Source organism: Protobothrops mucrosquamatus, unplaced genomic scaffold (assembly GCF_001527695.2).
Source record: "Protobothrops mucrosquamatus isolate PMUCROS unplaced genomic scaffold, P.Mucros_1.0 scaffold3010, whole genome shotgun sequence".
NCBI lineage: Eukaryota > Metazoa > Chordata > Lepidosauria > Squamata > Viperidae > Protobothrops > Protobothrops mucrosquamatus.
The window spans coordinates 62662-119556 of NW_015389026.1; the positions used below are offsets into that span (position 1 = coordinate 62662).

At 37.4% G+C, this 56895-nt stretch overlaps 1 protein-coding gene across 1 annotated transcript; it reads right to left on the reverse strand.

Moving 5' to 3' along the window:
* Positions 1–18585: 18585 nt before the first annotated feature.
* Positions 18586–31842, reverse strand: LOC107296865 (G protein-activated inward rectifier potassium channel 1-like; the record flags this gene model as incomplete). Its single annotated transcript, XM_015826220.1, has 4 exons — positions 31162–31842; positions 22526–22742; positions 19828–19928; positions 18586–18693 (listed from the first exon to the last, which is right to left on the reverse strand). Coding segments are annotated over exons 1-4 (1107 nt in total), but the record flags the coding sequence as incomplete, so codon positions are not given.
* Between the last annotated feature and the right edge of the window lie 25053 nt (positions 31843–56895).

The window sequence follows — 56895 nt, forward strand, 5'->3', positions numbered from 1 at the left end:
CAGTTCCCTCCTCGAATACAGTCCGTCGTATTGGAGGTCCATCAGCAAAGTAGGGGGAGGGGAGAAAGTCCTCGTGATGGCAATTTCAAATGGGGTAGGATGGGTTGAGGAACGATGGTAAGTTCCCAGGTCTTTCGGACCGCCGAGCTGTCACCGCGCTGGGCCACCAGGCCGCTGCCGCGCCGGACCGGTGAGCCACTGCCACGTCGGGCCGCTGGTCGTCCTGGCCGCAGGTCTTCCTGGCCATGTCAGGGCGCAGATCTTCCTGGCCATTAGGCCCCCAGGCCGGGCTTCATTAGGCCTCACTAGGCCACTCCATGTCTAGGCCGCCCTCCGCAGCTCCGCCCTCCGCAGGCCGTCAAGTCACCGCCGCAACAGGCCGCCACATCGGGCCGCAGTACTTCCTGGTCACCAGGCCCCCAGGCCGGGCTTCACTAGGCCTCGCTAGGCCTCTCCGCGCCTGGGCCGCCCTCCGCAGTCCCGTAGCTCCGCCCACCTCCGATCGCCGAGCCATCGCTGCGCCGGGCCGCTGCAACGGGCCGCAGCTCTTCTTGTTTTTGTCTTATGGAAGGATGCTTTATTTAGAGCAAGCATTCATAAAAGCAGCAACTGCTTTTCTGGTTACTGCTGAAGGCCAAACCGAATGTAGAATAGAAAGAAATCTTTTCATTTAAAGCTGTAAGGAGGCGCTACTTACACTCCAAGCACTGTTTCATCACTTACCATCTCTACAGAGATAGCCAGACTGAGTTTGAATTAATGTTTATTGTTGACTCCAGATTGTTCTGCAGATAGATGCAAGGCTGCCAAAGCAGAGGGAAAAAAATCATTTATACCACTATTTGTCCCTGAGACCATGTACTATTACCATCTGCAAACCTACATTGAATTTGTTTTTATTTTGTGCAAATAAAAATTAAAAGTAAAAGAATCCAGATAGCTAGCATGTGCGCCCTGGATCCACGTAGGAAAAAAAAACCTGCTGTGAAATCCATACATAACTAGATTGCAAGAAAGCAAGCCCTCTGTATTAGTATTTATTTTAAAGGGTCTGAAGAATACAGTGTGGCATGCTACAGAGATATCCCAGTACGGTCAATTATGAGGAACAAGAAATAATGGGAACTGAAACAACAGAATACTTAAAGGTTCTCCATTCCTGTTTCTCATCTACCTTGCAATGGCCAATTCTCAGACTAGTAAGGACTTGGGAGATGGATCTGTAATCAGCCAGCTGCAAGCTTCTCCCTCATCAGTGATCTACCTCCTTACCAGATCACAGGAATGGTATTAAGAAAGAAACTAAATAAATTTCTGCTCGAATGCATTAGGGAACAAATAGCTTTAAATGGGAAATAGCAGTGTTGTTGAAATTCTTATAACTCCATCTTTTCATCTCATTAAACCTTGGTGAAGAAGTGATAATCATGTTTGGAAATAATTACCTTTGGTTTGAGGCAACTTCCCAAAAGCCTGAAGTAGCTAACAGCATTTTATGCAATTTTATGACCATGCAGTGCCTTATAAATGCTTTATGGCAGGTTCCCCAATAGCTTCCTTAACTTTCAAAATAGGATAAAGGGGTGATTAGAATGACATGAATCACAAAATTCCATTCCAGTACGACTACAAATTTTTAAAAAATGAAATTATAAATGGCATTAAACAAAAGCATTCTAGAACCTTCAAATTAATCAAGGATGATGATTCTGATGCTATATGACAGTGTCGGAATACAATACATTGCAGGGCATAAAAATACATATATCATCAATTAATCTCAGAAACTTCCCTACACAAAGTTTAAATAAAAAACTAAAAAGCCTTATTTTTTTTCCAGAAACATGAGACTGTTTGGCAGTAGCCAGCATCTTTAAGTCAAAAACAAGTGTAATTATTTGCTTCAGCTCAGAAAAAAGGGCTCTATCTTAGACAAGGACAAAAGCTAGGTAGGAAAACTATACAGGTAGTCCTTGACTTATGACACAATTAAAAGCCCAAATTTTCATTGTTAAGCAAAACAGTGGTTAAATGAGTTTTGCCCCATTTTGTGACCTTTCTTGCCACAGTTGTTAAGTGGATCACTGCAATGTTTAAGTTAGTAACACGGTTGTTAAGTGAATCTGGCTTCCCCATTGACTTTGCTTATCCGAAGGTTACAAAAGGGGATCACATGAGCCTGGGACACGGCAACCGTCATAAATAGGAGCCAGTTGCCATGTGTCTGAATTTTGATCATGTGACCATAGGGATGCTGCAACGGTCATAAGTGTGAAAAATAGTCATAAGTCACTTTTTTCAGTGCTGTTGTAATTCTGAATGGTCCCTAAACAAATAGTTGTAAGTCAAGGACTATCTATATATTATACTTCCTGTGCCGCACAATAGCTAGAGAATTTATACTTCCCATGCAACAATACTACCAATGGAGGAGAATATATGTAGCCCAGGGTTGAGCTGGGGTCCTTGAACCTCTATGAGCTTGGCTGTTTTCTTGCAGAAGTTTCATTCACCAAACTAGATAGCATCACGTTATCCAGTTTGGTAATGAAATGTCTGCAAGAAAACAAACAAGCTAAGAAAGCTTTAAGGAATTCACAATACTCCCAATGTAACAAATAAAATTTTCATCCATGTTATCTAGGAAGAGTTGTAGTCCCGGGTTGTATATTTGTTGAGCAATAGATTGGGGAGGTTGATTTAGACATTTGCAGCATACACTAGGTTTTTATATGAAAGACAAAGGAAAATAGATTCTACTAATTATCTCACTAATTGTCCTGCTCAATGGAACACTAAATACTTCTTTAAATTTCAGGAGTGTTTTCTCAAAGGATATAAATTAATGCAGTAAAAAAGGAGCTGTTGACAATTCAATTCATTTTATAGAACTGTCTTCTATTCATAGTCATTTTTTATTTCATGCCTTTATCTGTTCAATGGAGAAACTCTAAGGCAGGGGTGTCAAACTCAATTTCACTGAGGGCCACATCAGGGTTGTGGTTGACCTTGGGGGGCTGGGTGAGTGTGGTAAGGGTGGGCGTGGCCAGCTCAACATCGCTTGTGTTGGGGAGCACTTGTGTGGTCCAGGCGGGGCTGGGGGGATCCAGCCTGGTCCTCGAGCTCCAGGGCACCAGGACCCCAAAGCCCAGCCCAGCCCAGCCCTGCTGTCCCAAGAGGGCGCCCTGTTGTGGTTACCTCCTTCTCGAAGCTGCTGCTGCTGTTCTTGCTCTCCTTAGCAAGGTTGCTCATGATGTGTGTGGGAGGGCAAAGTATATGGGTCAGAGGGAGGCCCACTCCCTCTCCATGTGAGGAAACCTGGCTTTGTAACTAAAGTATCCTCAGCAATAGGATGGGAGACCACCAGGAGAGATCAGGAGGAGGAGACAAGGGGATGGCAAAAGAGCAGCAGGGCTGCAGGTGGCCAAGTGCTAAGGCAGCACTTGCCTTAGACCCTCCCTCTCTCATTGTAATCCCCTTCCTTCCTTCCTTCCTTCCTTCCTTCCTTCCTTCCTTCCTTCCTTCCTTCCTTCCTCCCTCCCTCCCTCCCTCCCTCCCTCCCTCTTTTCTTCTTTTTTCTTCCCTTTTTATTCTCCTTTCTTCCTTCTTCCTTCCCCTCTTTCCTTCTTTTTCCTTCCTTACTCTCTTCCCTTCTTTTCTTTTGTATTTCCTCTTTCCCTTTCTCCTTTCCTGTCCCTTCTTGGATGCTCAAATGCAAAAGGGGAAACATTTCTCAATGCCTCCTTGCCTTGTGACCAAATACCTGCCTTGGTCTAATTCAGACTGGAAATATACCAAAGGAAAATATTTTTCCCCACTCTGCTTTGTGCTGTTTTCCCCACTGGAAATGGGTGTTTGCAACAAACAAAGTTTTGTCTGTGACAAAACAGAACACAAAATAGCTTTCTCCTTTGAACTGGGACATTTCCAACCGAATTGCCTTGCATTCTTTTAGCGAGTCGTTGAGGCCACTTGGAGACTTATCTGTGTCATCAGCGTCATCTGAATAGTGCAAATGGGTGTGGAGCCTTCTTGGAACTGTTGAAAGGACTGTGTTGTAGACTGGAGATAGATGATGTCATATTCCCCCCCATCTCCAGTCTACAACACATTCCTTTCAACAGTTCCAAGAAGGCTCCACACCCATTTGCACTACTCAGGTGACCCTGATGACACAGTTAAGCCTCCAGGGGCTTCAAAGAGTCACTAAAAGAATGCAAATGACCAGCTGTCAGCAAGGAGTAAAAATCCTGCCATTTCCCACCATCCATTCAGAGCTAAAGAAGCTTCTTGGATGAGAAGTGAAACATCTTCAAAAAAAAACAAGAAAGTCCAGTTGCCTTGAGAAGAAAAGGGGGGAAAAGGGCACTTTGGGACAACCATGACCTGCATGACTGAGAATCTCCATAGACATAATACACTCATGTTTAGCTCTCTTGCTAAAATTTTGATACCCGACTCTATTGCCTGTCAAATTAATTAAGTTACAATCCAAACATCCTCAGCAAGCACAGGCATAGCTACACAATAGTTCTAACCCAATATATATATGAAGGCTAACCACTGTAATGAATGTCTATATCTAGATTGCAAAAATAAAAAATAAAATAAAGTAACAGCTTCAAATTACAAAATGCTCCAGATCAGTTTCTTTACAATATAGTCCCTGAAGATCTTAAAAATCCATTCGTTAATTTAGCCATGTGTATCCTACTAGTCCTTCCTTAGAATAAAATAAGAATAGTACAGTATTTTAAATTAAAAACATTAATAGAACTAATAAGAAAATAAATGTAACTATTAGAGGATTCACTACTTTAATATCTAGAAGGCAAAATATTTTGAAAGAAATGCAAGAAAATAGGAAAAACAATCTTAGTAACCCTTAAAAATTAAATTAATAGTATCATTAGAATTCTTTTGAGTTCCACATAGTTTTCCCTTTTAATATTAAAAAAGAATGAGCAAATATCCAAAGAAATGTCAAAAATCAGGCAAAAGACTGAAATTTCACTTTTATGGTCTATCTTGTGAACTTGAATATTTCCGCAGAATCACAGTGCTCAGTAAACTAATAATAGATTCTTAATATGTACGTTTTGAAGTGTCCATCAAATCTAGTGAAGTTATTTCCAGAAAAGGGGATTTTAACTGCATCTTAGGCAAACAAAAAGGAAAAATGGATGAATAATTATTCAGATAATTAATCTCATCCATGTTTCACCTTGGGCTTTGGAAACATTGCCAAAAACTTAATGGTCATTATTTGTTAGAGAACCTGAGGTAAAACAAGGTTAGGCGTTCATTAGGAGCTGCACACAATTCTTTCTTCAACTACTCATGGATTATGTTTCTACTTGATTTGCTGCCCATTTCTTTGATATTCTTTGAGCTTAATCATTCTAAGCATGTCATTAAAATATTCGAGTGCAAGGGCATACAACCTGGGCTGCCACAGAGTTATATCCAATTTAACTACATCAAATTGTAGTTTGCAAACAGTTAAATTGAACTATGCATGTCTTAATTAAAGATTAAATCATTTTTTTTCTCCTATCACCACTTGCTTTTCGCAATATGAGTCATAATATGCCATTCAAAGGCCAAGTGTGGTCTTTATCGTGTCCCTTCCTCAAACTCTACGAGTTGTTGAGCCTTGCTTTAATGCAGTGTTTCTCAACCTTGACAATTTTAAGGCATGTGGACTTCAACTCCCAGAATTCCACAGCCAGCATTGCTGGCTGTGGAATTCTGGGAGTTGAAGTCCACATGCCTTAAAATTGTCAAGGTTGAGAAACACTGCTTTAATGCATTAGCCAAATCACAACAATCAGGAATAGCTTCTCCTCCATTTCAACACAGGATGCAAATCTTCACATACAGCCATTGCACTTCAATTGGTTTCTTTGAAAATAAAAATAAAATATTCCTGCCCAAACCCAGCATGAAAGGAAAAATATGAAAGTGAAACACCAAAGTGAATCCTATGTATAATTATAATATGCTAGATTCCCTGACTTTTCCTTATCCCTACTTATCAATACAGTTACTATCAGAAAAAAAATTGTTTCAAGTTGCTCAGCAATTGCTATTGGTAATTTAGCCAAAAAGTTGATCAAGCAAAGATAGTTTTGTAATATTTTTCTATGACATTTATAAAAATGCATATATAAAAATAATCCTGAAGAATCTTTGTGGTCTTCTGGTAATATTATGTTAGTTTTTTTCTATTTTTCTTGGTATGGTTACATATCAATCAGGATTTTGTGTTTCTGTAATTGCAATATAATTCTCCATGCAATTTCAAATTAATTAGCATTACAATACCAATAATATCCATAAAGACACCTGGTATTATTCTTAAAATGAAGGATGCAAACTATCATCAAAAATCATTGAAATAGCATATCCAGAACTATAAATCACCTTTTTATAATTTGTGTCAGTAAAGAACTGGGACAATCAGAAAAAATGAAATACATAAAGACATTCATGAGGTCAAAAACAAAGGTAATCCTCCTCCTCCTCCTCTTCCTCACAATATAGTACAAGTCTCTGTTAACACTTCAAATCTCCATCTATTTTTCTACATGTAAGTCTAGAAAAAAAATCCTTTGTATGTTCTATCTATTTTATGATCTTCTAAAAGAAATAAAAGTTAAGATAAAAACTTTTGAAAGAGGTTTCATTAAATCAATAACTTATTTAGTCAGCAAACTTCACAGTCTCTTTTGCACTAAGCTGACAGAATTTGTTACTGAAGAGGGTGGAAATCTTCTTTTAATATGTACTTTCAAACACAGTTCGCTTGAGCTGACCTATAATTAAACAAGTTTTAAACTATAATTGTTTCAGACATATGTAAACCTAATAAAAGATACTACTTCAGTTATATAACATAATATTGATTTGAACTCAGTGGCATCTGGTTAAAAATCAAGATGGCATTTAGAGCGGTGCAATTGGAGTCTTCCTCTTTTGTACATGTGTCGACATCACAAACATGTTGAGAGGGGGAGGGGTTTGATTATGCTGCTGTGACTGCGATCTGATTTTTCCCCAGATCCATCCCAAGGGCAGTCTTTGATTTAATTGATTTAACAATTGGGACTGGAATTTCAGTTATAAGGTGTAACTGTCATAAGTCAAGGCACCAGGTGACGGAACCCAATTTTACAACTGCTTTATGGTGGTCTTTAAATAAATCATATAGTGGTAAGTACAAATCACATGGTTGTTAGACGAATCGTAAGTTCAAGTCCATTCTCCTGAATGGGCGTTTTTTTTGCTGGAAATCGTTCCCAAGTGAAATAAGCAAAAAAAATGTTAAAAGCTGGCAAAAAGCATTGCATCACATAATTGCAGGATACTGCAACTGGTCATATATGCGAGCCAGTTGCCAAGTGTCTCAAATGCAGTCATATAATGGTGGGAGGGGGGCATACAACAGTTTACAACAGCTTGAAATGTTTTACAGGCCATAAAGCACCTCTTCCAAGGCTGTTTGTAACTCCAGTCATTAAATGAACAGTTGTAAGGCAAGGACTACCTGTGTGTGAACTATGCATGCATAAGAGCTAAGATGGTCCTTGTACTAATAGTTTCAAAGCCAGTTTTCAATTACAAATATAATTTTAATATTTTCATTACAAGAGGGAAGTTTTAAAATTAATTGTCTGCACTAACTAGAAAAATGTTTCTAAATATGGGTATCATAGCTATTACATAGGAACATTAACAACTTTTTCACTAATATTTAAATAAATTCCAGCCTCTAAAACTAGAAAAATCAACATTCTGAAAAAAATTTGCCACATTTTTTTTTGACATAATGTTTTTGTGATATAAATTTTACGAAAGTCCATCTGGATGCAATGTTGTGATTTGGGCCACAAATTATCAATAGCCAAGTACACTGAGGAAATGACTACAAATTAGAAAGCAATGAAAAATTCTTATGACAGAAATCTGTTTAAGAATATTTACATTTTATTCTGGCATTGTTATTTTATTTTACTGCACAACACCTAAAAAACATTCCCTTTTAATCGAAGTAGAATTTGCTTAAAAATAGATGTTTGGGTAAGGAGGCAGTGGTGGAGTATAAGAACACACCTTTCTGCTTGCACAGGGGAATGCTGTGGATATAATTTACTTGGACTTCAGTAAGGCATTTGACAAAGTAGACAACAACCTACTATTTGATAAGATAGAAAAATGTGGGTTAGACAGCATCACCACCAGATGGATCCGTAGCTGGCTGACCGGCCATACTCAGCGTGTGGTCCTCAATGGAACCGCATCTACATGGAGGGAAGTGTGTAGTGGGGTGCCCCAGGGCTCTGTTCTGGGCCCAGTGCTCTTCAACATCTTCATCAACGATCTGGACGAGGGGATAGATGGGGAACTCATCATATTTGCAGACGACACCAAGCTGACAGGAATAGCCAACACTCCAGAAGACAGGCTTAGGATACAGGAAGATCTGGGCAGACTTGAACACTGGGCGCTATCTAACAAAATGAAATTCAATGGTGAAAAAAGTAAGATTCTAAATTTAGGCAAGAAAAACCAAATGTACAGGTACAGTATAGGGGGTACCTTGCTCAATAGTAGTAACTGTGAGAGCGATCTCGGAGTCCTAGTGGACAATCATTTAAATATGAGCCAGCAGTGTGCTGCAGCTGCCAAAAAAGCCAACACAGTGCTAGGCTGCATTAACAGAGGGATAGAATCAAGATCACGTGAAGTATTAATACCACTTTACAATGCCTTGGTAAGGCCACACTTGGAATACTGCATCCAGTTTTGGTCACCACGATGTAAGAAAGATGTTGAGACTCTAGAAAGAGTACAGAGAAGAGCAACAAAGATGATTAGGGGACTGGAGGCTAAAGCATATAAGGAAAGGCTGCTGGAATTGGGTATGTCTAGTTTAACAAAGAGAAGGACGAGGGGGGACATGATAGCAGTGTTCCAATATCTCAGGGGCTGCCACAAAGAAGAGGGAGTCAAGCTATTTTCCAAAGCGCCTGAAGGCAGGACAAGAAGCAACGGGTGGAAACTAACCAAAGAGAGAAGCAACCTAAAACTAAGGAGAAACTTCCTGACAGTTAGAACAATTAACCAGTGGAACAACCTGCCTCCAGAAGTGGTGAATGCTCCAACACTGGAAGTTTTTAAGAAGAAACTAGACAGCCATTTGTCCGAAATGGTATAGGGTTTCCTGCCTGAGCAGGGGGTTGGACTAGATGACCTCCAAGGTCCCTTCCAACTTTACCATTATTATTATCAGTATACTGCATCTACTCAAAACATTTCTAAAATAATTGAATGGCCTGTTTCAAATTCTTGAAACGTGAAATAATTTCTTCAGTGAAACTTTTCAAATTGAAATATACAGGCAACCTTACTTTAATCCACTGCTTTGATTAAACATTTATAAACAAGTTTTAGTATCCTCAAGTGAGGCAGTGAAATAAAATATGTAGTAATTTATATCCTATGTGCTAATAAGAATTCCAGTGTTAGTAATTAAATAAAATAAGGCTTGATATTCTTGTGATTTCCAATAGTGATCCGGTGATGTTCCTGAGGTCAACATGAAAATTTGGGATATCTTTTGGTGGGGGTTTTGGTTTGCACATTTTCTCAGGTTTTGAAAAGTTAAAGGTTCAGAATAAATGTTAAGCTTCATAATGTCAGGTATGAAGACACACACTAAGTTAAGATTTATTGCTCAAGATATATATAAGAATCTACTCAACTAGCAGCACTAAAAAGGCACTAGATAAGAACCAACAGAATTCAAGAGAGACTGTACTTGGATTGCTTATGGGAACATAATGATTCCAGACTGATTCCTCCCTTGACTCTGCCCCCAGGCTCTGCCTCTTCTTCTGCTACATCTACAAGATTAACATTCCTACTTTGAACTTTTCCATTTCTAAAAACAGCAACAACAAAAATCTAAGCCAAAAATCAATACCAATTTTTCACAGAATAATCTGATATGCTCCAGGATTTCAAATAAGAGCTGGTCTTACTTATAAAACCAGCCCCTTCTATTCAAAATCACTGTCTAGCTCATCTACGTTATGTAGAATTTAAAAGATAAATATATTTAAAAGTAAGTTTTATTAGTTAAAACTTTCATTTTTATGTTTCAGTCAGGTTTTATGTATCTGTAGAAAATTGCATAGAATTAAGACGGTTATTGGGATTCAGCGTGCCCTTTAATACTGTAAATCAGTCTAAAGCAGGGGTATCAAACTCGCAACATCACATGATGTGTCGCGACATATCGTGACTTTTTTTCCATTACCGACAATGGGGTAGGTGTGGTTTTGCCATTACATCCCTGGTCTAAAGAGACCCTGAAGAGGGAGGGGAGGGGGGGTAAAGAGTAGTGTAAAAGGGAAGATGGGATGATGGCCAGACTATGGCACCAGCCTCAAGGTTAGGATTTTGGTGATCATCTGATTGCCAATTAATTACAAATGTAATTAATTATTTTTATCTCTTTCTATTTCCTATATATAGGTAGATTTGCTTAACAACTGCCATGCTTAACAATTGCGTGAAGCTGTGATGGTGCAAAAAAACCAAAAACCTTTATGACCAGTCCTTGCATTTAGAAGCTCCCCAAACATTTAGGAGCTTCCCAATCAACTTCCAATAAACAGAGTTAATGGGAAAGCTAGCAATAAAAACACAAGTCATGGTCACATGATATCTTGCTAAATGACCACAGTTAGTTGCTTAATGACATCATAAGACTGTCATGGTCACGTGATACTTCGCTTAATGACCACATCACTTAACAATGGAGCTGCTGATCCCAATTGTGTTTGCTAAGTAAAAACTAACTGCAATCTTTTTTTAATCTATTCTTTCAGTCAGTTGGCTGGGGGCCCAGTGGTGACTATTTTAGGGTATTTTAATAAATAACCTTCATTTTGAATCTCCATTACTTTCGTTCATATTATTGTGGATTGCTTTTTTCAATAAAAAGTAGAAAATTCAGGATTATTCAGAAATTCAGAAAATTCAGTTCTTCTATATTTAACAGTCAACTTTGTGCATTTATTTCCATTAACCTTTCCTAATCACAGCATGGCAAGGTACGACAAGCCCTTTGTAGTTCTTCTTAAGCATCTTTTACTAATTAGGTATTAAATTAAAACACTTAAAGCAACTCTAATACCCACTTTAGATATTTGGGAAATCACTCTTTTAGGCTGCACATTTCTTGCTACATTGGGTAGAATGACATTAATACACTTTATATGGCACCATCTGTTAAGCTAATGCTTTCTGCAACCACATTACATTTCTTCTTTATTTTGGCAGGTCTAAATAGCAGGTTATATTTAGTGACCTCTTAGTTTTATTTTACAGGGTGAGGGTAAGTGCCATGGAGTAACTATGAATTGTTCTCCCCAGAGGTTAAGTATTGCTTATCAATGTACTACTAATTAAGAAAAACAACTAGGGGCAGAAATATAAAGCATCATTATATCTAGCTTAGCCTGAAAAAAATATCATGACCATTAGTTTTATTCAATGACAAACCCAATCCCGAATATTCTTTATTAACGGAAATATAGTAATCCTTTCTTATTTTGAAAATGTGAACTTCTGTTCAAACATAAATATATTTTATTCTTTGTGCATCTTGTTTCATTAACAGTTTAACCATCATACAAGTTAATCAGCAAATAAATACAGAAGTTGCTGTTAGAATAACTAGGTGAAATCATACACTTATTATAAGCCTTTATTTTAATTCCTTTCCTCTATAAAGAATACTAAACTAATGGTAAAAGATATAGCAAGCAAACGTAGAACTGACAGTGAAGATACTGAAGTGATAGATCTATCTTTTAGGATATGTTTATTTAGCCTTTTAGATGAAGCTATCTATAGTAAAGGATCAAGCAATCAAGAAATAAGCTGTAGACTAGCACTTGGCAAGATTTAATGAAGGGTCTGAAAAATATAGAAGTATCAATATCTATAAAGATCAGAATCATGCAGGCAGTGATTCTTCCTGAGATTCTCTATGGAATCAAAAGATGGTCTTTGAAGAATAGAAAAAGTACACTGTTGGAGAAGTCTCCTGAGAATACTATGGACAGTCAAGAAAACAAGCAAATGGAACACAGGACAAATCAGGCAGAGTTCTCACTCAAAGCAAATATGAGCTCAGTCAATTTATCATATTTGGAAATATAATGCAGATTATCATATTTTGGATACTTCATGAAAAGTCCATAATCTCATGCAAGGTGGAAGGAAAGAGGAGAAAAAAATGAACAGCAGCAAGGAATATGGACTTAGTTACAATAGCCACAGGAACCACACTAGAAGGGCCAGGTTGGGGATAGGTTGTGTTGTCCCCAATTCGGGTCTGAGCCTGGTGCTGAAGCCGATGAAGAACACCCGACGCGAGGTTCAGGTTTTTTTTTCTTTTATTAAAGCACTCCAAGAAAAAGGACCCTGGCCAAAATGCCAAAGAACCTCGAACCACAGAATTAAGAAAGCTTTACACATTTTCACTAAAGCACAAGGCGGGATATAAACATTTCAATAATGATCTAACAATTATTCTATTGGTCTCTAGCTATCCCTATTCCTAAGCCTTGGCCAATGAATGCTTCAGGAGTTATCTAATACACACCCTATTTGCTCCAAGCCATCTCTATTCCTAACTTTTAGCTGAGCTTGCAAGATGTCTAAGTCTTTGTTACTTTTATCAGCTTTCTAACCACCCAGAATTGTTACAAGATTTACACGTGCACATTTCCTGTGAATAAGCATTCTTTGTTCTTGCCAGACAAACTCCCCAATTACAGGCTTCCCGGTCTCCTTTCAAGGGTATGCCATAACGTGGCTTTGTTTTGGCATCCAGCCCATCAGTTGTTTTTAAAAAGGTCTACCTGTGCTGTTGATAAAACTGAAACTGATTTGATAGCACTTTGTCAATTAATCAATGATCAATCAATAAATTACATACCCAGTTTAAAAAAGGAAGGAAGGAAGGAAGGAAGGTTGCCTGCTCCATTAGCAGTGTTTCCTGGTTGGCCCTTGCCCTGGAATTGGGAAGGGGCCCTGGAGCAGATTTCTGGGAAATGCAGTCCCCAGTAGGGGAAGTAAAATCAGAATGCTAGGGAATAGGATGCCAGATTAAAGCAGATGAAGGAAGAAAGAACAGAGAGGGAGCAAGAAGAACAATATAGTTATGAGGAAAAGAGCCTGGATTCCTTTGAAAAGAGAGAGAGATGGCCACCCCAAGAAAGAGCAACCACGATATCTCGGCCTAGAGACTGTATCCTAGCAGCCACAAGAGGTGGACTCCATAGGCCTCTCCCTGGGCCTACCGAAGACATGTTTATGAGAAACAGGATTGGTGAGGAGCCAATGAAAAGGACAGCCTTTGGGACATTTTTAGCATGAACAACATTACTCAGCATAAGATTGAATGTTTTATATGATTGTGTTGTTTAATTTGATTTTTATCTTAATAGCCATTATTTTTAATTAAAGTCTGTAAATCCCTCCAAGGTGCGTTGATATGCCTGGGTCGGGTTGGGCTGGGGATTGGAAAGGGATAGAAGGACCTGATTGTTAGCGGCCCTTTCAGGTGAAGAAGGAAGGAAGGAAGGAAGGCAGGAAGGAAGGAAGGCAGGAAGGAAGGAAGGAAGGTTGCTACTATGCTTGAAAACAGTACGTATGTATATTTAGCATTAGTGTATGTGTCCCAAAGGTGCTTTTTCACAAGGCAACTGGACTTCAAAAAAAAAAAAAAGTTCAGTTGCTTTGTGAAAAAGCACCTTTGGGACAACCATGACCTGGATGACTGAGAATCTCTATAGACATATTAGTGCAGTGTTTCTCAACCTTGACAATTTTAAGGCATGTGGACTTCAACTCCCAGAATTCCACAGCCAGCATTGCTGGCTGTGGAATTCTGGGAGTTGAAGTCCACATGCCTTAAAATTGTCAAGGTTGAGAAACACTGTATTAGTGTATGTGGTATCCATCCATCTCCTGCCTGAATAAGCATTCCACTTAGAAAGACAACTTGTATTTAATCAAAATGATTGTGCATGATATCTCTAAAAGAGCATATGCCAAATAATAAATTGTGGCAGCAGAGACCATTGTGGCATTCCCTATAAGGATAGTGTGTATATTTTCAGTACTTCCAGATGGCCTCTGTTCTGTGGTTGCCCATGAGTAGGCAGAGTAGGCACACTGAATAGAACTGAACACATTTCAAGGCAAGGAATTATCTACCAAATACACATCATGTCAGCTTTTGCTTAGTACAGCCAATATCAGTTTTTCAACAATCTGGAAAGCAAGGGAAATATTAAAAACTGCCATTTTATGAGATAAGGGAGGGTTAAGGTATTTGTCTTTAAGCTTTTCCTATTTAGTATGGTGTATAGAAAATATGCCAATTCTGTTTTTGCTCCTTGACTTTTCCATAACTGGATATAGATTTTTTCCCAACCAAACATAAAGCCTGTGATATGCAAGATATAAGGCTTATCCAAGAGAAAATTATCTGCAATAAACCGATTGGTTGTTTTTTTTTCATTGAGACTAGCTCATTAAAACGCCCTATTCTTGATGCCATATTCTTTGTCAGGAAGGATAACTGGACTTATTTTGGGGGGAAAAATAAATGTTATTGCTTAACAATAATAATACTTTAAGAAACATTCCACAAATGTGTTTCTTGTAGATTTCTTTTTGAGGTTCCTTAAATTCTCATAAGCAATAGTTCATCAGTGTTTTTACACAATAGTGCTGCAATTTTACATTGACATTAATTTCATAAATAAAGAGATGACCTCCTCTAACAATGCCACATGAGAGCCGCTGATCATTTCAGGCTATAACTATATTTGGGGATTCTACTATTCCTAGATTAAAGCTTTATACATTAATTTTCATTTATCATTATTTCAAAACTAAGATAGTAATATTTTGAAAAAAATATTTAGGAATGTCATCACTCTGCATCAGAATAATACTGAAATTTTATGAAAATAGCAGCACTGAATGGATAACCTACATACTTCTGTCTATGTAGTAAAAAACTCCAAAATGAAATAAAATAAACCTGAAACCTCTACACGAAACCATTGTGGGACAATCAAGATATTTTCATTAGAAGAAATCTATTAACAGCTTTTCTTAAACAAACTCAGAATGCAAATGTCCTATTTTAATGTTTTTAGATACTTCTTGTGGATAAGAATTGTATTCATTGCTAATATATCAATCCTACAAAAATGCACAAAGTTAAGCAAAATGTTTTTTAAAAGGGCATATTATTGGTTCATTTATTTGCTGGGCACAATACATTTCACTTTTTTGTTTTTTATCATTAGTTCTATAGCTTTTACTTATATAAACTCTCAAGGTGGTTTACAACATTTAAAACTGAAATACAGGTTTAAAAATGCAATTAAAATAAGTAAAATTAAATCTCAACCAATAACTAAAAGCATGGTGAAAGAGTCATGCCTTTACCACTTTTAAAATACGGAAAAATGAAGAACAAGCACAATATCTGGGAGAGCCTTCCATAGTCTTGAGGCCACACAGAAGGTCCTTTTCTGTGAATGAAATAAACAAGCTTCTATAGTTTATGTAGTGTGGATGTGGATGTGAATTTTTTTTTAAAAAAAAGACTTGACTTCTGATTTTAAATGCAATTCAGTGCCTCAGTCTCTAGAAGGAGGAAAGGAAAGATGTGAGAATCTTGCTCATACATTTTAGTGAGAAGCCTATTGTGCAAAATTTGTTCTATGGCAAGTGTGTCCAATCCATAGCCCGCAGGTTGCATGTCTCCCTGGAGAGCTAGTAATACAGCCCCTTTTAACATTATTATGTGGTTTTTAGCAATATTTATATATATTAACTATATTATATAGTTTATATGAAGCCAAAGAAAATTCCTCTTTACTTAATGAGGCCCAGGAAAGCCAAAAGATTGGATACCCATGCTCTAAAGCAGACATGTCAAACTCACGACATCACGTGATGTCGTGAGACCTATCGGGACTATTTTGCCATTGCCAGCAATAGGGTAGGCGTGGCTTCCGGATGACACATCCGGCCCGCAGGCCGGCAGTTTGACACCCCTGCTCTAAAGACTCTATCTCAGGACATGTAGCCAGGTAGAGGATATCCATTTAATGATGATAGACTTTTTTAAGATAAGAGATAAGGTAAAGTAAGGTAAGGTAAGATAACCTTTATTGTCATTTTTTACTATGAGCACACATTAAAAATGAAATTTTGTTGCCTGTTAAATGTTAAACACTATATCTGTTCTATTGACTTTGACATATTAGCTATAGGAAATAGTTTAGATAAAGACTATAATAAGAACCGATCCCATTATAAGAACAGCCAATATGTATGAAGAAATACTTTGGGAAGTTCTTCACAAATGAAAGAGATGAGGCATTTTTATTCATTACCTATTGATCCATTGTATGCAAAGTTAACTCACTGCAATAGTTTATGAACAGAACAGAAACTCATAATATGTTCTACTCAAAATAACTCTACTATGAGGCCACTTGAAACAGCTTTTTGTTATACTATATTAGTTAATCATAACTGATGCATTGAATTCCATTTTGGAATACTCAAAAAAGACACTGAGAATAAAACAGAGGCATTAGGTTTATATGGATATGGAGCTGGGCTAAACCTTGTCAAAAAGCTGTTTCACTTTTCTTTTCCAGATATATAAATAATAATAACTTACTTACTTACTTAATCATTAGAAAGGTGTATAAAAAAGTGTAGTGTAGTGATGAAGGCGCTAGCCTAGAAACCAAGGGACTATGAGTTCTAATCACGTATGAAAGTTGCTTAGGTGACTTTGAGACAGTCGCTTTCTTTCAGTCCAGCTCACCTCAAAGGGTTGCTATTGTGGACAAAATAAGAGGAGGAAGGAATATTGTGTAGGTCTGCTGCTTTGAGTTATTTATAAAAATAATAAAGGTAGGATTTTTTTTTAAAAAAAATGGAAAACATGTTTTGTTTTAAGCTTGGAATAAAGCAACTCCACTCAAAATATTCTGCAGGAACAGAACTGAAAATATTTTGAATGTTCAATTGCAGAAAAATTTAAAATGATTGCACAGTTCCAGCAACTGTGGAAATAGCTACTGCACCCTTATTATTGCACCCCCAGAATCACATGAATACATGACGTTACACAATGAGTGCTAATTCCCATGAGTTTTAATTTTTAAAACATTTCCGAAAAGATTAAAAATAAAGGCTCACAGAAAACAATAGGAATGCAACCCTGCTTTTACTTATTGGGGGGGGGGACCTATTTAGAATTTGTCATCTAAATCTCTCCACTTCTTAATAAAGAGAACAAAGGGACATCTTTTCAATTTAGACAAGAACAGCTGCTGTCCTTAACATGCCTTTCAGTTAGCACATCTCCTACTTGAGGTATAGTGACGCCATGCAAAAAGGTGAGACGGTTTAGTCATGTATACTACTTTTCTCCTTCCTGTGCATGGACTTTGGTTCTTTATTAAACTTTAGTAGCGTATTTCTCTTTCTTATACTTTGGGGAATGCTGTTACTGTCTAGTTAGTAATTTTTATTACTGTCACAGATCAGTATTGTGTTACTGTCTAAAATGTTTTTTTTTAATTTTTTAAGTTTAAAATGTCCTTGTCTAACTGATCATCTGGAAAAGGTAAAATGGTCCTGCCTAGGAACGCCATCTTATTAAAGACCTTTGTCAGCGCTAACTGAATGGCAAATGTCAGCACACCTTGCTAACTAACAATGTGATGTCAACAAACATAATTAATTGTATGTCAGGGGTGTCAAACTGCCGCCCTGCAGGCTGGATGCGTCATGCCAAAACTGTGCCCACCCCGTTGCCAGTAATGGGGAAAAAGTCATAATATGTCACGACACGTCACGTGACATCACGAGTTTAACACCCGTACTCTAAATCATTCTCAGAGAATAAATCTCAATGTAGACTGAAATCTCTGAAAGGTATTGCATACACGATAATTCCAGAGACCCATCTACTGTCATATTTGGGTGTTCTTGATCAAGAGTAGATTATTTAGTCCATATTGCACTTATAATGTTTAATTTTCCAATACTCAATAAATCTTTCTAGCCCTTGTCATAATAATGGATTCACTGTTTCTGAATTTTAAATAAAGATTTATACAAGAGGTTTTCTTAGTTCTGATTTTTTTTAATAAAATAGTCCTGGGCCAATTTTTCTGAAGGCACTGACATCCTGCTTACTTAGCAAAATTAAGCAATTGATTTGGCATAGTTCTTTTTCACCCCAGGTTCAAGATACAAGCACAGCAAAAGATATTGTGATGTTCTTTGCTGAAATGCTGGAAAAATGGGGAAGGACTTGGGGGATTCTTAATCACAGATAACTTTAAAATAGCAGTCAAAATTTGCATGGATTGTATACAACATCTCAAAGACCAACAAAGCAACCCAAACCAAGACATATTTTTTTACATTTTGAAAGGCATCCTAAAATACCACTCTATAAGCCAGAAGCACTTCTAAAATGCACTTGCACAGCAAACTTTGAGCTAAGATTTTCACAACTTCATCAACAGTAGAGCATACACATATTTGCATATCTGTCTGCAAAATTAAACAAAACACAATCCACATGCAATGCACTCATCGAACTACACGAGCTATTAACTTTCCCATAATAAATTTAAAAAAACAGCAGTAGCATACTAGGCAAGCTAGTAGGCATGCAGTAACAAATAACCTTCTTTTGTCTTAACCTCTTCTTTCCTCTATACATTCCACTCCCATACTACGCCATCCAAATTAAACTAATAACAGCATAATCATAATTGGTCTCTGCTGCTGTGCCGACTATGGTGGAAACAGTTTGAAAAGGGAGGGGGGATGCAACTAAGCACAAGCTACGAAACCAAAATCCAATCCAATGCTCAAAATAGTTGGAACTTTCAAATGACATTGAATCAGCTAAATTTTGTTTCAGGCTCAGAATAAGACAAAATATACATTTTGTTTCGTTCAGAAACACCTCGCACGTGCTTATTTCATGATTTAAAAATGCTTGCACTTGATTAAAAAAGCAATTATCTTCCTATCCCATTTTATATTCTTCAGAAATGGTGCTTATTTACATGTCCAACCATCTTAAATCAAACTGTGAGTGGCTCACAACCGAAGAATAAAAATAATACGTACAAACAATGAAATAAAAGCTTAGCAATAATTTCTGAGTTAGAAGTCAACAATATTTTAAGTGTGCCACAATTTCCATATTTGCTGTAGAAAAGGCAAGAAAAAGCTATGTTGCACATACACAGGTCAATGTATGACTGCTTGTGTCTCACATATGCTGTGTCTCATGACATGCCTATTTAGACAATTGAACTGAAATAACTTCAATATACACTGTAATTTAGAGTGGATTTCTGAGCTCTGCAATGCAAACAGAATGCTTCTTGAAATCATATGCTATATTCCTAGGACAAATCCTGAAGCATTCCCAACAAGCCCAACAGATCTTTCTCAGAACAGATTAAGGCTTTTGTTCCCAACAGATCCTTTAATGTTTTGTCTGACAAAGCATTAGACAGATGTGATTCTTGGCTTTACTTTTTTCTTTCATAGCAAATATTGGCTCCCATCACAGCTAATTCTCCTTGCGGTATTACCTGTTATCAAATAATATCAGAGAGGCATTTATGACACCACTAAGGAAATAACTGGCAATCTTTGGCTTGATACTAAGAACCATGTTGGGCAGAAATCAGAGTAGAGAATAAGATGACCTTGATGAAGATAGGCCAGATCTGTTACCAAAGCAATGATAAGAACACAGCTTAGGCCTAAAATAAGCAAAAGGGAAGAAGGCAATAGACAATCAGACCTGCAAGATTCTGTTATTGTAGTCACTCTCAATAAAAAATAGTCCTGCCCTTCTTGTGGTATTGGTTCTTGCTCAGATTTACTTGGTGGGGCTGACAGATAGGTGGTAAATAGCACTATCTAAGCAGAATTTCTATTTGTTTGAGAATCATATATTAATCCTAAAACATCACTATAATTCAGTCATGGCATCCAAGTCAACTTGGATGCAAGATATTTTACTGACAAAATATTCATTACAAATATCACAGCTGACCACTGAAGTTCTCAATTTTGATTCAGGAGAAGAGAGATCTGAACTGGTTCAGATCTTCATTTTCAACAGCTCCACTGGGGGAAATATGTGAATGCAATACACGTAGAAAGAAATGCTTCTTTGGTATGTGATTCACGAAAGCTTTCAGATGAGGTCTATGTTATGTCTCAAAGAATTAAAGTCCACTTTTTCTCTATATGTACTTCAGCTATTTAAATGGCTTCGTACTTCAATTCCCGTAATTATTTCATGAGGCCAATCTGAAGCGGAGGATGCTCAACAGTGATCAAATCTATAGCTGTTCTAGTCTCTCCTGATGACAGAGTTATAATAGAATTCAGTTTATTATGTCCTTTCATATTGATGTAATCACCAGTGGATCAAACTATAAAACTTTCCAGGATGATTTAGAAGCCTGCAACAGCCAATAACCTGTCTGAGATGGTCACTATAATGGGGTCATCTTTCAGAAGATGGTTAGTGACAAGAAAATCTCAGAGTAAGAATGTGGGGGATGTAGACATATAACTGCTAGTAAAGTCTGATTGTGAGAAGAAAAGGTAAGCAATTCACTGCATGGAGGCAACACATAAAGGGTGCTAGATTTGTAGAAATAAAAGTGGATAAATGTTACCCCTCTGAGTAACTGTTATGCAACTTAATGAGTCTAAACTGTTTGTAATTAGTAGTGTTCCTAAAGTACCACAAAGATTAATTCCTAGTAGTGTTCCTAAAGTACCACAAAGATTAATTCCTAACTGACCTGTTCAAATGCCTATGAAGTTAATGTCTTGGGGAACCTAAAAATGTTTACACCTTTATTGGGGAGGAGTGCTCAGTGTACACATAAGGAGGTGTTCTGCTTTGGCATTAATATGCTAGTTTTTGTACTATTGTTAACTAGCTAAAGTTATTCACTTAAGATGAGCAGCCACGTAAATATTCTAAACTAGCTGTACCCAGCCACGCGTTGCTGTGGCTCAGTCTGGTAAAAGCGTGTGTTGTTTTTACGTCCAACAGATAGCGCTGTTTTTCAAAAAAACCATGTTTTTACCTGTCACAGGTGTGACATCTATATAATATAGGTATATAGAAACACGCGCGTATTCGAATGCAACGTTGTGTCAAAATTTCAAAGCAATCGGTGAAGAACATTCGGAGATTTAAGATTTTGAACAAACAAACATTTACATTTTTATTTATATATATAGAAAGAAGATATAGATAGATGAGTAAGTAAAACAAATCAACCACACTAAACAGTTCTAATGTTCTCACAATGCTGATATTCTCACACATGGGGGGGGAGATAGAGGTACTGTCAAAGTGAAGATATTCTGTTTATTCTGCCAACATAAACATAACAAAGCAAGACAAAATAGGGCAAGTGTATGGCAGAACCTGAGAGTGCTGAGAGGGATTATCAGGAATTAGAAAATAAATAGGCGTTCTTAAGGCAGAGCAAAATATTTATCAAGTTGTAGACGTTCCCATGTATGACCATTTTAATAAATATTGAGAACATCTAAAACATTGACTAGGACACACTTTTGTTCTATGCATTGTTGAAACAGGGAAGATACTAGTTAATGCTTGCATATAATTCAGAGGTTTTGTGCCTATTAACTTCACCAAAGTTAACTACAAACAAAATATACACCAATCCTCTTTGTGTGCCTTTTTGGGGACCAGGGGAGAAGGGAGACAAGACAAAGGCAAACATTTCAGAAGAATGATCTCACTACAAATATCAGCTGAATTCATTTCCAACCAGGTATTTTTTTAATGAAATGGTTTTTCTTCAGTTTAGTGAAATATATATTATAGAACTGCATGCTTTCCTCCTCAGCTTCATTGGTAAGCTATTATTGTTCAAGAAAGAACTCTCAAACAAGAAATTCCACACACCTAGTTTCATAATGTCTGTAGGATTTTGGCAGATATGCAAATCTCACCTGCGTATAATGTGAGTCAACTTAAATGTATCTGTCATTTCTTAAAGTATGTTAGTATCAAAAAGAGTATAAGGTACAACAGCAATTCAAGATATTTGGGAGAAATACAACCTATAACAATTCAAACAATGTTTCAACAGCAACACCCATTATTTCTTAAACGTTTCAGACACAGATTCTCTTAAACATTTTCCAAATGTTCAGTATTACTACTGACTGTATTTACTGCATCCATAAGTGACTTTCATAGATTTTTATTAATTAACATTACTTTTTTTGGGGGGGGGTGGTGGCAGAAACAAAATACAAACGCATGTTTCATTATCTCTGAAATCACTGTACTTACCAGTTGTTTCCACAATGCCCTCTAGGATGACAACAATCTCAAACTGTTCAGTTTGCATGCTTCGCTGAGAAAGGTCATAGAAGGGGCTTTTTGAATCGATCACATGGCAGATTGTAAGTGGTGACACAAGAAAAAGTTGATCGGCCCCTGTGCTAAAACCTACATCCAGTTCAAGTTGATCGAGGGGCAGAAATTCACCTTCAGGAGTTTGCCGAGACTATAGCAAACATGAAGAGAGAAAAAGAAAGAAAGAGAAGTAATAAACTAGTATAGTTATTTTCAAGACAATACGACAATAGGTGATAGCCATACAGTATTTTTCACCATGAATCATCCAGATTAGGCACAAAGTTATTTTACAGAAAAAAGGAGGAAGGCAAAAGCTTTCAAGTTCTCTCAGTATCTTCCTACTATTAGAAGGTAATTTCTTTTTACATGAATACCAGCACTTTGTGCAAATGATATTCATTTCTGGAGGTCTCAATAACATTTATGAAAGTTCAATTGTCTTCCAAAAGGAAACACACACAAAAAATAATTATTTTACTCTTTACCTTATTAAATTTCCATTTGGGTCAAGTTATCTTCAGATCCTGAACAGCTGTGTCAATGAACTAATGTATTGCAATATATTATAGTCAAGTGTATCTACATGTATTATTTTATTTATTTATTAAATTTGTATCCCTTCCATCTCACTGTCACACAACTATTACTACTGCATGTAAACTTATTGTGAGCACTGACCAGGATTTTGATCCATACATTAATTTCTTAACTAACTGAAGCAGCTACATAGCCTTTAAATAGTAAATACAAATAACCATTAAGCAGTATATTGGCTTAAACCTGTGATTTGCTTTCTAGAGCCAGAATCTAGAGGCTTAAACTATCATTAGCATTTTTGTTTCCTGTTAAAATTAGCTTAAATACAAGAATGTTGCCCCTTTTACTACACAGACTCACTCTTCACATATTCCCAACAAGAAAGTGTCTTGTAACAATAATAATGGTACTCATAATAAAACAGAAGAAACTTATTTTAAAATGCTGTTTATTAAGATAGGCTGTTCTCATAAAAAGATTCTATGCTGTTGAAGGGCAAAGATTCCCTTCAGTAGCATGGAAAAGCAATGGGTTTAAAATGTCATGGACAAAAGCAAGAACTGCCTGTACACACTTACAGAGGACAATCTAGTGATTGCACGGTTTAATCCTAGTTTGCAATAACAAAGTCAGGTGTTTTGGAGATTTCTGTCTAGGTCACAAGTGTCAAACTCACCACATCATGTGATGTGTCGTGACATATCGCGACTCTTTTTGCATTGCCGGCAATGGGGTGGGCGTGGCTTCGGTATGATGCATCCGGCCTGCGGGCCAGAAGTTTGACACCCCTGGTAGGTTAAGCTAGCAGCCTAGTTAAGCCGTGTAAAGTAATGTGACTTAGAGCTATGCCCTGGTCTGGGAATCTTGACAACTAGATCTTATCCACTGAGTAATAATACTAAGCTCTACCTCTCAACTCACATAAAGCAAGCTGTGAAAATGTGAAAGCTTACCATGACACAATGATTGCACATGTAGCCTAACAGATGAAGCTCAGTCAAAACAAGAGGAATTATTTGATCTCAGGAAAACAACCTAAGATTTTTGGAAATAACAGCCTACAAGACTACAAACTGTTTTTTTTCCTATCTAAACCAGCCTGTGGGATAGGATCAATTTAAAAGCCTCAACTGCTAAGGAAACTAACTCAGAGATACAAGGCTTTTATGTGACAGTACAATGATTATTCATTAGCATTCCAAAGAAGGATAGATGGCATAAATATAGCAATAGAAAAATTTTATTCTGCTTGGCTAACTATATCCCCTTTGATTCCAGACTGATTCACAAGTTTTATTTTTTTCCTGATTTAGTGGCTGATATTAGGAACAAAAAAAGCAATCTTATGTGCCTTTAAAAATTAAAAAAAAGTATTAAGACTGAATGGATATGCATGCAAAATTGGATCCAAATACTGGACTAGTCTCAATATTATGCAAATAAGTTTCTATAGTATCTTCACTTATATTCTCTCCCAGCACATGAAATATCCTCTGAAAACCATCTGGAAGTTGGTCCAAGAAAAAGAGAAGGGGCCATCTATTACACTGACGGCTTCTGCCTTTTAATAAATATAATTATATTTGCAATGGATGGGTGGTACTTATGTATCTATTCAAAAGGGTAAGTCCAGGTATATATGTATAGGATTGAAGCTTTAGTTATATCTACAGTAGAGAACACATGAAATTAATAGGACAAGTTATTAAAGGGTAATGTCCTATTAATTTCTAACCGTACTGAAGTCTGCATCAATTAAAAATAATTACCAAAATGACAATTATGTATGAATGTCTGCTAAAATATAGATATTTCTTAATTGGATTCAATGTAATAAAAATATGACTCTATGCAGAGGAGCAAATTTATATTATTTATTGTGGGATAACTTTTAAAATGTCCAGATGCCTATGTATTGATCAGTATTACTGACAGATTAAATATATTTATTTTGATCCTAGTTATATCAGTAAAAACTAATAGGAAGCATGCTTAAGACAGGAATGGATTGTAATCTGAATGTTATTCTATGCATTTTGCAGATGAAAAACTCTGCTGTAATAAATTATTTGGAATTTGGAATTCAAAGTTTTAAATTTTGGCACCATATACCATGTTAGGAAGGAAAGCCACACAAATGTCATTCAATAGCTTTTATTAAACAGCCTAATAGCAAATACAGCCAGATTAGCATAGCAGCTACTAAGGCATCAGGCTAAAAGCCAGGAGACTCTGAGTTCTAGTTCCACCTTAGGCATGAAGCCAGCTGGGTGACCTTGAGCAAGTCATACTCTGTCAACCCTAGGAAGGAGGCAAGGGCAAAGCACTTCTGAAAAACTTTGGCAAAAAAGTCACAGTCGATACTAATTTGAAGGCACAAATAATAATAATAATAATAATAATAATAATAATAATAATAATAATAATAATAATAATAATAATAATAATAATAATAATAATAATAACAGAATTCCAGTATAAGAAATACTCATTATAGGTAGAAACGCGTGTTTTTCTAGATGTCTTGTTATTACATAAGTTTAGATAAGTATTTTAAACATGAGATGTTTAAGAAATACAGACTGATTTCATAGAATTTTGCTATTCGTTCATTGTTTTCAATCTGCATTTGATAGGAAATGAGTACCACAGAGTGGCCTACATACTGAATGAAGTTGGAGCAAAAATGTACCATTCTCGTTAAGAGGAATAGGATGTAAGGTTGTTCCAAAATATACATAAATGTTACATTTTTTTAATCTTTCTTTTTAAACAAAATGTTCTCTGGGTTGCCATTATAAAAACAGCAATTTTAATACTGTATTTAAAAAAACGTAGGATATGTGAAAAATAATTTAATTTGACCTATCAGTTATTTCTGAGGTTTTTCAGGCTGAAACATTGTTGAATGATGTATTCATACATTATACATTACGTTAACTTGTCTTACTCAGAAAAACCATCTCAGGACCACAACAGTCATCTGAGGCAGGTAAGATCATCGTGGATAGCTTGTCAAAAGACTAGTGAAATAATTTATCTGCTACATAACACTTGTTATCATAACTTGTCATCACAGTGCATTTTGCTATTCATTCTGATGCTTATTGCCACTACTGATTTTATTCTGATTAGTTTTATTGCTTCTGATATCACTATTTCGTAAGAATAACACCATGGAAATTACTATCTTTTACTAATCTGTAAACTGATACTGTTAACCAAGAGAAAGATTTAATTTGAAAAAAAGCATGAAATAGGAAGACATTTTGTTAAAATTTACAGCCTGCGCTCTTAATTTTGTAATATTAGCTCGTTCTGAAAAATCTTTTCTTTTTATTAATTCAGTCTTTTCCATACTTTTCCATACCGTTTTTTCTCTTTTAAAAAATATGTAAATACAAAAGGTTCAAAGAAATAAACGGCAGCTGCCGTATCATAATACATATCTAAGTCAATAAGGTCCAGACAGGGCGATTCTCCATAAGGCAAATATTTTTGAGTAGACTTTTTCAACCTGGGCACCTTCCAAGTGTATGACTCTAATATGCAAAGTTCCTTAGTCAACATGACCATAGCTCATAATCCTGAGAACTGAAACCTAGAAGGCACCACAAGGCTTCGTGGTATCCGTAGCAGAACATCTAGATTCAGCCATAGTTTCATTCCATACAGCATTAACCATGTGAACTCTCATGCTTCCTCCTTCCGTTATATATTCAAGATGGACAGTATTTAATATTTATTTGCTACGTATATGTAGGGGTGTGGGTCTATACATATGTTGTTCATAGTATGTTTAGGTGTGTGTCATGTATGTGTTTCACTTTGAGAGCGAGCAACTAAATTTCATTTTTGATGTGTGCTTTTGTGCCCTCAGTAAAAAAAATGACAATAAAGGTTATCTTATCTTATCAATTGTGGAAGGATAACTTAAACTATATCTCATCAGCGCAGGCTGTAAATTTGCATTCTGACATCCAGAAGACAAAATTATCTGCTCCTGGAGTAAGGATTATCCAATTTTTTTTATAGACAAAAAGTTGCTGGAACTATTAGACACAGCTTTGAATGAAAGACTGGATTCAAATTTTTAGAATACATAAATGTGTTATAATTAAAGGAAGAACTATTCTCATTGTCCTATCTCTTCTCTCTGTATATTTATTTATCTACAAATATATGGAGAGAGATAGGACAATGAGAATAGTTTTTTCTTTAATTATAACACATTTATGTATTGCAATGTTTGAATCCAGTCTTCAATTCAAGGCTGTGTCTAATAGTTCCAGCAACTTTTTGTCTGTGAAAAACACTGGATAATCCTTATTCCAGGAGTACATAATTTTGTGTTCTGGATGTCAGAATTAAAATCTTACAATCCTTTATTTAATATTTATTTACTTCTCCTAGTCCACCCACTTGTTTGGATGAGCTATCTGATCATATGTGCAGCCATAAGATAACTGCGGAGATACTTTTAGAGTACTGAAAGAGCATAATGGACATTCTTCTAAAATAGGTATGATTGATGGGCCTGACAGCTGCCGTGACAGGTATGGTCAGTTAAAAAAAAAAGCACCCATTCTCCAGAAAACAAACTGTAAAGTTGCTTCATTATCTAACGTACCCTTTCCTACCCCCTTCTTTCTATAGTATAGAACAACTTACCTTTGCCATTTTTGGGGTGGGAAGGAATATTTCAAACGAAGCACCAATCTATATCTACTTGCATTTTAAAAAAATGATTATTTATTAATCCTATATGGAACCAGGTATCAAAGCTGACTTCCCATTTATTTAAACTAAAGAAATTCGCAATATATGGAAGAAATCCGGGTGCTACCTTGCTGTGACATCTAACTTCATAAACTGTGATACCCATGTCCAAATTTCATTGGCTGCTTTTAATATTTTGTTAAATTTTAACATTTTCTGACTCTTTAATCAATATAATATTTTGTGAAAATTACTTTGAGACTTTGAGAATATATTTTATTCCGTTTTATTTGACTGTTATGTGTAAAAAGAATTTTTTTCCATGTTACACACTCAGCTGAAAATTGTGCATGTACACACACATCACAAACACCTTGGTTCTTTTGGGTAAGCCCCACCCACCTCCTAAATAAATTTCCCATATTTTTTTCACATCTAGATTTTCTTCTACCTCTTGCCAAAGATCAACCACATATTATGAAATTAGCTTTGATACCCTAATTGTCATCCATAATTTATTTTTCTGAATTGAGATGTTGTACTATAGAAGAAATTCAGCATTCCCAAATAGCAAGCAAGACATTTTATGCACATGTTGCTTCATGTTAAGGAATATATTTTATATTTTCTAACTGTATTATATAAAATAGAGGCAGTACATTATGTCATTACTCATTCATAATGCTTTGCGACTAAATCCGTATCTTTTCTTGGTTACATAACAGCATAAGAGAATACACAGAGACTTTTTAAAAGATCAATTTAAATGTGATACTGTTTAAACGATGCATATACATTTTATACTTCTGTAGGGTACGTTCTCCTATATAACTGATCACATTTGCCACCTCATTTACTCGATCAAATAAATCACATGTAAAGACATGTCAAAGTTATAGAACAGAAGAACTTTATAATGTATAAACCAGTAGGGTAATTAATGTACAATGCAAATTTGATCTGGGGCAAAATAATTAATTTAAACTTAGGGCTGTGATAAATACTGCAATCTGTTTTTATAATTAGTTGTTACAATCTAATAAAGTCCATTGCACAGTGCATATATTGGTGCCTTGAAAAGATTAGAATCTAATCACTAGATGAATACTAACAAGGATATTTCACATATCATTTATATTATCATTTTAAATTAAAAGTACTGATAAAATTAATAGTGATGGCTACTATGCACATTAGTGGGATTTTCTTATATAAAATTTATAATAAAATATCTAAAAATTCTATAAGCAAATATTGCAAGATAAAGGGCAGGAGAGTATAATAATTTATGTACCTCATTCTGTGGTAAGTGACAAGAAGTGATTTATGCTATCATTCATTTAATATATTGGGGTATAGGTAAGTGAGAGTTACAAATATCCTTAATTTCTCAAAATAATAATTTACCTTTATTCAGAAAAATATAAAGTATGCATTACTGACTGTATGAGCTCGACTAAACAAGTGTTTATCACACAGCATACATTGTAAATTAATGACTCCCACCTCAGTGTTGTATCATTATTCACCATAAGTCACTAAGCACATTTAGAAGTCAGAGTTAATTATCAGAAAACGAGACTCCTAAATATCTCACTCAAGAAAAAAGGACCAGACAACCGATCTGAATATATAATAGAATCTTAAGTTACTGAATTCAAAGAAGTCAAAGAATTTGCCCTAATTTAAAATAGTAACAATGTAGTAAGTCTCAATCAGAATTCTTAAGGTTTCCAAGGGAGTTTTTCTCTGCATAAGACAGTATTTTAGCTTATTAACAGAATCTTCCGGTACAGTAGTCTTCAAAAATCATAAAAACTACAGTAATAACAAGAAAGAGGAAACATTAGGTTCACCTCAATGTATTTTTCCTACTACAATATGAAAACATAATCTATATGACAAAACTGCAGTGCAAATTCATGTTTTTGGTTAGTTTAAACTCTTTTTCCACAACAGCATGTCCACCAGTGTTAACATTAACCATATATAGTCTAAATCAGTTTGAAGCTGGCATAATTGCAAAACACAGTCTGGTGTTATCTCCTATGTATCAGCAAGAAGGAGGAGCATGTCAACCCACGGAGTTGTCCTCACAACCTGGAGATAAGGCAGCATTGTGTTTCAGCAAAACTGAAACATGAACTGGCCTTGCTGAAACATTTTCGTTTTAAAAGGTTATACCTATGACCTATAACACAGGTTTCAACAGGTGATAGTAACAGATCTGTACAGCACCTTAAATAAACTGTACATAATAGCCACTCGGGGGGCTATACGATATGATCATATTTGGACTAAGAATCAAGTTTATCTCAGCAGTCAAAATGATGTTTAAACTTAAAACTTACTGGCTTTTGAAAGAAATATAAGGTGGTGACATCATCATACTGAATCTTAAGAAATATATGTAATCTACAGAATTTAAAAGAATTAACTACTTCAGTCATACTGCCTACACACTTCATGATCAATATTTCCAATGGAATAACTGAACCTTAAAAAGTCATGTTCATTTAAAAAGCACCAATCTGTACACTCTTGAAGGCAATGACTTTTCTCTTTTATTTACAAAAGGAGATGTATACAACTGTTAAACAGAATTTGACAAAAAGAAATAAGTACAAGTGGCTGAATCAAGAATTTAAAAAGACAACTTGTGCTGGTAAAATGATTGTACTTCAGACTATAATCCAGAAACCAGAAAGACGGAGAAAGCTTTAATTTAAAAGCTGCGGACTACGTAGAAAAATTAACTTCAATTCATTAGCAGTTTGAGAAGCTGCTACTGTAATGAAAAAGAAGGGAACTCAGCCACAGATGCAGGAAACCACGATTTTAAAAAAGGAAAATAGACGAGAAGCAATGCAACAGATTAAGGAAAAATGGTTCATAGAGAGATGCGCATCAGGAAACATTCCCTCATAGGAAATAGCAATGCAAATACTGTGAAAATATAAAACTCAAGCACAAGAAATATACTAAGAGTTCTTTGAAAAATATTGGAAGGGAAATCAAACTTGTCCTTGCCCTGCCCCATTCATGGAATTTTGTAGTGTTCCTGACAACTGACTATTCTAGCTTATTCACTTGCATCTTCTAAAACATTTCTAATTTTTAATTTTAAAAAATCCTTTAAAATGAGGTGGGAACTAGAAAAACATGTATTGTATGTATTTTAAGTGAAATGCTGTTAAGAAAGGTATGAAACCATACACCTGTAAATTGGGGGAAAAAATTAAGCAAAGATGAATACTCATCTTTGAATACTCAATATGATTAGAACCGAAGGCAAGAAAGCTTGAACTTACTTTGAGAAGTTTGCAGCGGATTTGTGCGGAGACCATGTGGCTGTTGCGAAGGTTGCCCACCCTGAACATGAGGGTGAGCTTGCCATCCCTCATGGATATGACAGCATGTTCGCTGAACATCAGTGTCTCCGCCCGCTTTTTAGGTTGAGACATCTTGATAAACATACAGCCTATAAGAAAAGCATCCACAATGGAGCCCAAGATGGACTGGAAAAGAAAGAGGATGATGCCCTCGGGGCATTTGTCTGTAATGTATCTGTAGCCATACCCAATAGTAGCCTCTGTCTCTATAAAGAAGAGGAAGGCAGAGGGGAAATTGTAGACGTTGGCAACACACGGGGTGTATTTCTCATCATGGGCTTTGTTCAAGTCACCCCGTATGTAGGCAATGACCCACCACATGGAGGCCATGAAAAGCCAGGCCACCGTGTAAGTGAGGATAAAGATGAAAAGGTTCCAACGCCACTTGAGGTCCACCAAGGTGGTGAACAAGTCCGACAGATAGCGGCTCGTCTCGCTGCCCAGGTTGCCGTGCTGCACGTTACACCTGCCATTCTTGTCCACAAACCTCTGGCGCTTTTTCTTGTGGGCCGACCCTTGCTGCTGGTGGAAGCCTGACCCACTGGACGAGGTGGTCACCACTTGATAATCGTCCCCAAATTTCCGTCGAAGTGCAGACATAATACCAAGAGGGCAGCCAGAGTCTCCAATCTGCAGGGTGCCAGAGGTGAGAAATGGGACACTCCGCTGCACCTTTCCCCTTCCTTTCTAACCCTTCCCCCTTCCCTTCTGTTCACGCTTCCCTCTTTCCGCCCCTTCCCCCTTCTCTCCTTTCTTCTTACTTTGGAGCTCCTTCCCTCCCTCCCTCCCTCCCTCCCCCCCAGCTTCCAAAATTCGCCCGGTTCTTCGGGGCCACCAGCCTGCTTGCCTTTGCTCGAGAGGGCAACCTTCCGGGATGCGCCTTCTCACTCAGAGCCAAGCCAAGCCCGCGTAGAGAAGCCCCATTTCAGCGTTACCTTCCCTGCCCGTCAATCGGCCATCCCTGGAAGTTCAGAAAGGTGGCCCGGAGGAGAAGAGAGGAGAGGAAAGAGGCTGGTCGTCGCGCAAAGTAGCCGCAGTCGGTCAGACGGGCAGCAGCCGCCTTTGGGCGCCGATTCCTCTCCTCGGCGAGGAGCTGGGACCGCACAAAGGCATCGCCGGGCAGAGCTCCTCGGCGCTGCCTCTCCTGCCAAGAAGCCCAAGAACAGCCAAGCCCAGCGGGCAATTACACCCCCGGCTCCTGCCGGCTTCGCGCCTAACGCCGGGAGCCGCCGGCTCCCTCCTTTGATAACAGCAGCAGCAGGAGGAGGAGGAGGAGGAGGCGAAGTAGCCCCCGAGCGGAGGGGAGCCGCCACAGCGTCAACCTTGGGCGGCGAGCGGCTGCCTCATTGCGCCCGAGGACTTGCTCTGTGGATGCGGGTCGGCATGGCGCGGCTGGCCCCTGTCGGGCTCCGGGAGAGGGCGTGCGCGTGGGTCTCCTCAGCGCGCCTTTCAAGCAATGCGGGGCCCAGCCGCGGCTCTTGCACGGATTTCCATCTCTCGGGGCTTCTTCCCTGCTATAAATCTCCAAGGGCAGTTCGATCACTGGGCGGCAAGCCAGAAACGGAGGGGAAAGAAATATCCTTCTTGAGCAGGCTGGCAATTCTTTCCCTTTACCTCCCTCCCCGTTTTTTCCGATTTGTTTTGGTTCCCCTCCCTCCCCTTCCGAGATTGAGAACTAGAGAAATGTAGGCATGTAATCCACCGGGCGCCTGGCTCTGCTCTTCAGCCTGAGGGGGGATGGCGCTCTCGGAGCAATTTTTCTCCTCCTCCTCCTCCTCCTCCTCAAGCTAGCGGGAGACGGGAGTTGACGAGGCTGGTTGGGCGCTGGAGCGAGGCGGGAATAGCGGCCGCTGAAGGCGGCTCAGGCGCCGGGAGTGAGTTAATGCATGCGGCGATCTGCAGACCTTATGTTTCAGCCCCGCCTGTCCCTCGCTTTTCCTTTCCCACACCCCGCCTGATTTGGCACCTCCATTTCGCTCTCCAACGCCAAAGGCGACGGCGGCGACAAAGGGTACCGCTACCACAGAGCCAGTGAGCCATGCAGCCCCTCGGTTGTACACACACAGCTTTTTTCTTCTTCTTCTTCTTCTTCTTCAGCTGTCGCCATCCCCCCACCGCCTATAGCGACAGCTGCTGTCACTAAGGAGGCGAATGTGCCAGCTCTGCTATTATACTGTAACATCTCAGCTTTCAAAAATAACAACAACAACAACAACAACAACAAAACTAACGGATGCCCTCTGGGGCTTCGTCGTGAAAGAATTAGTCCAGTGAAATAATTTGAGTGGGCGTGGGTAAAAGTCAAATGTTGCCTTAAAAACAGATTCTGCCGGTTGGGTTTTTTTTTTTGTTTTTAATGCCTGAGAAAATAGTCTTTTTCCCTAATTCTATGAAAGGAGGGAGGAAATGCTGCAAATTCTGATAGTGCTGCAGCGCTGCCATGCTCCAAATCATAAAAAAAAAATCCTGCTCACCTGTTCCTCTGGAATTGCATAATACATCTGTCCCACTACACTAACTGCAGTTAATTTAAATTTACTAATAGCCGATCCTGGCACTGACTGCTCAAAAGTGAGTGCTGGATGATATGGTCTGGGAGATGTAGCATCTGGAATGAAAAGGAAACGAAGTTGGCAAATAGATCCTCACTTCTGCCACAGGCAATTAAAAAAAAAAAGATGAATGCAAAGGGAAGAATTGGAGGAGATGCCAGCATTGGACAAAAACTCTTTTGCATTAAACTGAAAGCATATGGTGCAACGATAAGTGGTTTCTGGATTTCTTTCAAAAAATTTAACACCTGCCAAATATAAATCTTTTTCAGTGCAATTCTCTCTGCGCCTATGTGGGACCTGTTCCCAAATAAATACACTGTCATCTTTACTTTAAAAAACAAACTTTCTACCTAAAATTGAAAATTGCTGCATACTCCATACCCAATTCTTAAATTAGATACATTGTAGTTAAAAAATACAGTACAGATATTGTCGATGAAAGGTCTGTTAAATAACTTGATAGCTATGCTACAGGAAGCATAAAAATAATGCTCAAGTGTAAACCATAAACCAACAAAATGTCATCATTCCTTTACTAGAATAATTTTTAAAAATCCAATATACCATTCTGCATTTCTTGAAGATTTAATAGGAAGCCGTAATAAACATCTATGTAGTATTGACACTGCTGATTTAAATTCAGTTCCAACATGTTGTACAGAAAATGAATTAAATGTTCACTTAGTACATAAAATGAAACAAGCAGATGTTTCATTGATAAAACAAAATGTTTATATGCGGGATCTGCAGACAGTGTCCAATTGTTTTTATATATGCTGTTCAGAAAACCTATTGAGTTCAATAGGATTTACTTCTAAAAAATACAGGTATATAGGAACCTGAGGGCATAGTTGTTGCAGTGAATGCTAATGTATTTATTTCATACAAGGTTGCAACCCATTTCTGTTAAAATAAAAATCCTGATCTTATTGACACAAAAGTTCAGAATTGCAATTGATTTAATGAAAATCCAGCATTTCATATAATTATCAATATGTAAATAAGTGTTTACATATTTGCTTAAAGTCAAAACAAATATTAGATTTGTGGAAGCTGAAGTCATAATAATGACTTGCTTGTTATATACAGGTGGTCCTTGTTTAGCAACCACAATTGGGACCAGCAACTCTCATTAAGTAAATCATTTTCCCCTATATGGAAATCATGTGACTGCAACTGTGCTTTCCTTTCCGACTCCTCCACCTTTTGGAAAGCTCACCCCAGTACTGGCATAATTAGTAAGAAGAGAATGTTTATATTTACATTCATTGGAGTAAAAGAGATTAGAGAGAGCAAGCAGGTACACAATGGGTAATACATATCAAAAGGAATGCAATGATGCTGGCAGCCCCAAGCATGCTCAGGGCTGATAGTTGCAAGCATGTTGTGCAAACAGTCTGGTATATTCCCCATTGTGTACTTGCTTACTCTTTTGTAATCCCTTTCACTCCAATCTCTGCTCTACAATGTGGTGAGAAAAAACAGGTCAGGCACAGGAGAGTTTGTTTACAGAAATTGCTTGTTTGCCCCCCCCCCCTCGCTTATTTAAGCAATCTTTCAATCTGCAAGTGAGGGAAGAGAAAAATCAAACAATTTTTCTAGGCAATTTAGTAGAATTTTGAGTTCCTTTCACCAGTTTTTCTGTACTTTCATATTTTCATCTAAGATTATTTTTAATAGGATTAGAGCAACAGACATTTCCCCATGTGTTTCCGAGAAAAACAAGTACTCAATATGTACAGTGTTATTAATGTAATAAAATTGATTTTGCAGTTACACTTCAAGGAATAATAATTTATTACTCAGTTAAAGTAAATAATAACTGATTAAAGTATAACATGACTGGATAAAATCTTTTAAAAATCATATATATTTTTCTTGTAACTTAATGCTAAGCAAAGAAATGGATTTCAAAGCAGAACTGCTTTTAAGAAATCTTATTGGTGAATGGATTGATCCTAAGGGCCCCAAAAATGTGGTTTTAATAGCAGGCAGTGAGGACCATCAATAGAAATGAAGCCGATCAAGTGATTGTGTTTTTTCTGCCATGAGGGGTGGGGTATGCTTTTTACATAGGTTTTTATTCTATAGTTGGATTGTTTAAATGTTGTAAGCCACACAGAATCACCTATGTGTGTGTTGGGCTGATATATAAATTCATTTAATAAAATAAATGAATTATGAATTATGCACTCAAATTTCTAAATTGCACAAAATCATGCTTCTTTAATTTCTTTGTATTCAGGAAAGTTTAGGCCTTCAAAATAAGTGATAGTACAGAGGGAAAAATATTTATTTCTATTTTTTAAAAAATCCAATAAAACAGATTACTATTTAACATTCTTTTATTTGTGTGTCAGGGTTGTATTTTGGTTTCTGTAAGTAGGATCTTAGAAATGCACCACTTACTCTGAATTGCTATTGTAATGGCTGTTGCAAAACAATTTCAGAAATAAGCACATCATACTAAGGAAATGCCTTGCTCCGATTTTCTATTCTGTTTCTGGATTCTTCTATTAATATGTTTTATGAGGAACAACAAATGCATAGTCACCATTAACAATGAAATTACTGAAATGAAATTACAATTAGATAATTTTATACTAATAATTCATTAATTCATTGTCTTCAGATATCTGGACAAGTATTTCCAATTCTAATAGTAACTCCTAAAAGAATGCAGTGTAATATAAAGTAATAAGCTATTTGACTACAATTTAGCATTGCCATGAACCAAAGAAACTGGCTATGGTTATGAATTAACAGTGGCTCGACATCTGATCATTTTACGGATATATCAATGGAGTTTTCTTGGCAATAGCTGGAAAGTAGTTTATTTTCTTCTAGGACATAGTTTTACTCCAAGTTAGATCCTACTTAGCTTCCAAACTCAGCAAGATAGTGCTGCCTCCAGAGACTCAAAAAATATAGTACTGTATATAAAGACATGCCGTTATCTAAGAAAAACTATTACTTTACCCATCCTTTTTTTAATAAAATTTTTATTAAAGTTTACAGTTGCGTAGATAAAAAACAAATTAAAAAATATAAAAGAATGAAAAGGTAGAAAGTGCAGAAAAGAAAAGAAAAAAGGAAAAATAAAAGCATAGTAAAGATAAAGAAAAATACATAAATAAATGATTTTCCCCTTCATCACAAGAAGTACAAACAATTTCAATAACTTATCTTCTCTGAGAATACAACAAAAATCTCATATCCCTTATCCCTGATCTATAAACTACTTCTTAAATCTTTGTTTGGATCCTAGTCAGCAAAACACCATTTAAGGATTACCATATATATTTTAACTTTAATCAAATAAATCAACTTCATCTTCCTTCCCTTTACTTTTAACCCAGTAACTTATCACTTTCTCTGAAAATACCACAAAAAATCTCCCCATGTGCTATCTCTTATCTATAAAATATAAACCACGTCATTCAGCAAAAGTCCATTAAAGGTTACAGAAACAACCTCATACCTTGATCAAATAACCCAACTTCATTTTTTTTTCTTGGAAAAAAACTTTATATTTCTTCCTTTTGCTTTTAACAATCTTGATCTTTAATCCCTTTAAATAATGTGCCAGACCTTTTTTTTTCATTTACTCTTTAACATCTTAGAAAATGCTTCAAAACTTTAAAAAGTCTCATTTGTAAATCCAAACTAATAAAGTTATCCAAATCTTTGGTTTGTTATTTGTATATCCCTTTTCATTATTGCTATATCAGCTGGTTTCATTTATGTATCCAATGTAACATCTTTTTCCATACCATTCTTATAACATATCATTTTTAAATCCAGTTCAAATCAGCCTTAGCCTCAATCTTATCCAATAAAATTTGTTCCTCTTCTATAAACTCTTTTAAATCCAGTTTATCTATATTATCAGACAAACTTAAATTAACTTCTGAGTCCATTGCTCCCAAATATCTTTCAATTCATCCAAAGTTAGAGTATTTTGCTCCATGGTGTATTAGTGTGTCAAATTTAAGTGTTCTCCTTTTATTAATTTTTTAGTTCCTTCTGGTTCCCTTTAGTGCCCAAACTTCCTAATCCCATCTTATCATGTTTTTTTTTAGGAAACAACAATATTTTTCAATGGAAAGTTCTTAAAATTAATTTCAAATTTGCTTTCAAATCTATCTGAATCCTTAGTCCATCTGTAACTCCAAAATCAAACCTTTTGCTGTTTATTTCAATACAGTTTTTTTGTGTGTGTGCTTAAAGTTGGATAAAAGTCCTGTAATGAAATCTGTAGATGACTTTGGGGAATGAGGGAACCAGATGCTCCCTGGGAAAAAAAATCTAATAAGAGAAACAGGAGTCTCCAATGGATTAACAGCCAGAAAAAGAAATTTAGGAAGAACCTACCCTAATTGTTCAGGTGGTTAAAAGTGGTAGTGGGAAGTTTATTCCTTCAGAATTGCAAGATTCTGGTAATATGACCTTATAATGAAATAGAATTAGCTCATCTAGTCATGTTTCCTGTCTTGTTTACCTGAGAGGGCTATCAACTTCTTTCGCTAAGAGACAAGTTGATAAAACTTGCCATTCTGAAGCTTCTTAATATTTGAAAAACAGTTAATAATAATAATTGTCAGAAGTGGTTAAGAAAAGAATTATGTAAATCCTGTGTGTGTAAAGATGTCAGCCACAGTTTGGGCAAAGATATTATCCCTTGTCTCCCAGAGCTCTAAACCCACTGAAGACCACTATTTATGGCTTCTTTAGGAAGACCTACTGTGCAGGGGTAGGCAATCTCGGTTCTTTTATGACTCGTGGACTTCAACTCCCAGAATTCCTGAGTCAGGAAGTCCACGAGTCATAAAAGAGCCGAGTTGCCTACCCTGGGCCTAGAGCATTTGAGAGTGATCCCAAATCTTCTCCTTGCCCAGGGAAGAGTTCTGAAGAGCTGTCTACTCACCAGCTCCTCATTTTGCCATGGTCAAACCCTAACCCTAACACCAATAATTGTATGTGCTCATGGGAAAAAGCCAATCTCAAGTAAACTGGTTCCATACCACTTAGGACTTTATAGTTCACTTTGAATTGTGCCTAAAAACTAATCAGTAGTCTATCAGCCTGCTATAATATCCAGATAGCATGCTCCTAAGTTAAAAAGCACCACCAGATTCTTGATCCTGCTGATCCTTCGATAGTATATGATAAAAGTATCACCTTTTGCCCTTATAAATGCAGATGAAATGGTTGGCATTTTATATTTTAATTATAGTTTTTATTATTTGATTATCCACTGCATAGAATTGAATTATGTGACTGAATGTAGTGGCATTGGGGCATTTTTTTTTTCTAAAAAAGTGTGCAATCAGAGGCAGTACTGCATTTTCTTTGGCTCACACAGAGAGTTTAATTACGGCATGCAGCAGGATTCTTTCCCTCTGTGGTAAATTTGCATGCAGTTTGAATTTTATAGACACTCTCATGTATGAGGGTTTTTTGCAGTTAATTTGTACACAATGAGCTGTGCGTGTGTGTTACAAAAAAGCGTAAAACAATAGGAAAAATACATTTGCTGTACTGCATTTTTGTTCAAATGTTCACTTGTTTTGTTGTTTTTAAAGCAAAACCTTCGCTTATTTTGATGTTTGTTGAGAGCTGTATCTATTCTCTGGCATGCAACAAAGAGAAGCAAACGGTGGGAAAACAGGTTATGCTAATTACTATAGCAGATTGTTATATTAGAAATAATAATATAATAGAAGAATAGGGTAAAAGTCAAATGGATATATACATGCAGATACTGGGAGCATCTAACCAAGTACAAAATGTGATTACAATTATTTGCTGCTGCTGCTGCAGAGTTTCCACTCCATTTATGACTGATAAAGTTATGCATCAGTTATGCATAACTTATCAGTTATCAGTTATGCTCAGCACTAAGTTCCAAGGAGTTCGTGAAGCTTTCTCTTGGACACGTGCGCATAAAATTGCAACTTATTTAACCATCTTGAACAGCCTGAATTTGCTACCTGACTGTGACAGGAGTGTCCTGCTTGCTGTTAAAATAACTGATTTTATTTCCATGGGTGTATTAGTTTTGTGTTGTGAGAGCAACAGCTTTAATAATCAATACCTATTTTTCTATTCTGACTTCTTTCCATGATGTCATCTAAATCAAATTCAGTTATACAGAGAAGGAATGAAATATAATCCTCAAAATATCTGCCAGCCAGAATGAACAGTGATTCAGACTAGACTATTTAAAGTCAAGAGTACAGAATACAAGAATTGTGGCAGAATAAAATGTATGCCCAGATTTAGTATTCATGAGGTTTTGTTCTACATGTATAGTTTGTTAGTTAAGCAAAGCAAGGCCCCTTATTAATGGGTTTATACTGTAAACTAATTTGTAGCACAATTTCTACTTTCAAATGTTGTAATTACACATAAACACTGTTTCTGTATTTTCTAAAACAAACAGCAGCTTAATTCCACACATGCATACCAATGCGCATGTTTCCAAAAGAAAAGCAAGTGGAAAAGAGGTGGGACAAGAAATATATATGGGACTAGTGTGATTTTTAAATCTCAAGTTAAGAACACTAGAAAATTAAGCTTGGGTTGTCATTAGCTCAGCCTTAACAACAATCATCACCAGTCTTTCTCAAAACAAGCTTTCTTCCTTTCCCAATTGGAAATTTAATAGTACTAGAAGGAAGAACACAAAGGAAAACTAAAGGCACTAGTAGGGCTATTTTTTAAAGTTTGGAAGTTTTTGAGCATACATACTCAACAATCCTTATTTGTGAAGAAAAGGGGAAATGTAATTTGGTCCAAACAATTCACCCAAGTTTGCTTTGTACTGTACTGTACACAGGGCTTTTTTTCTCATAGAATGCCCAGAACGGAGTTCCGGCACCTTTTTTGGATGGAACCTTGTAGGGTAGGCAAGCCAGATTGTATGACGTGTGTGAGTTCCGGCACCTTTTTTTAAAGAAAAAAAGCATTGACTGTACATTCCAGTACAGTATTAGGAATTTAAATATGGAATCTTTATGTTCCTTAAACTTCCATGTTTCGAATTATTTGTCTCTTAAGGTTACTTTTTAATTCTGGTGATTAGGAAGACAATATCTTCAGCAAATTTATCTTTCTGGGTTTTCAGAAAACTTGGGCGAAAAATCCAAACTCTTACTGAGTATTGTCTGGTAATCACTTTCCAAAAATATTCAGGATACAGCTGCTATTTTTAATTCAAACACAAAACTGAGAATCACAATTAAAATGTGTTATGAGGTTGTGTATTCAAATTCCAAGCCTGCTTTAAGATGAGAATCCAAGAGAAGATGTAAACTATAAAGCAATATCTGTTGCAAGGCATCTTTAATAATACTGTGCTGCAAAATTAATATTATATCTCAGAAGAGTGTCTATGGAGATTCTCAGTCATCCAGGTCATGGTTGTCCCTAAGGTGCTTTTCAAAAATCAACTGGACTTTCTTTGTTTTTTCCTTGAAGATGTTTCGCTTCGCATCCAAGAAGCTTCTTCAGTTCTCAGAAGAGTGATTTAAGACTTAATTTTCTCTAAGAAGATTTGGAACTTTTCTGTGGATCTGTTACTGGAAAAATTTTCTACAGAATACCAACATACATTTTTTTAGTTACCTCCTTCCAGAGTATCTGCAGCAAACTGCAGTGATGCCAAAATAACAACAGTGTGTACAGTGAAAATCTCATTAAAAGTCTCATACCGTGATTATGTATGTACTTCTGTCTTGGCAAAGTGCATAAGTTGCAGCATTTGTGTGATGAGATGGTCGGCATACCCATGCTTCCACCCTATTGTGCTAATATTATGCTATTTCTTTATTTTAAAACATTCGTCCTTCTTAACTTCCACTCTCCTAATTAGTATATGGCCTTGACTGTTGGAAATAATCTCTAAATAATGCATAGGGTTGCACTGCCCCAGACATAGGGTTACACTGTATAGAAATATTCTTGCTGGAGATGTACATTTTTAATACATCCACATATCAATATGAATACTGCCTGACTTTATTAATGATATGATGTTACTACTCAAACACTGATTTTTATGCTTGGTGTGATGCCGTGCACATTCACAACAGTATTCCCGATAGGAAGGGGAGAAGAATTCCCCATGTTTGGAAAAGTCAAACTTTAAGTAACATCGTATATTTCATTTGCCCCCCTTATTTACAGATAGTTCTCAATGTACAACCATTTGTTTAGTGACCGTTTGAAGTTACAACAGCACTGAAAAAAATGACTTATGACCGCTTCCCACACTTAGGACCATTGCAGCATCCCCATGGTCATGTGATCAAAATTCGGACGCTTGGCAACTGGTTCATATTTATGACAGTTGCTGTGTCCCGGGGGCATGTGATCACTTTTTGTGACCTTCTGACAAGCAAAGTCAATGGGGAAGCCAGAATCACTTCACAACCAGGTTACTAACTTAACAACTGCAGTTGATTCACTTAACAATTGTGGCAAGAAAGGTGATAAAGTGGGGCAAAAGTCACTTAACAAAAGTCTCACTTATCAACAGACAAAACCTTTGGGATCAATTGTGGTCATATGTTGAGGATTACTTGTATTACAATTGTCAGGGATACATACAGAGTGAGATTTGTTAAAAGAACATTTACAGAAGCATAAGTTTCATTCTATTTCAGTCTTGGTGTTGAATATCTACATTGTTCAAATATATATTGGAGGAATTGTGAACTATCATTCAGAAGTCTTCTAGAGATGACTCCAATTATCAGATTTGATTAGTTTCATTTCTCGGTAGCATAGTTGCCTCCAGCGTAAAATACTTTGTCATAATTGTATGAGAAAAGTGAATATAGGTATAACAAAGGGCAGCAGACAGCCTTCTGGAGACCGGTGGTAGCTCAAGTATTTTCCAGAACTAAAAAAATATATATTTGTGCCATTAAAGTTTGAGGAAGAGCTGAAAGGTATATGTGCTCCTCTGTATCTGGCATGCTGTCCGAAGAATGGCTAGTTTCTAAGTTCTTTGTGCATTAGAAAAGAGAAAGACAGCTAGTGAGAGAGACAAAGAATGGGAAGATCTACATGCTCAAAAAAGTCTCTCTTGGCCTTTTACAAAGTATTAAAAACTTGGCTTTGCCTTCTAGCCTGCAGCTCTGGCAGCGTGGGTAAGCCTGTTTCATGGCTGATGTAAATATGAGTCCTTACAAATACTCTCAGAAGCTATTTTATGTTATTGATGTTGGTTATTTTTTGTTGTGTTGTATTTTAAATTGTTATATGATGGTAGTCATAAAATTACTAAATAAATTAATAATATTATATATTATTCCATATAAAATATCATGAGTTAACCCTGAGTTAAAAATCATGAGTTAACCCTGAGTTATCTGAAAATGGTTTGACCCTGTTGCTCTTGAAGAAGTGGACAGGATCTTAGGGAATACGAGGGCAATCACCTATGTCTTTGGTCCATGTCCCTCGTAGCTTGTGAAAGTTTACTGGGAGATGACTTTGGGTGAGTTCTGACAGTGATTAATGCATTTCTGTGGGAAGGGCTGGTGCCCTAGCCTTTTAAGAAGGCTGTGGTCTACCCTCTTCTTAAGAGGCCATAGCTAATCTCCATGCAATTGAATAATTTTCAGCGTGTCTCCAATCTTCCCTTTCTAGGGAAGGTTGTTGATCAGGTGGTTATGCTCAGTTCCAGAGGTTCCTGGATGAAATGGATTATGAAAGGAACCTCCTTTTCAGTTGGGGTTCAAGCCTGGATATGGGACAGAAACAGCATTAATTGTGCTTTTTGATGATCTCTGAGGAGAGCGAGATAGGGCGGTGCAGCCAGCCTGTCTTTCCTTGACCTCTTGGTCTTGGATGCCATTGACTATGGTGTCCTTCTGAAGTAGCTTGTGGGTTGGGAGGAGGGGACACTGTGTTGACTTGGTTAATGTCCTTCTGTGAGAACTGGCTGTTCTCAGTTAGTGTTCCTGGGGAGTGCATGTCCAGCCCTTTCCCCATGCTTTGCAGGGTCCTGCAGGGGTCAGTACTTTTTCTGCTTATGTTTAACATCTACTGAAACCACTGGGTGAGATGATGCATCACCATGGGGTGAGATTTCCTCAGTATGCTGACGTTGTTCAGATTTATGTCTCAACCTATGGTGAATTAAGCAATGCTGCGACCTGGAAGCTTTTAAGGGCTGATGGGGAGCAATAGGCTGAAACTGAACCCTGGCAAGACAGAATGGTTTTGGGTTTTGGGTTCTTTGTACCCGGGGAATTGCCATCTTTGGCCTTGGATGGGTTGCACTGCCCCAGACATACCCAGTATGTTATCCGGGGGTTCTTCTGGACTCACGACTCCTGTTTGAGGAGCAGTTGGCAGTTGTGGCCACCAGGGCCTTTGCGCAACTATCAGTTGTACATTGGTTATGCCCCTTTCCTAGATCAATAAGCCTGGCTCATGGTCACCCATGTTCTTCCCGTCTTGAATGCTGCAATGCCCTCTACATGGGGCTGTCCTTGAAAGTATCTAGAAGCTTCAGTTAGTACAAAATGTGGCAACCCACATGGTTTTGAGCAAGTCTAGATTTGCACACGTGTCACTTCTCTTGTAGGACTACTCAAAGTGCTGATTATCACCTTTGATGTCCTACATGGCTTGAGGCCAGGTTGTCTGAAGAATTGTCTTTTCCCCTTACATCCACCCGACCCAACAGATAGGTTCCCTCTATTAAGGAGGTCCATCTGGTGGGACCAAAAAATGGGTCCTCTCCATGGTGGCTTCCTTCTTGTGGAATATCATCCCCATGGAGATAGGATTGGCTCCCTTCTTGTTACTCTTTCAAAAGGCCCTGAAGATCCGGTTTTGCCAAGAGGCCTGGAGATCACAGGGTGAGACAGAGCCCATCAAGCAGTTTGTTTGACTGCTGTCACCAGGGGATTGGGAATTTATTGGGTTTTTTATTTGGGGTTTCACTTCTTTAAACTGCCCCGTATCACTGTGAGTGAGTTGGATGGCCATAATACATTTTATAAATAAATAAACAAACAAACAAACAAACAAATCTTTGTTTTACACAAAGAAAATACTTTTAGTACTAAGACAGTCCCACTTCATTGTGAAAATTTGCCAGGTGCATTCTGACTTCAAAGACATTTCAGGAGATAATTACCACCAATATATTTGATAAAGATTCACTAAAAGTAGAAAGAAGGCAGCACCACTGTATCAGCTATTTCCCCTTTTTGTGGCAGAGAAACTAATTTGTTTTTCACTGATCTGTTATACCCTTGCAGATTTCTCACACAATGTTAGGGAGTATAGTTGCTTTCAAAATTAATACTTAAACCCTGTGGTAAGAAAAAAAAATGCAAACTTTTGAAACCAATCAAAACAATAAAAACTAATCAGAAATCTCCACAGAACTTTTTGCTAGGATGCAATAGAAATAACAAAGCAGGAAGTCTGCAGTACTAGAAAATCCCTAGTTTCTAATAGATAAAATATGAAATATCAGAACAAAGACAGAAGCGTTTTATATTTCATTTTATCTTGGTATGTCAAAAGAGGACCATTCAAAGTGGTCATCTCACAAAAATGGTTTTAGGCACACATGCAAAATCATGAATCGGGGTTCAGCTCCTGGAATTCCCAACCATCATGACTTCTGATCATTCTAGCTATTAGTGGAATTTCTAGTATCAGCCTGTCTGGAGGTCATCAGATAGAAGACACTGTGTTAAATATGCATATGAGGATTCTTTTTCGAAGGTAATGTTTGCCTTATCATCAAAATAGCTCTATGTCTCTATAAGTTAAATTATATAAAGAAAGAGCACCTACCTATCTATGAATGAAAAGTAATTCCTCTTATTTAGAGAGCAAATGTCAGTATTTTAATAAACGGAATAGGAAAACAATGCTTGGAATGAACTCTATTGTTACTCATACTTATTTCTTCACATAATCACCACCTTGAGCATTCAAAAATTCAATCATGTCTTATTTCTTAAAGCACCACACAAACTTTTCTCACAGCAACTTCCTGCCAATTGAACAAAACTTCCAACCCATCAGCACTCCCATCTGTTGGCAACTTATACCACTGGAGACATACTTTTCATTCAACTATTATAGTTATGTGTGCACATATAGTGTATACATACACACACATACACACAATAAAATGCGATACAAGGTTTTAGGAGTCAACAGAAATATATCCAAAGTCACTGGAAATACCAGTATGGAACTAGTAAAAACACAGTTTATAAGACTTTTTAAATTCTCTCTTTCGCATACATAGCAGCAAAGAAGATACACACCTGTTCTTCCATATAAGTTAATGAACACAAACTACAAGTTTTACTGGTCATCAGATTCATAATAAGAACCCTGTGAAAAAAAATTGTTGATTTGATAGTTTGAACAATATTACTCTAAACAGTGAAGCAAGAATATAGAGAAACCCATCACTGCTGAATGTTTGAAATGAAAAAAGGACATGGTTTTGAACATTTAAAAAAATAAGAGGATTCTAATTTCCACAGGCCCATCCTCCAAATTATTCCTTCGCCTTTGTAGTCAGGCACAGAGATGACCTTGGAACAGTTACATAGCAACAGTTAGAAAAATGTGTTTTAAGCTGGGAAAATAAAATAAAATAAAATAACACAAACAGACTCTGCCCTATCTTGCTAGCATATAAAAGGGAGGGAAGGGAAAACACAGCCAGGCTTTCAAGATTCTGTTCTACAGCCTACAATATATCAACAAATTATAGTGCCAGTTAAACTTGTGGTGTCTGTTTCTTGACCTGGATTACCTCCAAGGGCTTATAGCCTTTTCTTTATAGCAGCATTATTTTAAAGATGAAAATGTAAAATATCTTCTATTGATTTCTATTGATAAAGTTTCAGCTTTATTGTTTATAAGGGTGGTCTGTAAAAGAAAATAGAACATAGAATAAAGGGTTTGGAAGGGACCTTTTTGAGGTCTTCTAGTCCAACCCCTACCCATGGGTAGACCACAGCCTTACAGAAGATCCTGACCTCTACTATTCCAGACAAATGGCTATTGAGTCTCTTCTTGAAAACTCCCATGATGGAGCACCCACAACTTCCAGAGGCAAGCAGTTCCACTGATTAATTGTTCTCATTGTCAGGAAATTTCTCCTTAGTTCTAGGCTGATTCTTTCCTTGATTAGATTCCATCTCTTACTTCCTGTCCTGCCCTCAGATGTTTTGGAAAATAAAAATTGACTCCTCTGTGAAAGCCCCTCAAGTATTGGAAGACTGCTATTGTATCACCTCCTAATCCTTCTCTTCATTAGGCTAGCTAGACATCTCTAATTGCCTCAACCTTTCATCGTATGTTTTAGCTTCCAAATCTTTTATATTCTTTGTTACTTTTCTCTGCACTCTCTCACTGAATATTGTGGAAAGATATTCACACACTGTAGTACCAATATCTTAGAAGACTAGAGGAGAAAATTTTGAAAGAGGGGAAGCTAGAAAGGGGATTAGAAGGTTGTTGTTTCTTAGCCTTTGCCCAAAAGAATAATATAATTATGGGAACTGACCGCAAAGGCAACATTCTAATACTTTTTCAATAAATTCAGGAGCCTATCTCCGAGTGTTTTATCTTTTCCCAGCTAATAACATAATCTTTTGTTGGATGTTACAGGGCTGTTTAATAAACTGTTGCTGTAACCTTCACATCTGATAAAAGATGTTTATATAACATTTATCTGACCTTCCTGACTAACCCTTTAGGAATGGTGACTATTAGTGAGTGTGATTGGATTTATAGAAATTGCAATACAACATACATGGGTCATTGCTTCTAGCCAATTTTGATTGGAGTCGCCTGTAAGCACAGTAAGTAAGTAAATAAATAAATCCATTAAACAATGTCATTTTATGGATCTCAGGAGGCATCCCTTCTCTCTCTGCCCTTGCCCAGTGGAACGGCATCTTCTCTAACATCGGGTGACATCCTCCCCACCCAACTCTGCCAACTTTTAGAAAGACCTGATTCCCCCCCCCCAAGGACTGGGCACTGCGAGCTGTTTTAATGTATAAGTTATTGTTCCCAGTGCTGTTAATTCCTAAATGTATTTTTAATCATTTAAAATCTCTGATACCTAATGAGACAAGTATATGGCAAGTAGATAGCCATATAAAAAGTATAAATGAATGAAAGATAAATTTTAAAAGACATTATATATCTTATATAATATACCATATTATATATGGTATGGACTATTGTGTGATAGTGGCACCTTTTTCAAACTCCCTTCAAATGTTGCTGTATGCAAATGCACAGAGTGAAAAATATGGTTTGCTTAATTCGTATTTCCTAGTCCATACTCTGAACACTTTATTTAATCCTTGACTTGGCTTTTGCATGTCCCCTTAAAGCATAGCTATACAAGGAGAGGCTGTAATTACTGACCATTTGACCATGAACATTTCCAGTTAAACAGAAGCCTATCTATTAGTACCAGGAGAGTTAAATCAGAACCAACAAAATGTGATTTCAGCCATAGTTCAAAAATATCTAGCCATTATCATGCCTTTATTTATTATCTCCATTTCCAATAGATAGGCTGTATTTCAGTGCTCGTTCTGCTGGGTTAGTATAAGGCCAAATTATATTACAGACAGCAATTGTGTTCAGGGCTTAGCATTTTTGTTGCTGCAAATATAAATTGAGCACCATTAGAATGATGGCATGTTAAATATAGTCCTCATAGATCACTGAGGACATAATATAATATACTATCTGCACTCAGACACATACTTTCTAGACTGTAATTATTTAACATCCACTTCCTTATTTTGGGCCCCTTTTTAAAAAGTCTTTTTCATAATTTATATTGTAATGGTTGTTGATTGCACTAAGATAAAAGAGCCTGGAAATCATGTCTTAATCCAATTGATGTCTAACACAGTAAAACAGCATCATTTACATAAAATAAAATTAATAAATGCCTGCCTACCAACTTTAGGAGATAGTGGTAGTAATTCAAGAGGGAAAATAGAGTTTATGTATAGACTGAAAAATGTTTAACCCAGAAAGCATCCTTTGAAACATCTTTTGCCAGATTACCTCATCTCAAGATTTTTACTAGAATTCACATGCATTTTGTATGTCAAGGCAGTGTTTTTCAACCTTGGCAACTTTAAGAGGTGCGGGCTTCAATTCCCAGCCATGCTGCCTGTGGAATTCTGAGAGCTGAAATCCCCACATGTTAACACTGTCAAGGTTGAAAAGCACTGTGTTAAGGAATAGCATTTAATTGGACCTGCAAGGTGACCGTTATTCTGTTTTATCAGTTCAACTATGGTAAAATCTTATCTTATTGCTTTACAGTTGATAAATTAGGCCTTCCAGATGTAGGCTGCAAAAACCTGGATGGCAGCAGAGAGATACAGAAAGCTGCAGCTATGCTGCAATCTAGTGGTATCTTCAATGCAGATATAACAGTCCTCCTTTAAATAATTGGGACAAAGAGACTGTCTCTGAAGTTACACATGGCCCATCTTTCCTCTGCTGCTTATTACTAAACAAGAACATCTAACTTGGAGGCTCCCTCTGCTTTCTTTGGAAATACATATTGGAATCCCAAAACTAAGCAACTGCTCAAGTACAAAACTTGAACTGGACTTCATAATTTTTCCTATAGTAGATCTTCTATTTTGTTTGGTCTTATTCATAAGCATTTTTCCTACATTGTGCTGAGGTATAACAAGAGTACATCTTATACAACTTGTCATTTACATCTTCATCTCAACATACCAAGTAGATTTGGATGATTTTACTTGCAAGTGTTTTTACACACACTCAGCAGTTAAGCAACATTAGCCTGATGTATTAAATGAGAAAAATAATTTATTGTACAGCCACTTCTCCTATAGCAAGTATCTCAGCAATCATTTGCAAATATGATGGTAATAAATTCATTTTTTCAACCAATACGCACATTTATGACCAAATTTTGTGAGGCTGACAACAGCATACACCAGAGTGAGAGAATAAACTTCATCTAAATGAGGATTGCAGCAACCATCAATCTCTCTCTCTCTCTCTCTCTCTCTCTCTCTCTCTCTCACACACACACACACACACACACACACACACACTTACATACACCATACACACACACACACCACACGTTCACTTAGTGACCATTTCATTTAACAACATGGTCACTGGAATGGAACTCATTTGCCAAACAAGGAGCAACATCATCCATCAAACGAGGATAGCTAACATCAAATTTCATTATTTATCACTGAATACTAAGACAAAGACTATCTTTTGAAGAATAGTATAGCTATAATATGGTCTGCATTCACATTGAATTATTCTTAAGAATAGGTCAGACTTGTGAATATTAAACTTATATTGTTGGCATCATCAGTGCTTAGGTAAAAAGTAATATTTTAGCAGAAAATATTTTCAAAATAAAATTTCAGTCATTATTTTCCAATGGCTAATTTTGTACAGTATATACCATTTAATGAACTTGTGCTTAAACTTTGTAATCTGAAACACTGTAAATATGTTACTATTAAAAGAAAAATGTGTACTAATATTAGTAAATCCGGTCTGTACAGAAATGGAAATTAATAATTGCAGTGGATGACTCTTACAATGTTCAAATATATTTCATCTTCAAACAATCCTCAGAGCAGCTGATACAGAGCCCACAGGTAAACAGACACAGTTATCCTTTAATTTAATTGTTGTAAAAATCAAGCAGAGAATTAGTGAATTGCTTGGGGAATCTAAATACAAGTTAGCCAAAAATGTTGAGCAATAAAATGTTCCATTCAGTGTAAACCTTTTTTGCATAAATATGAAATAATAGGAAAATGGTCACATTTTCTAAGTGAAAGAAAGTCATGTTACTTTCCTTTAAAGCAGGGGTGTCAAACTGCCGCCCGCGGGCCAGATGCATCATAGCAAAACCGCACCCACCCCATTGCTGGCAATGGCAAAAAGTCACGATACATCGTGACACGTCATGTAACGTTGCGAGTTTGACACCTCTGCTTTAAAGGAAAGCAGGTTTTCTGTAACACATAGCCCATTCTGCACATTATACATTGCTTTTATCTATTGTGAGCTGTCCAGAGTTGCTTAGATTAGATGGGTGGCCATACAAATCAAATATATAAATATTCTTTATACTCCATTCTAGGACTTCTCCAAGATGGATCCAGAATGAAAATGACTTGCACGTGTTCAGAATTCAGAACAGTGTTTCAAGACCGCATCTAAATTTTAAAACTGCATATTATTTGAAATTAATAATGGGGTTTTTTTTGCCTTTCCACTGTGCACTGCTTCTTAGCTTTCCAAGTAGGCTCACTTTGAGGCAGCAGAACGCCTGACTTGCTTGCTTGCTGGTTAAATGACAACTGTGCCAACATCTATTCTCTCACACATACATGCACATACACAAACATGTGCCCATGTACACACCCCATTCTCAGCAGGTGTGAGAGCTTTGGGCCAGGGAGAGCAGTACCGTTATGGTTGTTGGCTAGTGGCAAGCAAAAGAGCTAATAGGCTAGTGCAGAGACCCTGTCACCATTATATAGGAAAGGGTAAAAATTATTGAGAGAAAAAACTCAACTGTTGCCACGTTTATCCAGAGCTGATTCTGCAGCCACAGAAGATGTATTAGTTGCCAGATCAGAACATTCTAACCTAAAAATTCTGCACTGTGGAACTAGGAGAAGTATTTTTTTAAGGCCAAATATAGGAAACTGTTTGTATACATAAGATTATTTCTGTTTATTGCATAGATTTTTTTTCTAAAATGGCAGTGGCTTTCAAAAATCCAGGGTTTTCCATATTGGCTACTGTTTGGCCCTTTTAACTGGGATTCACCTCAATTTGTACTTGAAAAATTCTGTGAGCAAAACATCTGTTCTACCACAATGCTACATTTCCCTCTCTATAGGTTTACTCATTAGAAGTGGGATTCATATCAGCCATTTTGGCTGCAAGATTACAGATCAGGTATTTTATCCTACTGTAGGTAAAATTATCTCCGGATTTGTTAATACAGATTTTTCTCAATCACCCGGTAGTCTTGATTAAAATATGAAACTACTAGTCCAGGATCTAATTTTTTTATTGTAGGAGACAGTAAGCACTCTGCCCCCCCCCCGGGGTCAAATTCAAAGACTTGTAGTTCGAATTGTAGTTATATATTTATTATATGTCTGCTCTTGGGTCATACATAAATTTTGATTGATTGATATCTATTATATTTGTATATCACCAAATCTGCCAAAGACTCATAGATCAACTATTATTTCAGTTACATAAATGCTTGCTAACACATATTTCCTTGATTTTAGTGGGTGGTTGATAAATAGGAGATATGTTTCTCTGTCTCACTCACTCACACATACAGAAACAGATGTAATTGCACAATGTGTAATGCTTTGATTCCAAAAATATATTTTGAGAGCATATGGGGGTGAGAAGAAATCCGCTCTTTAAAGCAGCTGTGTTTCTTCCTAGGATCTCATGGCAGCTGCAGTTCTTTAGAGCAGTGCCCCCTGACCTTTCTGGCCCTGTGGACTGGTAGCAGTGGCGGTGGCGGGAATGATTTCACCTGGTGCACCACTTGCGCAAATGCAGCTTCTCAAGCTCACCCAACGCTTTTGCAGCCCGGTTTCCAATGGGCCACGGACCAGTATCGGGCCACGGACCAGCGATTGGGGACCCCTGCTTTAGAGAGTTTCAGACCTGTGCTCTATTCACACTTCTCTTCCCCAAATTATCTCTAAAGATCTGCACAGCCATTATTTAATAATTCATTCAGTTTTTATTACACGAATCCTGGTTGAGTATTGGCATTGTTTAAAGTGCTGACATTTACAAATAATAAAGTTTGAAATGCGCGTAATCACTGGGTATAAAATGCCTGCCAATTAATTCCCAATGGAGTCTTACTTATCAACAGGAACGACACTGTGCAAGTAGTGAAAAATTAAGATTTGTGTTCATCTTTTAATGATGAAAAATATTTAAACCAGGATGAGCAATCCTTTAGAGGCTAGGTTCTGCCCTTTCAAAAAAGGGAGGGGTGTAGTGATAAAAATACAATGACATGAAAATGGATAAATCCAGGATTTTTAGAAGTTTGTGTGTGCATCTTGGTGTGTACTATTAAACTTACTGAATAGTTTCATCACCATCATCGTCACCGTTAATTTCTCACCGAAACCTGGAACGAAAATGCTTATGGGATTTGGAAGTTTAAGTTAGGGATGGGAAACCGTGAACACGTTTGGAAGTAAGAAAGGTCACTAACTTCCTTGCTCCTCACTTCAGTTTTCTGATGTGTCCTGTCAGTGTTCCTGGAGGGAAAGCAGGAAGTTTGCCTACCTATGTCTTTATTTAGGCCAGGGATAGGCAACCTTGGCTCTTTTATGACTCGTGGACTTCAACTCCCAGAATTCCTGAGCCAGCATGGCTCAGCATGGAAACCTCTCCATTTCTCCTCAGCATGGCTGGCTCAGGAATTCTGGGAGTTGAAGTCCACGAGTCATAAAAGAGGCAAGGTTGCCTACCCCTGATTTAGGCTGAGAAGCTCAAAGGCAGCCACTATCACAGGACTGTATGCAAATGGAAAGAAAATAGGAATTTTGACAGACAGCTGTCAATAGCATTTACAGTACAGAGCTCCACTCCAGGCGTTTGGCGTATGGCATTCAGATAAGGTCTTTCTCTTAATTCATCTTCCTTAGCTGCAACTCTTCCTTTGATCATTTTAGCCAGTAGTCATGCTCCTGCATGATGAAAGAGTTACATTACACGAGTTAATCTCTAGCTGCTTTTGACTGTCTCCGTGCAACTCTTAACACCCCCAAAATACGGATGGGAGGCAGCAGTTTAATTGTCTGTCATTTATCCATTCAAAGATTCAGGCATCCTTAATATTGTTACTACCATTTTTTAAATGTCAAGAACCGAAAATGCCTTTATCCCAAGTGTAATATCAGACTTCATATTTGGTAGCTCTGAATTGCAAAGATTTAACGCGTTTCTAATAGCAACCACATTTGCCTTTGTCATAGCTTGGAAGTTCTCTTGCTGCATTCCTATCAGCCTCCTACTGTACCATCTAGTCATTTTATAATCCATCTAACTCACTAAGCAAATGATTATTGGGTGGATATTTTTAATGCTTAGTGATTTGCATATTTATGTGTCTTTATATAGCCAAGACATTTCATTCTGACTTTTCCAGTTCAACATTTTCAAACATAAAGCGGCTCTTAACTTGGTTTATTAAAAACTATTGTCAGAAACCGAAATCCTAGCTCTCTCTTTCATAAACAACTTCCAAGAAATCACTCAAATTATCTGTAGAATTTCCAGAACAATTGGAAAATGCTTATATGGATCAATCCATCTTTCAAGGGCTCTTTTTCTACTTCAAAACAGCGGCCTGTACTACTCTGTGGTAACAGTTGTACTCCTTCCTTTGCCAGACAGCTTATCCATTATTCCAATCATTCTCACAGATGATCAAAATCAAAATATTACAGGTAATCCTTAACTTACAACACCAACACCACCAACCACAACACCAACAACAACAACGACGATGACGACGATGATGATGATGATGTTGGAAGGTACCCTGGACGTCATCTAGTCCAACCTCCCTGCTCAGGCAGGAAACCCTATACCATTTCAGACAAATGGCTGTCCAGTCTCTTCTTAAAAACTTCTGGGACTGGAATTTTGTTCCCTAAGTGATGTAGTCATAAAGGAAGACATTGCACATTACTTAGCAGCCACAAGTCCAGCAATCCCCATCGCTGTCATTAAGTGAATTTTACCAATTGTTAGCTGAGGACTCACCCCATCCCAAGTCATCCCAGGTTTGGCCCCTCTCAGCCCTGAACCTCAGGAAGGTAAGGAATTGCTTTCAACTCCCCCATCTGCCTATACCCTCCTTCCCTGCCTTTTTCAGATACCTTGCACACCGTCTTGAAGGATGGCAAGCAGCTCCAGAACTATGCAACTCTGGGGCTGCTTGCTATGCTCCAGGAAGCCTCAGCCACCCCTGCCCAATCAAAATCTTCCTTGCCACCCTGCAAGATTGCATTCTACCACCCAGTGATGGGATTCAAAGACGTGAACAACCGGTTCTCTATGTGGATGCCGCTTCTGGGCCTGGGCAACAAGAAATTAGCTACCGGTTCTGCCGAACTGGTGCGAACTGGCTGAATCCCATCACTGCTACCACCTCAGTTGACCTTTGCCACTCTCTTCTTGCTCCTGCTACTGCTGAGGCATGCCCTGTGGGGCTGATTTTGTATGTCAGAAGTGGGGGGGGGGAGTGCAATGCACCAAAACACTCCTTGTACCACAGTCCTGGGCCATATGGGAGAAACCGAAAGCATTCTTCTCCCCTCCCCTTTTTCACAGCTCAAAGCTAGTCCGAACCAGCACAGGAAGTCTTTGCAAAAAGTTCCTCTTTGCCACAAGCTGCACTATGAAATATGGGACCATTTTCCAAATAAAACTTATGAGATTGCCAAACTCATGAAAAAGGTGGTATTTCCAATATTTAAACTCTTATACCACTTTTTCCTTCCTGGAATATGCCACCAAATAACTAAGCACACCTATCAAGTATATGGACAGGTAAATTTTAGATAGGGGCCAGTTAGGTACAATGGTAAAGACATCAGGCTAGGAAAATCTCTTCTGAAAATCTTTGCCAAGAAAATGACTGGGACTTGTCCAGACAGCTTCAGAGACTTGGATGTGATTGAATAAAAAAAAAACACTACTAAGGTAGTTTATTTGTGTCCATTGAAAAAGGCAATTCTTCATTGATTTAGTAACGCTCAAAAGAGATTAGGCTTCAGAAGTTATTAAGCTTTCTCTGCCCATTTAAGTATACATACTATAGAAGTAACTGCCACTTTTAAAGCTATAGTGCCACTAGTATCAATATTGGCCGATCATCCACTTAGTGGATTCTAGATAATAGAAAGTCCATTCTTTTTATTACAGAATATATTCTCTCAGGGTCAAGCTACATATTACACTTCTACTTTTAAATTATGTAGAGACTAAACATTTAACTGGATTGGAAACATGAGACATTTTTAAAAATCCCTCCTAATTGCTTCTTTGATCATCATCACCCTACTTCACGGGTGTCAAACTCGCCACGTCATGTGACGTGTTGTGACATATCATTGACTTTTTTTTTATTGCTGGGATGGGCGCAGCCTCTGTATGATGCAACCAGCACTCGGGCCGGCAGTTTGACACCCCTGCCCTACAGGCACAGTTTATAGAGAAGAAGAGAAGAAACAATGTCTGTCTGTTGAACCATTGTTTGGCCATAGAAAGCTTCTCAGTGGAGATTATCAGTTCAAATCAATTCCACACTAACTTACAAGCCAGTTTGATCTAGTGGTTAAGGCATCAGGCTAAAAACTAGAAGACTGGGAGTTCTAGTCCCAGCTTAGCCATGAAAGTCAGCTGAGTGACTGGGCCAATCACTGTCTCTCTCAGCCCAACCAACCTCACAGAGTTGTTCCTATGAGGAAAGTAGGAGGAAGGTATGTTGGATATGTTCACCTCCTAAAATGGAGGTGGTCACCTTGCTTCCAGATAGCCTTCATTTACTTCACCAGTTTGAAGTTAGCTGGATAACACATTGAAAGGCGTATTATTTTGCCCTCATAGAGTTTGGTCCTGAAAGAAACATAATGTTTATTGAAGGGAGAGTTTTACATCATCAGCTTTCAAACTATTCCTGGTGTGCTCTTTCTTGAAGAAGCCCATTTGATCTAATCTCCTTAATCATATTCATTCAGCCTCCAACTTTCCCCTTTAGGGAAAGTTACTGAGAAAATAATGGGGAACCAGCCCAAAGGATCCTGGAGGAAATATACGGGAATCCCTTCCAGTCAGAATTCAGGTCCAGACAGAAATGTCATTGCTACCTTCAACTGGAGCAAGGAGGAGGGGTAATTATGCCTCTTATGGTCCTACAAGACTTTTCAGCAACTTTCAACCCCATCGATCATAATACCCTTCTGAA